Raw genomic sequence first — 72,089 nt, 5'->3', positions numbered from 1 at the left:
GGCAGCAGTAGAACATTTTCTGTATCCAGAAAGGCCCGTACAGGACCTGCAAGATGCGGTCGTGCATTATCCTGCTGAAATGTAGGGTTTCGCAGGGATAGAATGAAGGGTAGAGCCACGGGTCGTAACACATCTGAAATGTAACGTCCACTGTTCAAAGTGCCGTCAAAGCGAACAAGAGGGGACCAAGACGTGTAACCAATGGCACCCCATACCATCACGCCGGGTGATATGCCAATATGGCGATAACGAATACACGCTTCCAATGTGCGTTCACCGCGATGTCGCCAAACTGGGATGTGACCATCATGATGCTGTAAACAGAACCTGGATTCATTCGAAAAAATGACGTTTTGGCATTCGCCCACCCAGGTTCGTCGTTGAGTACACCATCGCAGGCGCTCCTGTCTGTGATGCAGCGTCAAGGGTAACTGCAGCCACGGTCTCCGAGCTGATAGTCCATGCTGCTGCCAACGTCGTTGAACTGTTCGTGCAAATGGTTGTTGTCTTGCAAACGTCCCCATCTGTTGACTCAGGTATCGAGACGTGGCTGCACCATCTGTTACAGCCATGCGGGTAAATTGCCTGTCATCTCGACTGCTTGTGATACGAGGCCTTTGGGATCCAGCACAGCGTTCGGTATTACCCTCCTGAACCCACCGATTCCATATTCTGCTAACTGTTATTGGATCTCGACCAACGCGAGCAGCAATGTGGATAAACCGCAATCGCGATAGCCTACAATCCAACCTTTATCAAAGAAGGAAACGTGATGGTAGGCATTTCTCCTCCTTACACGAGGCATCACAACAACGTTTCACCAGGCAACGCCGGTCGACTGCTGTTTGTGTATGAGAAACCGGTTGGAAACTTTCCTAATGTCAGCACGTAGTAGGTGTCGCCACCGGCGCCAACCTTGTGTGACTGCTATGAAAAGCTAATCATTTGCATATCACAGCATCTTCTTCCTGTCGGCTAAATTTCGCGTCTGTAGCACGTCATCTTCGTGGTGTAGCAGTTTTAATGGCCAGTAGTCTATTATATATCTTTTAATACAAATCACTGCAAGGCTTGTTATGTTCTCATTATAATCTTATTTATTTATTTATTTATTTCATTTGTGTTCTGTAGACCCATTAGCGATAAATCGCTAATAGATTTGAGACATTTGTTTATAATAATAGGTTGTACAATGAAGAATATATTACATAGAAAAAAATTTTTACAAGAATTGTTTTTTGTAAAAAGTAACAAATTACATTGAACAGACTTACAATAGATCAAAATCAGTTCAGTGGGTAAATAGTATTACTTAGAAGATATTGTTTAAGTTTATCTTTAAAAGTAGGTGGACCAGTAACTGACATTTTTATTGCCTGATGGAGAGTATTAAATATTTTTATGCAAGAGTAGTGTACTCTTTTTTTACCATACTTAGATTCTTTTATTCAAGATGTAGATCATTTTTTACCCTAGTATCATAGTTATGATAGCCTACATGCTGTTCATTTCAAAAAGGGAATGGTGTTTACACAAGAAAGACATGTTCTTTCGAGTACAGTTACTGTCTACATATATATATATATATATATATATATATATATATATATATATATATATATATATATAGATAAAGGTTACCCAGCCATTGACCTTCGTCTGTGCGAATGCGCACAGGTTGCCCAAACTCTTACGGGAATCGCCAAAGCGTGCGCGAGTAATGAGTAAATGGGCAAATGTCTATAAGGTACATTACATACGTAGAATTGTTGGCAGTTGGTTAATGTGAGTCTCACGGGAAGCATGCAAGGGATAAGTCCCTGCAGTCGCACTATTCATCTGTGGTCTCAGTGGCTCAGATGGATAGAGCGTCTGCCATGTAAGCAGTAGATCCCAGGTTCAAGTCCCGGTCGGGGCACACATTTTCAGCTGTCAACATCGAGGTATATCAACAACACCTGTCGGCAGCTGAGGGTTTCAGTTAGTCATCATTTCTTACCTTGTTATCTAGTGGAGTGCATATTCACAAATATCCCTACAGCAGAAACAGGCTTCCTAACCATTAAGACCATAACATTATTCATTATTTTATTATTTCATTATTGTTTCATTTTCTAATAAATAAACATCTGCTCTGCTTATCTAATGCAAATTGATTCTACTGAAAAACATTTCACAGTAACAGATTCATATACTAAGGCAAACTTAACTCTCATTACTAATCAGACAAAATTATCACTTAGAAAAACTGTTTTTAGCTTGACCTAGCTTCAAGGGTGATATACATACAAATCTTGCTTATTCTTTCCACACCTTACTTCAGGCAACTGTGTTTAAAGATGTAATTCCTTTATGCTAGAAAAGACTGTACCATGACACAGATAGATAGTTATCTCCATATAGTGATTGCACTGACTACAAAAACATCTATTACACCACCATTAATATTAAGATCTCATATTTAAGATGTTTTTTACTGCATATTGCTTCTGCTGTTGCACCCATGAGCTGATTACTTCAAATGTTAATTATCCTCTAAATATGCTGATACCTTTCATTTTAGGTTTAACCTACCTCTTTGTTTGACAGAAATTCTTTAATCACGGTCCCAATTTACTTTCTTCCATTCTCTTACTCCTTTACTTATCACTAACATAACATAATATACATACACACACAGATAACACTAGAGAAACTTTTTGTGAAACATTCCTATACTAAAGTATGCTGCTGCACAAAATCACATTACAGTCAAGGAAAGAATGGTTCTGATTTACTTATAAACTACAGGTGGGATAGTAGAAGAATTTAACTACCTCAGGAAACATGAAAATTGAGACAGACAGCTGGGGTAAGCATTATCGACACATACTGAATCCCACACAGATTGTTGAGACCCCTACTTGCTAATTTCTCAAGAAATTAGTCCCAAATATTACATCACTGTTGAGATTTTGCATCACCAATATATTGCACTCCAGCAGCTGTCCTGCCAATTCCACAGTTAATAATACAACTTGTTCCATGCTCTTTGATAGCCTACTAGTAGTACCAATAATTTTTATTCCAGAAACATGCATTACATCTATACCCTCTGTGTTCGTAATAGATTCGAAAATGCCTGTGAAAAGCCATTCAAATCACTACCACTGTCAGCGAACACATAACTTGTATACCTTGTACATTTGCTGTTATTACAGCGTGCCACACTTCCTTTGTATTTAACAAGTTGCCATCGTTATCACTACTGGATTTGTCATTGCTGCCATCATTACAACTACTGTCAGAGTCAGACCCACTGTCACTTTCTCTCTGCTTTATATTTTGTCCTTCTTCCACGTTTATCTGCCTTTCAGTCAATTTTGAATCTACATTTTCATTTAATTTTTCAAGTTTTTCCTCTACCACCACTGCACAACTGGTTTCTACCATAGTGTCTGAATCATTTTTAATCTGATCGACTTGGTTCTCAAGTTTAACCTTATTTTCAGCACATTATTTCTCGAAAACCTCCACCTTCCTACTATTGTCATCACAAAGTTTCTCTCTCTGTCTTCCACACATTTACGACTCAATGTAGGTTTCCTACTAGTACTGTCACAATCTGTAATTACCACATTAAACTTCTTATTTAATTCTGAAAGATTAGCACTAACTACCTTAATTTCCTTTTTAATTTCTTTCTTCAGTTCATCTTTTAAGCTAACCGTGTCAGTTGGAATGCTATCAGTTTTCTTTTCCACCCTGCTAATGTCATTTCTTACACTACTAATGTTTTCTTTCATAGCTATATTACTCAAAACACTCATAATTTGCCTTAACATCGCTTCCACTTTTCCATTACCACTATTGTCCTGTGATTCAGTCCCCCTTAAGTCTTTCCGCTTATTTAACAACTTAATCTCTACAGCTTTGTCCTCAGTCACACTGTCTTGTTCGTTAAGGGCACTCATTATGTATCAGTTAATACAAAACAGCTTTTGCTATGAAATTACCTTGTTTTTGAATCACTGGTCTGCTGCTGCTCTGCTGTGGTTATGTTGACTCTGCTGCAAGTTGTAATTCTCTCGTCTTGTTTATCCTGGTCAGGTGCGTCCGCCTGCGTGCTGCTTGGCTACTCCTGTACTCAATGGCTGCTTCCATAGAACCTGCATGCTGATTGGCTGCTGTCATACTGTGGTCATGAAACCCATGTGCTGATTGGCAGTATTTCTCTTCCATTTAAATCACTGTAAACCTCCCAATTTCACACTTCATTGTCAAATTTCATGAGGTCTAGTTTATTGTGCCCACATACAGTAGTCCTCACATAGGTGCAACACATGTGATGACGCTCGCTTGCTTAATTCCTTCGTTAGTTGTTGTCCTCGGTGTCGACGTACTGGCTGAAAGAATAGGGTTGGATGTGCAACTACAGCCTACTGTAAATGATGTAGCTGGCAGATGCACATATGCATTTCACACTCTTTTACTTTCAGTGTTCTCAACCCATCCAGTATTACACAGTTATATAGCCAGTGCACTATTGTTTTAACTTTCCTTGAGCCTCATTAAGAGGTTGCAGGCGAACATACATATACTGCTACAATAGTTTACTGTTGAATGTCTATGAGCAGTAAAAATACATGACCACATAGTCTGCAGTTCTTTCAGAATAATCGGGTACATATGGAGCACACATTGTCATTACTTTAACACACGGCCTATTGGTGTAACACTTCTTTCACTAGTAAGTTGATGCATTGTTGCCATTCTAACCACCACAGGCTCCTCATCTGAAACTTGGCCCTTATATATCCTCGCAGTAATAGGTACTTAAACTTCACCCTGTTTGATGTTTAATTTACAAAAATTACAATTAAAATTTACCTCATTAAATTAACTGAATACATTGAAAAATTCCACTTTTAATGGTTTCTTTTACTACAAGGTTTAAGCTGAATTATTTGTTTAAATCATGAAATTAACCAATATCATTACACAAACAATACTTTTGACAAAACTGTCAATTACTTTGGAATTAATTAATGGCTGGTTTTGCTAACAGGTTTCCGACTAGAGCCAAACAGATACTTCAAGAATACTAGCATTTCATCTTCCAGATGTTTACAATCATTACAGAATTTATAATCGTTTATACTTTAACAATAGAATTTAAGTTGCAAAACAATCACTGATTTCGCCCTGTAATGAAAGATACTAACCAGGAATAGTTCAAATAAATTAGAAAAACAATTACATACCTAAAACTAAGCACAAAGTTACATCTGGTGTTATGTTCTTCAAAACTGAGGGCAACCTTTCTCTTTTATGAAAATGCAGATTATACTCATGTATGTTAATGGTAATTACTCAGATGTGAAAAAATGAATTTTAAGGAGGCAGATGGCAAAACAAGAATTCAAGTAAAATTATCCCAGCTTGCTTTGTCACAAATGTTGTGATGTGTTATTGTTATTGATGATTGTTGTTGTAAATTATTGAATGCCATCATTTGGAATGTCCCCTAAACAAAAGCGAATTGAAATTGAGAACAAGAGGAAGAGAATTGAGGCTAGTGTTCATTGGTTGCCGTATAAGGACTACACTGTGAATGCAGTTCCAGAAAAATCTATTGGTGCTGATTGCAAGTAAGGTATCAGTACTGTCATTTTGCCTTGCAACAAGTACAGTGTAATATAAATTCCATAGCATGTGCTACATGCTTTGTTATTACTTAATAAGCTCCAGATACTGAATGGAATGTTTCCAATATATAAGTGAGGATGATCACATTGAGATACTTTCAAACATTTAAATTTAAAAAAAAAAATTCTGGGTATTTATCTACATGGGTTAATTGTGGTTGGTGACATTTCAAAAAGACGGTGAAGAAAAGTTGTCAGTGACATTGATAGCATCAAGAAACAACATTCCTTCATTTACCTTGGCGTTATGTGTGGTAGAAGAGTTCATGTCTGCAAACATGCTTTACTCAGTGTTGGTGCTGTATCACAGAAACATGTTTTTTGTATTTGGCAGTTACTAGTTAAAGATCAAAATCCAAAGGACATGCATGGAATAAATCCATGTGTAACCAAAATTTCGTAAAATATAATAAATTTAGTAGATACCCACATAACGTCTTTTCCACTCAAAGAAACTCACTATGCTGGGGAGGAAATGAAATACTTAGATGTAAGCTTGGATCTGAAAACTATGCACGAAATGTTCCTTAGAAAGTGTGTAGAAGAAATGCAAAACACAACTTCTATAGGAAACATTTTCATGAAAATTACAATTTTCCTTTTGTTCGTCCCCAAATTAATGTATGTGGCAAATGTGAGGACGTTTTATAAATTAATTAAAATAACTAAGCAAGAATGTATGAGCAGGGATGACACTGTTAGACTAGCTTTTGACTTCATACAAAACTTGCCTCTGCCAAAAATCCCAGCGCAGGAAACCTTCTATTTATGTCAGCAGTGGGTTAACTGTTTTTTCCATGTGTTCCACGATGTACTTGTATCATGCAGGTGAAGCAAAAAAGGGAGCAAATGAGGTCTGTTCATTCCTGTACCACTACATTGAAAACTATACATCTAAGAATGTTACAGAAGTACCCCTGCTCTCAGACACAGTACCTGGTCAAAATAAAAATAATACTGTAGTAAGGATGTGCCTTGCATTGACAGACACTGAAAAATTAAAAAAAGTCACTCACAGATTTCCCGAAAGGGGTCACTCATTTCTCCCTTGTGACCCTGTGTTTGGAACACTAAAGAGACAAATACGGAACTGTGACCGAGATTACACCCACAAAGCGTATGAGGAAGTCATACCAAACAGGATTTCTGAAGTTACAGTCAATATGGTGGAAAGTGAAGACATAACGGACACATGGTGGCCTCGTCGTTCAGAAAAAAAGTACGATGTAGGGAAATGGCGCCTCTCAGGATGCCTCGTCAAGAAAAAAAAAATTTTGTATCTCAATGTTCAAAGAACTTCGTTATGAAGCAATGAAACCAGGAGTCGTGACTGCCTACCCTTTCATAAACTGCTGTGTCAGTCACTCCTTTCATCTGTCAAAAACTAAATGTGCTTCATTTCAGATTTGATTGCAAAGGCTATATGCTGGATAAAGGTTAGAATCCTAAGAAAATTGAAGATAGTCAGAAACTGGTTAAGTACATCTATAGAGAAGACACTGGGACTTTTTTGAGAAGATGTTGAAATGGCTGACTACAAGTGATAACTCACTATGATCATGATGGTGATGATGATGATTATGAACTATCAAGAACTTCTAATTCTATGAAGTAGTTGTTTTCATGTTCAGTTGAATACAATTTTCCATTCATTAATCAATGAATTTGAGTTTTAGACCACAAATGTGTAATTTGGAATGTGTTATACTCATGGAAAATGTTAAATTCCCTTGTTGATTGGAGAGAGGAACTATGTTATAAATTTTCTTTTTATTTCAGAAGATACTTTACAGAATATATGACAATTATTTTCAATCACAGTATGTGTGACTAGTGTGTAATAAGTGTCAAAACTTTCTATGTAATTTGTAAAATAGTTGTCTCTCCTGACAAGTAAGAAAATGTAACATAGTTCCTTTCTCCACCAACCAATTCACTTACAAACTTTGTAACATACTTGTAACACTTACAGATCTGAAGATTGTGATGATTCATGTGTGCGTTACTTAAGTTTCTTCTGCCTGGTCCATTGATGAATGAATACGAAATTTTCATGATTCACAAAATTTATTCACGTTAATTGACATCCGAACTGCACTCTTGTCATGTAAGCAAAACACGGAAAGAATTCACTGATCTCTTTGACTTCCAAAAATAACTTCAAAACGGACTTGTCGCAGCATCACTACATCGCTTTATATAGAATTTTAACAATAGCTTCAAAAATAAAGCTTTATTAATTTTGTACAGTTTTGATGTTACAATTAAAATTTACAAAACGTAAAGAAACTAATGTTACAGCCGAATAAGGCATAAAATACAATATTCAGTGACAACCTTTTATAGTAATATCTTAAGTTTTCCATAAGAAAATCATTCTGAACTTAATGTCTCTCATATTATTTTAGTTACATAATAATAACAGTGTGGATTTGGTTACTGACATTCAATGGTAGTGCAGAGCTCGTGCTTTATACAACTACATACATAAAATGCACAAATAAGGCCTCCAATTCTGTAAATAGGGCAGAATGATACATATAAAGACATACACACAAGGCCTTAGGAAGCACTGAATTGTCCAATAACTATCCGGATGCATATAAAAATAAAAGGTGGTATTGGACATTTTGTATGAGTTCTGTGGGAGGCTGTACCGTTATAACCCCCCCCCCCCCAGCCACTCTTACAAGTATTACTTGTATTACTTGTATGAATTGCTGCTAAATACATATACCCAATGAAAATATAAAATAGTTTTCTTTTCTTAGCTGTCACTCCAGTCACTGGTACACATTGCACATTTAAAAAAAATTGGAAGGTCTCAATCATCAGTCCTTCTGCGCTGACCATCTTGTGTCTGCAACTCCTCTTTTTCTGGAAGTCTTTATGCTCTGATAGCACACTACACTATTAGTTTCACAGTTTTTTAATTTTCACTTCCGGGTCAGGTAAGGATCTTGGATACAGTTCTATAGGTAGGAACAGGGATTAAGTCATTACACAAGGTACTCATGTAGGTTACAATTAAGCTCACATCAGGTATGAATATATCAAAAGCATTCACATATTACCCTATACTATTAGCGTACTTACAAACAAAAGCACACAAAATTAAGTATCTCTAAACTGTAAGGATTTAGCTATATACAGATTAAAGTCAATGAACCTAAAGTGAATTATATATGTATCCTTTCTTTTTGATTAATATTTCAGTATATTTCACTATACAGTATATTTGACCCCCAGACCTCGTTTAACTCTTTATCATATCAAACAAATTCGCAGATTGTTCATCATCACACTATCTTGTAATAACAAACTTTTCACAAAATCTCTTTTGTCATGGGGCAACTTGTCCATTTAGAAACACATGTACATATTTGCTGTTGTCCATTTGTTCATATATTTGGAAAACTCATAAAATCATGACCATGCCTGTAATTCTCAAAGAAGCACCCACAAATCAAATACATGCTCTACAAAGTATAACTACAATAATTGGTCAACTGCTATTGTAGGAAAGTCACACAGTGTACATTTTCAAATTATTCCTCAAATAATGTCACTCAATAGTCATATTACACACAGAAAACTTATATTGCAGAGAATGGATAGTATTTTCAGTAAGAGATATCTGCATTACAGGTTTATAGATGAGTAAAAGATGTAGCATCCGAAACCAAAAAGAAGAAAATAGAATGCTACAGAGCTTGGAGACCTAGTGCTCGCCACATGCTTCACACTTGATGTGTCCTCCTGATGGCTTTTACATCATCTTAATTTTTCTTGGTGTTTGACACTTACTCCACATGGTGTGATAAAAAGAGGTTCGTGAGGTTTTAGATTAAGTCTACATTCATAGTTTTTCAGTATTTCAGGTTTCTCACTAAACACGTCTTTGTATTCCCACAACAATCTACCTAATTTAACTGTCTGTTCTTCATCTAGACTTCCAACTTCTTTTAGTTTGGTGGCCACTAATTCAGTATACTTGTCTTCACTGCATTATTCTTCCTCGTTAACGTCAATTTTTTCATTTACACCATTGTTGCCTGCACAATTTCTCTTATTTGTCTAAATTTTACTTAGAGCTACATCAGGTGATTGCTTGATGTCATGCCCCTCTTTTACACACTGTCTACTTTTCCCAGAAATAATCTCATTGTAAGCCTGCTGATTGGTTCTACCCTGCCAGTTGGAATTCCGTTCTTCACAAATAATGTTGATGAAACTTTTTATTCTGTTGCTGTCACTATAACCTTTGTAAGTATCCCATAAAGTTTCTAGCATCATATCTAAATCATAATGGCTGTGCAAGTGTTCCTTATCTGATGATACGTTCCCAGTTTCCATTCGTACAATCTGGCTCTCATATTCTTCACAAATACTACTACATCATCTTCTTCACCATTAATTAAATCTTCTTTAACCTTCATATACACCATGCCGTCTAATTCTTCCACCCATTCATCATTACTAGTGTCACTTTCACTATCAACATCGTCACACATGCTATCATCTCCGATGCTAGTCACTTCTACAACGTCTTTGCAATGATCATCAGAATTGTTGACAAGTACACCAGACAAGAATCATCGCTTAACAGTGATATATTCTTCTTCCATTAATTTACTTAATCCAAACTCATTAAGTTTTACCATGAGAACCAACACTTTCCTTGCAAACTTCTTCACCACCCTGATTATATAGACTTGATAGTTTTTTCCTCTAACGGATCTTCTTCAACATTCTTACAGATGCTAATACTTCTATCCTCTAGACTTTCATTCATACTTTTCCAGAATTTACTATCAAACCGTAATTTGCTAATCTGATGTGCACTTCTTACATTAGTTCTGTCATTTCCACTCCAATATCTTCGATTACTCTCTCTTATGTAATTATTTTCGATGTTTCTGGGCCAGTGGTATTTAGCCTGATTTCAGTATTCATTTCTCGATCCAAACTGACAATCTCCCAATGATGCGTCCATCAGTTTAAATTGCCTCATCTTGATTGGAGATAATCTAATTGCCTGTTGCCATTCTCCCAAGGTCTCTCCCCTTTGTCGTGTCCTCTGTTTCCATTTCCATTACTATGGTTGATCCATCTGTTATCACTTCTGTTGTAACCTCTATTATTATTCTGATTGTCATTGTCACTCCCGCCTTGATTCCTGCTGTGATTCAACACCCCAGATGGTTGATCGCCAAATCTGCCATTACTTAACCTCCCATTTCTCTCAAAGGCTCTATCCAACTTATCTACATACCTCAAGAACTGATCTACGGAGTCATCAGGTCCATAAATCAACTCCAACTGTACTCTTTTTGTAATCTCCTTTTTAAGGCATCTATTTGTATTAGTTCATTAAAAGATTTGTCTAAGTGTACTAATTTCTTCAATTGGTTTTCACAAAAAACTTCAAGCTACCATCACCTTCCATATACATTTGACCATTCAGAAACTCACTTTTAGCCCTAACTTTCTCAGATTCTAACCAAAACTTATTTAAGAACTTTCTTTCAAATTCATCATATGACATGGTAAAATTGACATTCTGATTGACCCATGAGATTGCTTCTCCATCCAAAAATCGCTTAACAAATTTAATCGTAACATTGTCTGTCATGTCATTACTAAAATTATCCTGGCAGTGCTGCAAAAAATCAACAGGCTGCAATTTCCCATCTCCTGGAAAGCATTTCAAAGATATGCCACGCTATACACAATGTTGCTACCAGAATTTCTTTGAGCTACACCCTCTTGTAATTCTACAAATTTCTTACTTAAATCTAAAACATTGTTTTTACACAATCCATTTTTTCTTCACACTTCAGTTCTACATTACTTATTTGATTGGTAATGTCTGTAAATTTTAACTCAGAGTTCCTTTTGTAAGTTTCTACTTTTTTGTATAAGATTCTCCTAGTCTGAACAACCTCTGCTTGAAGTTTAGAGTTTTTTACTTCTACATGCTTATCTAGTTTTTCGAATCTCTCCTCGTCTTTTGACAACTCTTATGTAAAATTAGTTTCTAATATTTCTAACCTTCCTTCTACTGCTCCTACACGAGTATTGAGTTCACCCTGACCTGTCTCAACAGTAATTTTTAGTGCTGCCAAACCATCCTGGATTTCCCTTGTCTTACTAGTTTCCTGCCTAATCTGCCCCATCTGTTCCTTCGCTTCTTTCATATGCTGCATTAATAACATTAACAAATCATCTCCACCTACTCATCTCTGTGCAATTGGAGTACTCGGGGCGACATTTTCACTGGAAACCTCTCCACCATAGCTTCAATCTACACTTTGATTACGACTGGGCCATAGTTCACTGATACTTATGCCAGGTCTGAAGTGTTTTCCATTGGTTTGCTGCTTACAAGTGTTTCCTCACTCATTTTTACCTTGTTGTTATTGGCCATGATAAATTACAAAATGTAAAAACTTCCCACACAAATGTTTGTCACTGCCACAAAACTATTTAATTAAAAAGATAAACTGTTGTTCATCTGAAGGTTGACAGTGCTGTCCTTTTTATCCACACCAACTCTTTCCATGGAGCAACATCCATTCGTTCTGTGCATCCATAACACAAAATTTTTCAAGACAATTTATGCCTGGCATTCGTCTTACATTCACCTGAAACAGTCACTTGTTAAACATATTTCCATATTTCAAACAACCCAGCTCAAGTCCACCAAATGTAACGATTCATGTGAATGTTACTTAAGTTTCTTCTGCCTGGTCCATTGATGAATGAATGCGAAATTTTCATGCTTTACAAATTTTATTCACAGTAATTGACATCTGAACTGCACACTTGTCATGTAAACAAAATACGGACAGACTTCACAGATCTCTTTGACTTCCAAAAGCAACTTCAGAACTGACTTGTCACAGCATCACTGCATCGCTTTATATAGAATTTTAACAGTAGCTTCAAAAATAATGCATTATTAATTTTGAACAATTTTGATGTTACAATTAAAATTTACAAAACCTAAGAAACTGATGTTACAGTCGAATAAGATATCAAATACAATATTCAATGAAAATTTTTTATAGTACTATGTTTAGTTTTCCATAAGAAAGTCATTTTGAACTGTAATTACAATAATGTCTCTCATATTATTTTAGTTACGTAATAATTACAGTTTGGATTTGGTTACTAACATTCAGCGGTAGTACAGAGCTAATGCTTTATCCAGTTACACATATAAATATACAAATAAGGCCTCTGATTCTGGAAATTGGAAAAATTTGAGCTGTAAACAATCGGAGAGTTAATTAGAAATGTAATTACAGCGAATACTAATTACAGAGGAAGACATAAAAATAAATAACAAATAAAAATACATGGCTTAGTAATAACTTTTAAGCAGTTTCCCAAGATAGTGAGGTCTTCTCTTGCTGGATTTTTAGATTACCATTTTGTTAATTTGAAGCATCTCTGCAATCTCTAATTATTTATTGCTAAGGACTTATTACTTCAATTTTATCAACAACAACAATCCACTGATAATTATGTCAACACACGACCTTCTTGAACATTCCACATGCCTTTGCAATGAATATCAAGTTTTTTTATGAAATAGGACAAAATGATACATATAAAGACACACATACAAGGCCTTAGGATGCACCGAATTGTCTGATAACTATCCAGATGCATATAGAAATAGGTGGTATCAGACATTTCATATGATTTCTGGGGGAGGCTGTACCGTTATAGGATGACAATATAATTTGGCTGAAACTGCTAATCCGGATATGTATCAGCTGTGATGTGTGCAATAAAACCTCTACTTTGCTAACTTTTTTAGAAAAAAAGTGTGTTTCAGTGTTTTTGGAAATTCAACACCTTAGGGGGTAATATATGGGATGAAAATTTTTATGAGAATATTTCCTTATCTTGTTTATAAATAAAGAAATACATGTTAAGAGATGAAAGATTTTATTGAAACATCACAATAACTCAAAAGGCAGGAGTAACTAAAACCTCTAACTCAAGCTAGCAGAATTGATTTTTGTTGAGAAATCCCTGCATCCTCTGGTGATGTAATAGATGTTCATACACAAGTCCCTTCAGATATCCCATACAGGCAAAAAGTGATTGGGGACACATTGGGTGATAACGGGGGCCATGAGACCAGCCCATTGTGACCAATCCAGTGGCCAGGAAGGGTTGCCTGCAGATGTGCCCTCACTTGTCTGCTGAAATGCATCGGGGCTCCATCATGCTGAAACTGAATGCAGCAATGAATAAGCATGGAAGGATCATTCAGCATGCCTGCAGTACCCCTTGCAGGAATATAAGATATGTGTGACCATTAAGGGAGTCTGGAAGAATGTGCAGACCAATTAAACAGTCTCCTGTGATATCATCCTGGATCTTAAGAGCAAATTTGGATTGTTAGGCATGCATACATGTAGCATGTGGGTTCACATCTGCTCATGTATGCAGTCTGTTAATGTTCATCACACCGTCGAGTGAGAATGCAGCCTTATTGGTGAAGAGAACACTCGCTGTGAAGCTTCAGTCTGCAGTGGATTCCTGCATAAATTGCCATGCAAACCCAATGTGCTTATTGTAGTATCTCAGTTCCCTTTCCTGGATGAGTTGGAAATAAAATGGATGCAGTCCTTCATGAATCAAAATATGCCGGATGGAATGTTGGTGTTTATCAGTGGTGTGGGATACAACTTGTGTTCATGTTTATGGCCTATGCTGCATGTTTTTGAGAATATTTTCTTCTTCCACAACTTTCCATATTGTTTGTTGGTAATCAGCATCTGGCTTATCCATATGCAACGAGCCAATTTCGCAAAAGAGATGATGTAGTCTGGTGAATAATGTGTGGCACAGCACCTTTGAGCATCTGCTGATTGTAGCATGTGCCTAAATAACTGCAACACGATTTAGCAGCCCCAGAATGCCTTTGTGATACCTGTTTCCTAGGTGATTACTGTACCTTGTTGTATGCCATGTCAGTTTGTAAACTAATTTTTTAATCACACTATATATACCCACCTAAGGATACATGTATATATTCTTAAGTACAAAATAAAAATACATTAATCCACTGGTGATGTACAAAGATTATCGTGTACTAATCAATAAATGCTTAACACTCTTCTCTTGTGCTGAGATGTTTGTTTTTAGTAACTTAATCAAAATGTAATCTTCTGTCAGTCTTTTAATAAAACACATGTACCTACATTTGGTTTTCTTATACAGGTTATATCTGTCCTGTCGCAGTCAATGGATAAAATTTTGGGACCGAGCACACTTTTCTGTGCTGTTGAAATGTTGTTAAAAATTCCACTTGCTTCATCAATTAAGACATCAACTTTTTGCAAAATATTATCATTAAAATATGAGTCATTCATGCATATTATTTCATCACATCAGCAGGAACACAAGGATCTGATGCATGTGATTGAGGAGTCACAGAAAATTAAGGTAACAGCATTTCAGTAATTATATATATAGTGTGTCTGCTAGTGGAGGTTGGAGGAAGTGGGGAGGGGGAAGAGGAAAGGGGGACACACGTGCATAAATGTGTGCAATGAAAAAAAAATGAAGTAAGAGGGCCAGAGTGAAGTAGCGAGAAGAAATAAACTGATGTGATAGGATGGGAGGGTGGAAGTAGGTTTATGACCTGGAGTAGAGGAATTCTGTAGGAGGAGGAAAACGTATCCTAACTGTGACTCATTGATGTTATAGTCATAGGATAATATGTTTTTTTTTTCATTCTGTGAACTGCATAAGTTTTCATTTCTAAAAATTTAAAACGAAGTACCGATCTTTGCACGACTTTGAAACATTATCAACATCTAACTTAATATTTATGCAGCTTCTTTCAGATAGTACTTCGTTTTAGATTACTGTGTCATCTGCAAAAAGTCTGAGGTTACTGTTAATACTGTCTGAGAACTCATTATTATACGACATGAACAGCAAGTGTTCCCAACACACTTGCCTGAGGCACATCCAAAGTTGCTTCTACATCTGATGATGACTCTCCATCCTAGATAACATGCTGCCCACTCCCTACCAAAAGTCACTAATTCAGTCACAGAAACCATTTGATACCCCATAAGATCAAACTATTGAGAATAAGAGTAGACTGCGTGGGGTAGCTGTGCGGTCTGAGGCGTCTTGTCATGGTCCTCACAGCTCCCCCTGCTGTAGGTTTGAGTCCTCCCTCGGGCATGGGTGTGTGTGTTGTCCTTAGAATAAGTTAGTTTAAGTTATATTAAGTAGTGTGTGTGTTTAGGGACCAATGACCTCAGCAGTTTGGTCCCATAAAAAAAAGAAGATAAGAGTCGGTGTGGTACTGAGTTTTTTTGGAAATCAAGAAATACTGCATCTATCGGACTACCTCGATCCAAAGCTTTCAGTATGTCGTATGAAAAAAGTGAGAATGTGGTTCCACATGATCAATGTTTTGAGACTCCCTGCTGGTTGGGATGGAGGAGGTCATTCTGTTCAAGATACCTCATTAAGTTTGAGCTAAGAATATGTTCTAAGAGTCTACAAAAAATTGAAGTCGGAAATATTGAAGGTAGTTTTGTGCATTACTTCTGCTATCCTTCTGGTAGATGGGTATGACCAACACTTTATCAACAACTGGACAATGTTGTCAGTTCTAGGGATCTGCATAGATTGTAGTTAGAAGAGGGGCTAACTCACCTGCAAATTCAGCATAGAATCTGTTAGAGATTCTGTCAGATCCTGTAACTTTGATCATTAATACTTATTTCACTCGTTTTTACAGTAGTATGACGATTAAATTTGGGCAATTCTCCTAGGTTTTCCTGTGTAGATGAACATTTGAAAACAGAGTTAAGTTTTTGTCCTTTGTACTTTGGAAATCATAGTTGCCAAAAAAGCATCATGGTCACTGTTCCCAGTTTCAGTATTGTCATCCTCAAAAGGACAGCTCTGTTTGATGTCATTAGATCACATATATTTTCATCATTAAAGAGATTTTCACTCTGCAGTGGAGTGTGCATTGATATGAAACTTCCTGGCAGATTAAAACTGTGTACCAGACCGAGACTCGAACTCGGGACCTTTGTCTTTCATGGGTAAAGCTCTTGCCCACGAAAGGCAAAGGTCCCGAGTTCGAGTTTCGATCCGGCACACAGTTTTAATCTGCGGGGAAGTTTCATATTTTCATCATGATTGGGGGTTCCTAACTACTCATTCAAGGTAGTTTTCAGAGAAGGCATTAAGTAATGTGTCACAGGATATCTTATTGTGCCCACCACTATCAAAACTGTAGTTTTTCCCCACTGATTGTTGGTTGATTAAGGTCTCCACCAATGATTACTTTGAGACTAAGGAACTTACACACATGTGAACCGTGGTTTTCTCTAAAGTTTTTAATTACATCAGGAGATGAGTCTGATTGACTATAGAAAGATCCAATTGTCATTTTATGCACACTCCTGATACTGAGTGTTGCCCAAACAGTCTAACATGCAGCTTCAATTTCCGTCTTGGTGGATTTGAGTTTCTTGATTTCCACATCAAATACACCACTTTCATTTCCCATTTGGCCATCCTTTTGATAGACACTTAAATTTTCCCAAAAAATCTCACTATTATTAATTTCAGATCCCAATCAGCTATCTGTACCCCTATTATGTTAGCTTCACTGCCTCTCATGAGTACTTCAAGCTCTGGCACTTTGTTATGAATGCTTTGGCAGTTTACTATTAGGATTTTAATACTTTCACCTGTGGGATGAATTTCTTTCAATCTTACATTGATAGTCGTGCATTTCATAGAGCTATCATTATCTGGATTAGAGAGTCACCTAATCTGAAAAAACCCTTCTGTCCACTATACACACAATCACCTACCTGAGTGGCAGCCTTGCATGAGTAGCGCACACCAGACTCATCAAGGGGGACCCCACAGTTCTGAAACCTATGGCACACATTACGTACTTTAATAACTAACCGAAACTTTAAATGCCTTAGAATGATTTTCAATGTGTTTCCTAGATTGATTTTGGAAGTTGATGGACTTACAGCTGTTTGGTTAATTTAAAATTTTACAACTGATGAAAACGTTTTTGGCTTCTTCACATATCACAATGAACCTTCCATGTGTCACTTTATTTACCACTTTTACAGCTGCCTTCAAATTACTGAGTGTGTTTATGCGCCAGTACTTCCAACCTCATGCTCAGATGCATAAACTAAATCATCATTTAAGTTTCTTTGTCGAGTCTACATCTTTGCTAAATTTTATTTCACATGATAGCTGCCTCACCTTTTACAGTTATTGTTGTTTTGGCAGAAGTAAACTATTTCACTTTAGTTGTCACTTTGTTAAATTGGAAGTGTAGTGACGCGCCGCTCGCTAATTCAAGCTCGCCGGTGTGTGTGTGTGTGTGTGTGTGTGTGTGTGTGTGTGTGTGTGTGTGGTGTGTGCTCGTGTGTCAGTGCACTGCTGTGCGGTCGTAATTACTGTACACGACATCTGTGTAGTTCCGCGCCCAACCTCTAGAGGCGCTGTGTTTTCTAGCTTTTATATACGTTCTGTTTATTATCATTATTCCATGTTTTTTGAGTTAATTGGTAGTTCCGTGCCTCCTGGCTTGTATGGACGAGTACTGTTTTCCCTCCAATAACTACGGAAGTTTTCCCAGGATTAAGGATCCTTCTGTAGAGGCCGGAAGCAAATTTTGTAACTCCAATCAGTCCATGCATGCCGGGCGTCATCAGATACGTGCTCGAAAAAAGTTATGATTGCTGAACTGAAGGTCTTTATTCTTCTGAATCATGTTGAGCAAAGGTCGGACAGCCACCAGTTTAGCTGAACCTGACAAGTGGTGACCCCGACGTGATCCAAGCAGAAACCGACGTGATTAAGAAGAAGCAGGTGTGAGCTACGTAATTAATGAGCACATAATGACCGAACAGCAGGCCGTCTCCAGGATTGCAGTCCGTTTGCCGCCGTTCTGGCCCGACAACCCAGTACTCTGGTTCACGCAGGCAGAGGCAAGTTTTGGCTGCGCTGGAATAACGGTCGAAGCAACTAAATTTGCGCTGATTGTGAGCCAGCTCGACCAACGTTGCGCAGCCGAGGTGCAGGACATAATCTCAGCACCGCCCGAGAATGGAGCTTATGCCAGGCTAAAATGAGAGTTTATTCGACGGGTGGCCGTGTCGCAAGAGGACCAGATACGTCAGCTTCTGACACAGGAAGCCTTCTCAATACCTGAGACATCTACGCAGCAAAGTTGACATCGTTATAGTGCCAGACAGCCTGCTCAGAACGCTGTGGAGCAGTAGATTGCCGCCGCAAATAAAAGCCGTAATCGCCTCACAAACGGACATGCCGCAGGATGACGTGGCGTAGCTAGCAGACCGGATTCAGGACGCGATAACACCGGCTCAGGTCAGTGCAGTCGCGGCGTTGGACAACAGTACAAACAGTACCGCGTCTGTAGCACGGGCCGACCATGATTTACTCGCGGCCAAGGTCGAGCTTTTGTGCGCCCAGGTCAGTGCGCTGCTGGCACGTGACGACGACAACAATAGAAGACGCCGGTACAGACGGCGGTGTTCGAGAAGCACATCTTCCGGCGGTGCTACCACTCCGCAAGGCGAGGTACCGTTGTGCTGGTACCACCGACGATTCGGCGATCAGGCAAGGAAGTGCACATTGCCATGCTCGCACCCAAACACCACCGGCGGTCGACAATAGGCAGGCGCAACCGACTGCCAGTTATCCTCCGAGCGCCTGTTCGATACCGATAGGAGTTCCGGCGTAAAGTTTTTAATTCACACTGGGCCAGACCTGAGTATCATACCACGAGCAGCCATGCATCGTTGCCGGCCGCCAACTGCCTCCCGTCTGATGGCTGCCAACAATTCTTCCATCGCAACATATGGCACACAGAGGATGGAGCTTAATCTCGGCCTACGTCGCCCGTACGAGTGGAATTTTTACAGTGGCTGACGTCACGGAGGCGATCGCCGGGGCTGACCTCCTGGCGCACTACCTCCTGCTGCCGGACGTCGCGAACGCACGCTTGGTAGACAGCGTCACTGGCTTAGCAGTCACGGGTTTCCGTCGCGACACCGCAACGCACAGTGCCAAGTTGGTCCATGCTACGGAGGGTGAGTACACTGAATTACTGCTTAACTATTCGAACTTGACCAGGCCCCCCGGCGCTCCCAGGTTCGTACCACATGACATGGTGCATCACATTCAAACGACTGATGGTCCCCTAGTAGCATGTCGACCTAGGCGTATCGCTCCAGACCGACTGTCGATAGCGAAGGCAGAATTTGACGCCATGATTCGCAAGGGCATAGTGCGGCCATCTAAGAGCCTGTGGTCCTCCGCATTACATCTTGTTCCGAAGAAGGGTGGAGCTTGGCGCCCATGCGGTGACTACCGTGCGCTTAACGGGCGAACAGTGCCGGACAGATATCCCGTTCTGTTACTGAGGGATTATAATCACGCTTTACATGGTGCCACGGTGTTCACAGTTCTGGACTGCGCTAAAGCGTATACACAGATTCCGGTGGCCACTGACAACATTCCAAAGACAGCAATAATAACGCCTTTCGGTTTATTTGAAAGCAAATTTATGACTTTCGGTTTACGCAACGCCACTCAGACCTGGCAAAGGTTTATAGACTCGGTTCTCCAGGGGCTGCCGTTTTGTTTCGCCTACCTGGACGATGTGTTAATGTTCTCTGCTGACCATAAACAACACCGACAACATCTGCGAGAGATTTTCGAGCGATCGGAGCGTTACGGTGTCTTGAACGTGGACAAGTGTGTGTTTTTGGGCAGTCAGAGGTGACATTTCTTGGCTATAAGATTTCTGCTGAAGGCTCTCTTCCTCTGCCCGAGAAGGTGGACGCTATCTTGCAGCTACTCCGACCAACTACGATCAAAGAATTACGTCGTTTTTTGGGGATGCTCAATTTTTATCGACGACACCTTCCCCACGCTGCGGAGCTGCAGGAACATTTGACGGCGGCATTATCAGGCCCTAAAGTAAATAGCAAGTCTCTGACACAGTGGACAGAGGACATATGTTCTGCGTTCGAGGCAACAAAGAAGAACATGGCCGACGCGGCGCTTCTCGCACACCCACGGCTCGACACGCCATTAGCAACTGTCGTAGACGTGAGCCAGACGGCGATCGGAGCCACGTTACAACAATGGCCGGACAACGCATGGTAGCCACTGGCGTATTATTCCCACAAGCTTTCGCCTGCACAGAGAAAATGGAGCACATATGACCGTGAGCTCCTGGCGGTATACCAAGCAGTGAAATATTTCCGTTCCCAAGTGGAAGCGCGAACTTTCACGATATATACAGACCACAAGCCACTCACGTTCACCTTCCGTCGGAATAGTGTCAACTGCTCCCCCCGTCAATTTCAACACCTTGAGTTCGTGGCCCAGTTTACTACCGACATTAGACATATTTCTGGGATCGACAACATTGTTGATGATTGCCTATCACGTGTCAGCAGTGTTTCCAGTACCATAGACTTCCCTGTACTGGCATAGGCACAGAGACACGACAAAGAGCTCCTTGCCTATGTTAAAGATATGGCTTCCGTATTGCAACTGAAACTCGTCGATGTTCCGGGGGAAGATACACAGCCATACTGCGACGTTTCTCGCAGCCGACCTCGTCCCTTTCTGAATCCGGCTTTTAGAAGACAAGCCTTTGATACAGTACATGCATTGTGCCATCCAGGGGTACGTCCGACATACCGCCTAGTATCGCAACGTTTCGTGTGGCCGGGCATACAAAAAGACTGCCACGAGTGGGTCTGATCTTGTCTTCAGTGCCAACGCTGCAAGATTAACCGCCATGTACACGCACCGATCGGCGATTTTCCTGATACCACCGCCCGCTTTGCCCACGTTCATTTGGATGTAGTCGGACCACTTCCACCTTCGAACGGACAAAGATATCTGTTTACAATGATCGACCGTTTTACACGTTGGCCAGAGGCAGTGCCAGTGGATAATATCACAGCAGACACATTAGCTTCCGCTTTTGCAATGACTTGGTTGGAAAGATTTGGGTGCCCACTCCATACTACCACTGACCGCAGATGGCAATTTGAATCAGACCTGTTCTCACAGCTGGCCAAGTTCTGTGGTTACACCCACCATAAGACCACAAGTTATCACCCAGCAAGCAACGGAATGATCGCACGCTGGCACCATTGTTTGAAGACCGCGCTGATGTGACACGAAGAAACCTGGACAACTCCACTACCAGTGGTCTTTTTTGGCTTACGGACGACTTTCAAACCAGATCTGTGGTCGTCAGCGGCAGAACTGGTTTATGGAGAAACACTGCGCCTTCCTGGTGACTTTGTAGACGCTGATGCCATAGACATAGTTGTTACTGGCCAGCCGGTTTTCTTGCGACGCTTGAGGGACCATATATCAAAGATTCTCCCTCCGAAAGCCACACGTCATGGCAATCCGCACACTTTCGGGCACCAGGACCTGGAACAATGTCGTCACGTCATGTTCTGCACTGCGGGCGTTAAACCGCCTCTACAAGCTCCTTATTCTGGTCCATATGAAGTGCTACGGCGCAGTGCCCACACGATGGATATCCTAGTGAACGGCAGGACCACAACTGTTGCGTTGAATCGGGTTAAACCTGCGTATGGTTTTCCTGACACCCCATTAGCGGCAGCTCGTCGTAGGCATCCACCTACCGCTGTTCCAGACACTGACGCCTCATCTCCGGAGCCGGCTCTTCAACATCCGCCGCCCAACGCAGCACAACATCCGCCTCCTGACGCTGTTCCTCTTCCTACGACGAGGACGACCCGTTCTGGACGTCGGGTGCACTTTCCGGCGCGGTATCTCGACGCCGACGCTCCGCTTCCGCCCGGGGGGCTGATGTAGCGACTCTGCCGCGCGCTAATTCAAGCTCGCCGTTGTGTGTCTGTGTGCATGTGTGTGTGTGTGTGTGTGTGTGTGTGTGTGTGTGTGTGTGTGTGTGTGTGTGGTGTGTGCGCGTGTGTCAGTGCAGTGGTGTGTGGTCGTAATTACTGTACACGACGTCTGTGTAGTTCCGCACCCAACCTCTAGAAACGCTGTGTTTTCTAGCTTTCATATACATTCTGTTTATCATTATGATTCCTTGTTTTTTGAGATAATTGGTAGTTCCGTGCCTCCTGGCTTGTGTGGAGGAGTACTGTTTTCTCTCCAATAACTACAGAAGTTTTCCCAGGATTAAGGATCCTTCTGTAGAGGCCAGAAGCAAATTTTGTAGCTACGATCAGTTCATGCATGCCGGGCGTCGTCAGATACGCGCTCGCAATAAAGTTATTGTTGCTGAACTGAGGGTCTTTATTCTTATGAATCACGTTAAGCAAAGGTCGGACAGCCTCCAGTTTAGCTGAACCTGAGAGAAGAACGAAAAAAATATGCAAAGCTTTCAGAAGTTTTGTTGTGATACTGCCTGACAGTCTCTACTTAATATTCTCAAATTACTGTGTGTGTTTATACACCAGTTCTTCTAACCTCATGCTCAGATGCACAAACTAAAGTCCATGTATAACAAAATACTGTCCACTGCTCCAACAGCCAAAGTCAGTGTCATAAGTCTGTATACAGAATCTCACTTTGCAGCACTCCCAATGGTGAAAACACAAATGTCTGATAGTTGTAATTGAACATTCAGTTTAACATCAGAAAAACCAGCTCAGCCCTCAATGTCCTCTGCTACAGCACAACCGTTTCTTGTATTTTCCAACAGTTCCCATTGCCCTGTCCACCACTGTCACTAAACTGTAGCCAGTGGGATCTTGAATAGCTCCATGCCACATGACATACTTCTTCTAAAACTTTGACACATTATGTGCAGTTGAAATGTGATGAAAATTAACTTGAAATGTAATTGCTAATAGAATTGGACCACCAATCCTACACTAATAGATCTATGATTAATTTGCACACGTTACATGAAACATTATTTGATACCATATCTGCTTATACTCATTATATTCCTTTAAATATAGGTGTATGATTTACATAGACAAGGATGTCCATTTATTACATTTTGAATCAAATATTGTTGACAAGATTAATATGTTAAATTAATTTGTTGTACTAACAACTATGTAATACTTCAAAAATAAGTGTATGTGTTAAGTCCTTTCTGATATGAGACACACTTGATGCAGATGATTATCATAGCATATTTAATAATAATGTAATTTGTATTGTTAATCATGATAATGGCTACTGTGCAGTGTCTACCCTGTGAGATAGCCTTGTTTGTTATTATACTGTATAAATATGTATGCTGTAGTCTAGCTATGGTTTATTTAGTTGGTGCTTGTGTACATAGCATTGCCTTTATTGGACTCACATCTGCGTCAATATCCCTTGTTTCACTCTTAGTTATTAGACTGTTTAATCTGTTTAGAGTCTTGATGTTTTCAAACAACACTTAGCTTCACACATCTGCAGCTGTTAGTGGCCCTCTCAGCTTTTTCCTGTAAATACCCGCCACTTAAGGCCAGGTGCTTACTCCTGCTAATTCGTCCTTTATCCTTAGGACCTCATCACGCCTACCTTGGTGGAACCCATTACCATTTGCCCAGCCTCTGTTAGTAAACACAACACAATTACAAGTTTCTTATATTAATTCTATGTTTTAGGTTTTGGTGTTCGCCTGCCTTATTTCTTCATTTGTTGTCCCCAGTGTTGACGTAGTGCATTGCTATACTGGCTGAAAAATTGTGGGGTTGATGTCAAACACAGATTACCTTAAATGATGTAGCCAACAGGTGCACATTTGCGTTTCACAGTTGCTTACTTTCACTGTTCACAACCCCCCCCCCCCCGCCCCATATGCACTTTTAATATGGGCAGTGCACTATTGTTTAACTATGAATAAGCCTCATTAATATTTTGAAGTCGAACATCCACATACAGCTCCAGTAGCTTACTATTGAACATCTACAATCAGTAAAAACCTAATCACACAGTTCTTGAACAATGGAAAGGTATGTATGGAAGAGACACTGTCAATTGTTTTAACACATGGCCTAATTGTGTTACACTTATTTCATGGATGCATTGTTGTCGATCTAACCAATACTGATTCCTCATCTGAAACTCGGTCATGGACTGACTGTCTTGGGACCAAAAATTGGGCCCTTATATATCCTCACAATAATAGGTACTGAAACTACACATTGTTTGCTGTTTAATTTACAGAAATTACAATTAAAACTTAACTCATTCAATTAACTGTATATGTGTAAAAATTGGTTCCTTTAACAATTTCTTCTACTAGAAGAGTTAGGCCAAATTATTTGTTTAAATGACGAAATTAACAGATAGCATTATGCAAACTATACTTTTGTAAAAACTTTTAATTACTTTGGAATTAATTAAGGGTTGGCTTTGCTAACACGATTTCAAATAGAGCCAAATAGACCCTTTAAGAATACTGTTAGTTGTTCCTCCAAATGTTTATAATTAGTACAGAATTTATATTTGTTTATAAGTCAACAACAGAATTTAAGTTACGAAACAATTACTGATTTCACCATATAACAGAAGATACTAACTAGAAATAGTCAAAATAAATTATAAAGTCAATTAAATACATAAAACGAAGCAGAAAATTAGATCTGGTTAGATCTGGCATTATATTTGTTCTTTAAAACTGAAGGCCAACCTTTCTCTTTTATGAAAATGCAGATTATACTCACATATGTTAATGGTAGTTAGTTAAAATTGAAAAAAAAAAACAAATTTAAGAAGGCAGATGGCAAAAGAAGAGGGGAAGTAAAAATATCCTAGCTTACTTCATCACAAGGAATTCCCCAAAAGGGAACAGCTTACACAAAGACTTATGCTCCTCTGCCACTTTGACATTTCCACAAACTTATTACAGACTTTTTCATTGATTCTTCAAGGTACTCCAGTAGTAGTGGAATGTTGCCTCATTTCCATAGATTTATCTTATAACTACACAGGTCCAAATAAGTGTCAGTGGCATCCTGAGGCTTCCTTTCCTGCCTTGTCATGTTATAAAACTTCCAGTTAATGTGACATTTAATTTAGTACATGGCACATTCAATAATGCAGAGCATATGACTGATGTTAGTGTAACTTCTATTCGTGTCTCACAATTAGCGTAAATAGCTTAAAGTGGTGAATGAAGCATTGCTACTAACTATAGAATTATAGTGGTCCTGTATGTATAAATACACTATCCAAAAGAGGTAGTAATTTTAGATGTTATTGTGGAAGTTCTTCTATGAAGTTGCATTCATTTATGCAAATTATTGCTGAATTTCAACTTTCACCTGTTTGAATGATTTATACTCACACACAGTGTTGCTCAACACTTAATTCAGCACTTCACTTTCATAATATGTAAATGGTCACAGCTTATAGTGTTGGTCCCTGTTCTTTCCAGGTGCACTTTTAATGGTGATTAGTCTGTTACCTGATGTTAAGTACTGCATCCACCTCTTTAAATAAGTTGTATAATCTATCAAAATTGGATCACAAAATCACTACCGGAATACTATATCTGAACAATTCTCCAAAGTTCACTAAGAGACGATGCAACCTATATAATGCTTTGGCAGAACTGCATGTTCATTTACTGTGAAAGAAAAAAACCTGCATGATTAATATTATTTTAAAATTTAAACCCAACAAAATGACAATTACAGTTAACAAAAGGGTGATGATACATAAATTAATAAACTGAAGACTGTATTTCATACTTTGTTTCATACAGATATTTAATGATGTCAAAATATTATCCTTGCCACAAAATAACTCGTTAATCCACCTTTGGCAGTGTCCCAGGTTTACAGTTCATTCAGTTTACATATAAGAAAAGAAAGAAAAATAATATGATTCACTGCAATTCACACCACTGTGTATTGATGTCATACAGATGAGCACAGTGGGTGAACTTATTTCTCTTTTTGAGGTTAATGCTCCTGGCTTGTATGAGCATAACCTTTATTTTTGGCCATTGCCTTTTTGCTGAAAATACCTTCCTCTTAGTTTTTTAGGGTGGTAAATCCAAATATGATACTTAAAAACCAGTATCAACCACCATGTATTCACATTTTACAGCTAAATTTATTAAATTAATGTTTTTTTATAGAATTTAACAGCTTTTATGTAGTTAAAATAATTTAAAAAGAAGGTGTAATAAAAGTAGATGACGTTGGTAGCACTGCTGAAAAACATTTGCTGGCAAAAAAAGGTCGATTCAATTTTTATGTTAACAGATTGTGTTTTGTATACTGTCTACCTAATCTCACTTTCCTGTTTCCTGTAAATGTGCTCAGTACAATGTCTAATCGTGGTTGTGAAAACTCTGCTGACGGTTTTTGTTGTATTTGTGGTCAATTGATGATTTAAAATCACCAAAGAAACCTTACAGACTTTGTGGAAAGGGTTTATTTATCATTCTTGGGATCTAAACTTGATAATCATGATATATCTTGGGTGCTGCATAGGGTGTGCTATGTGTGTGTTGAAGGTCACAGAAAATGGTCCAAAAAGGAGAAAAAAGACTTTAGAATTGCTGTTCCTATTATATGGAGGGAGCCAAGAAATCATTGCAGTGTTGATATATACTGGTCATAGGTCGAAAACAAGAAGGTAATAAGCTACCCCAACCTTCTGTCGTCACCAATCCGACCAGTAGAGCATGGTTTAGACTTGTCAGTTCCAGATGATTTAAATTCTATTTCATCAAAAGTATTTTCTGATGTACAATCTGATTTGCATGAACCAGAAGATGATGAATTCGATTGTAATACAGAAAGTCTAGAGCCCAAATTATTTACTCTGACCAAGCTTAATGATTTCGTTAGGAATCTGGGGTTAACAAAAGAAAAAGATGAACTGCTTGGTTGTAGATTAAAAGAAAAGAACTTATTGGCAGTTGGAACCAGCATATGCATGTATAGAAATAGAGAGCAGCAATTTTCCAAGTTTTTTCAACAAGAAGGTGATTCAGTGTACTGCTCAGACACTCCCAGTCTGATGAATGAGTTTGGTACTGAATACAAAAAGGAAGACTGGAGGCCGTTTATTGATTCATCCAAAACTAGTTTAAAGTCTGTTTTATTACACAATGGTAACATGCATGCATCTATACCTGAATGAGATTTTCGCTCTGCAGCGGAGTGTGCACTGATATGAAACTTCCTGGCAGGTTAAAATACATGCCATACCAGGACTCGAACTCGGGACCTTTGCCTTTCGTGGGCAAGTGTTCTACCAACTGAGCTCTTGTGACGACTGCGATTCTACCCCGTCACTAAGTATCCCCAAAATACCCGAAAAGTACTATGTTAACTAATGCGGTCAAAATCAAGTCGTATCTAAATAGACGTTTCTCCAGATTTTACTTCACATCACAATATCTGACCGTGCATTTATCCCAGTTTAGCATAGAATAACCATATTAAATAAGATCTAATGACATTGACAAAAAAGGAATTTGCTTCTAGTATCAATAAACAAAAGAATACCAAAGTTGAGTGATGAACCCACAATTTTACACGACACTCATTCAAAGTAATCACAACCCGTGTGGTCTGACAGCTACCCACCTTTGAATTACCCACTATAGAACGTTAGCACCAATAACAAGCGAGCTTCACTGTCATTGGTCGATGATTAAGAAATTAATGGCGAGCGCCCTTGTCCAAGTAGCAAAACATTACAATACTTCTGGTAAATGTTACAGCACACGAATTTAAACACATACCCTCCGGCAGCGGATTTAAAATGTAAAAAAAAAGGAAGTAATTAAAAGGGAAATGGCTACTGCTAATGAAAGTCAACAATGTCTACATAGAACAAACCACTTCGTGGAGAACACTTTTATTCTAAAGAAGACAGACGTTATGTAAATTTCAGCCAAAAGGAAAAGAAATTACAAATTAAAATTGTTTGCAATAATTTTGTGTCTTTGAGAGGAGAGCGTTGTTTTTAAATCTTAGCTTGTGTGTTCTGACGATGGTCGCGATATCGACAGCAGCTGGCTGGTCCTGGTGAAACGCTCAGATCTGCTCCCACGGTCGTGTGATTTTTCCTCGTAATCGGGTGGGCGGTGGTATTCATTAAGCTGCAAATCTGATTACAGTGGCGTTTTTCAGGCCACAGGCTGGTCGATGTAATTGTTGTTCCCTATGTCCATATGTGCACAGTTTTAATGTTGCTGGCACACACAATTTAAGTTTACATATGCCACACACAGTTTATAAAACTTGCCGACCGCGAATTCTGTAGAAAGTCAAATCACGAAAAACTGTCCTGGGCGGGAATGTACTCACACACAATAGACAGTTTGCATAAGGTCAGAACGACTGTTACTGATTATAGGCGTCCGGTAGTTCATCGAAACGCGAATAAATACGTAAGTTCACAGTACTTGAGTGTACGAAAACACAGTCAAAATACAAGTTCAGTTGAATTCACAGACACAGAGCCACAATACCGTCCATTCTCGGTTGCATTGTCACAGTTGCTTCGTCTCACAGCACAGTCTCAGTATTTACTTCGCCCAGTTTCTACACTCACTATTATCGTATCACGTCCTTGTATAAAACCGTCATTAAAACGTACATCGCTTGCCACTAAACTCAATCTTCACCAGCTCGTAAAAGTCACGACTCCCACAGTAAAACATGTGTCCGTCTCTCTAGCTACCCAACAACACACCCCCACTTTGTTGGATCGACTATCGATATTACTCTCTCTCAATACTCTCGCCCACAGTTTATACAACATCAAAGTAAATTACATATATCTTTACACAACTATTTTCTACCAAACTTATTACAGTAAACGATAGACAAAAAAAATTAAAGCCTTCCACAATCAATAACTCTAAACATATTTATCCACTTACAAAAAAGAAATAATTTCTAGTTATGTATTACATCTAGAAAACAACTTTTATCTCTATATCACAGAACAAACGAAAAATGCGCTACAACATCAAAGATATATGAACAGATGGGAAAAAGGAAAAAAAACAAGATAAATATATATCTATCCCCATTTTATCATGACATGTTCCCAAAAACCTCTCAAGATAAAATGTCCATAAACCATATGAGACAACCGACCTCATAAAACTATATAATATTCTGATATATGTTGACCTGAATTATCCAAAGCTCCTATTTACAAATATTACTTCAGTTATTTCTTGTATTATTTAACAACATGTAATCTACCTGACAATCATGAAAACAGCATTCAACTAAATTCCCACAGAATAATGATTTCAACTAGGCAAAGCAATTAAGTGCATGTTTATTTATATTCTGAATCCAGCAGTAAGAAATGTATGAGCAGTAACAATTTAAAAAAAATTCCCATATAAACAAATAATTACAACAAACTTATACAATATAACTGAAGAATAATCTCATTAGTTCATTCTTCGCTGTATACATCACTTTTTATCACACACTTTTGAGTCTTTGTAACAAGTCACGTTTCCACACAAAATTTATGGCTCTAAATTATCGAGTCTGTCATAATATTGTGTATTTTAATGTACTCAAATAATTGATTCAACAACTCAAATTCGATTGCCTATAGCGACTAATATAATCCTATACTCCTTAAACATGTCCCTCAGTTCATTAAATTGTGATTCAGATTTTAAAAAAAGAAAAAGGGGAAGGGGTTCATCACCCAAACCTCATGTCCTACACTCATTAAGTATCTTAGTTTCAAAATTATTGTTCTCTGTGTCCAAAAGCAAATCACTCACTATTCCTCAAAGCATTCCCTCTAGTCATGGTTAGTGGGCGAATATATTTAGCTATGGACAAATTCCATAAAATTGTGTTTCGTTTTGGTTCACTGGTGTTAACCTATTGAAGCTTACCTTTGCTGTGCATATCCTCTGAGTTCCTAGCCTTCCATCATTTTATCATGATACAAAACACTAAACCAACCATCACTTTCCACCTTGTTTGCTGATGCCACAAAACATATTTTCACTTTACTCCATATCACTAAACTCTACTCAGTCCTCTTGACTACATTATGGCAAGGTCCATAACAACTTCAACTTATAACCCTCCTCACTTATCCTCTCATCTTACTTCTTCTCCATTACTCTTAAATTTTACACCTACTACTTCTCATCATATTCCACTAATTCCTGATTGTCTGTTTATTACTCTCAATATAACCCTCATTTTACCATTTACCTAATAATTTTCCTTACCACTGTTCATCAAAATTCCTAATTCTTTCAGCACTCACATATTTCAACCACCCACATCAGCAAAACCATCATGCTTCTTTATTATTCTTCATGCCATAGTTATTATGCATCACAGACTTCTTCTATTAATTATTGATTTAATTACACAGCAACAAATACCTCACATTCCTTGTTACTCCTGAATAAATAATACAGTTTCAAACCAAAATTATTCCTACAGCACCCTACTACCATTTCACACAAAGATGTTCACAAACAATTTACCTCTACTCCTTGATTTCCAAACCACTCCTCTTTCTCTAATTCATCAATATCCTGAAAATTGTCACTTTTGGGTAAAACAGTCATATCTGGTTATTCTATACTGACTCCTTTTCTAGATAGATTGATAGTTGAAGAGTTGTTTTGATAGATACAAAGAATAGTAAAAGAGTAGGCAGCAGTGTAGAAAACTAAAAGGGAAATAGAACTACTACAGCTTGGGGCCCTGTGCACACTACGACACATATTCACTTAATGTAGTGAATCCCCTGAGGACTTACACCCTGCGTTTATATGGTTTCAGATCTACTATATTGTTCAGACAAAACTCCTTTCTTGACATTGGATACACCAGATAATAAGCATTTGGGTGCGCTATACCCACTACCTCAAATGGACCTTTATACACATCATAAAACTTTGACATCTCATTGTTAATCTCCTTAGATTTTCATAAGTCTTCACCAATACCAAATCTCCCACCTTAATTTCAACCTATTTTAATATTTCGTCATACCGTCCCCTCCTCTCCTCTAACATTTTTTCCACTAATTCTCGCAGTCTTTTCTTCTTCTCATCACAACTTAACTCATCCCTCAGTGGAAACGACTTCTCCTCTACAAAACTCAAGGATCTTTCTCCCTTCATAATTTCATATGGGGTAAACCCAGTTACATCATGAGGCACTGTGTTCATTACATCCTCAATATTTTTCACAACATCTCCCCAGGAACTGGGCTTATTGCTACAATATGTGTGGCATAACCTTCCTATTTCCCTCATATAGCACTCTGACAGATTCCTGGGTGGGTGGTAAGTTGACGTGTATATTACCGCTATTCCATGGTCAGTAAGACCTTCCTTCCAATGCTTACTAGTAAACGGGGCTCTGTTGTCAGAAAGTATTGCTTTTGGCTTACAAAATTTTACAAAATAGTCCTTTTCAAGTTTAGTCAGAATCGCCCTACCAGTGGCTTTACACAAAGGGTGCAACCTTACAAATCTAGAAAATACTTCCAATACCACAAAAATGTAGGCAAAAACTCGTTTTGTCTTTGGCAAAGGGCTGTAGAAATCGACAGCTAATAACTTCATCAAATCATTAGGTTTTACATTCTGCATAGGAAGCTGGCATGTCTGATTTGTAACCTTGGCTCTCTGACACTTATCACATGTCCTAATCCTGTTATTTACTCTTTTTACCATGTTGTCAAAGGCCACACATTCTCTTAATTTCTGTATACATTTCCTTGCACCTATATTCCCAAAACTCAAATGAATGTAGTCAATTATTTCATCAATGCAGTCACTAGGCCAACACACCTTCCAATCCTCTGAACTTTCATTAGTTCGCCTAAACAAGATCCCACCATGCACTTTACGGTATTTCAGCAGTTTATAATTGCCATTTGGCATATCTAACTCTCTCTTAATCATTTTTCAGATCTCATCATGGATTCGATACCTCCTCATGTATTTACATATATTTTCTATTTTCTTTTCCCCTTGAACTTCCTAATATAGAATAATTTCACATGCTCTTCATCTATATCTCGTCCTATTTCCCCATTCTCCCCTAAAGGTAATCTGGATAATGCATCTGCAACTTTATTTTGAGTACCCTTAACATACTTGATTTCAAATTCTAACTGTTGCATGAATACTACCCATCTTGTCAACCTAGCATGCATCAAGCTAAATTTCTTGAAAAATATCAAAGCCCTATGATCAGTATATATGATGGTTTTATTTCCCCACAGATAATCCCTAAATTTTCTAAATTCCCAGATTATTGCCAAAGCTTCTTTTTCTGTCACACTATAATTCTTTTCATACTTAGTTAATGACCTGCTCTCAAATGCAATTGTGCTATGATCTTCCTTCCCACCTTCTCCAAAATCCTGAAATAATTATACTCCAATACCATATCCACTAGAATCAGTCACCCAAAAAAAAGTTTAATAAGGTCAGGATGATACAAAATTCTATCCTCTTTTAAAGCTCCCTTGAGCTGCGTAAAAGCTTCCTGGCACTCACTGGTCCAAACAAATGGCACTTTAGGACTGAATAACTTATTTAAACTTGGATTGTTAAATACTTCACCTGATACAAAATTTCTATAAAAGTTACATAAACCGAGAAAGGACTTCAATTGTTTTCGATTCTTCGGAGATGGACATTCTTTAACAGCTTTGATCTTCTCAGGGTCAACTTTGATACCCATAGTGGACAAGATTCTACCTAAAAACTTTATTTCCTTTCTCACAAACTCACATTTCTTAATTCTAAGGGTCATGTCCACTTTTCTCAAAGCCTGAAGCACATCATCCAATAAGCTACAATGTTCCTCCCATGACTCGGTGGCAATCAACAAATCATCTACGTACACAGTTATTCGAGAACTCAACTCTGGTCCCAAGACTTGGTCTAATGCTCAGATGAATATGGACACACTAATATTCAAACCAAAGGGTACTACAGTATATTGGTAGCATTCCTCATTTACCAACAAGGCCGTATACTCCCTATACTCCTCCACAGGTGGAACTTGCCAGTACCCGGATGTGAGATCAAGGCTAGTCATGTAGTTCATATTATAATACTTCTGTAATATCACATCCATATTTTCGGGGCGATCGGTCCCTCTACTCACTATGTCATTCAAAGCTCTAGGATCAATAACCACTCTTACACTACCATCTTTCTTGCCCACCACTATTAAGGGACTATTGTATTCACTCTTGTTTCTTTCTATAACTCCACAGTCTACCATTCTCTCAATCTCTTTATGTAAAGCTTCCCTCAACGCAAATAGTATAGAAAATGGCTTTCTTGCGAAGGGTTCATGCTGTTTCACATCTAATTTACACTCAAAGTTCTTAAGTTTAACAGGCCTGTCTAAAAATACCTCCCTATTTGTCCATAATACTTCCCTTAACTCTTCTGTCTGTTGTTTACTTAACCCTTCTACCTTGTCCATCTGGTTCTTCAATTCTTCTATTATCCCTCTCTCCTCTCTGCTACCCCTATAATCCAAGTTCAACTCTAAATCTCCCATATTGACTCCTACTGTCATCACCCTCATTTTCAACTGACCAACTAAATCATTGGTACGCACTATCATTACATCAAACATCACACTTGTTTCTAATCCTCCATTATAAAAAAGTGACGAAACTGTCCCCACAATTTACTGTTGCTTTACACTCTATCAACCAGTCTATGCCCAGGATAATTTCCACACTGAGCCCAGAAACAACAAAAAAATTATGTACTAAGCTTATGCTCCAGGTTCAAATTCTGAGATATCGGTCACTTTGCTCAACTTGCCCGTAGCACCTATTATTTTTAACCCCAACACAGGTATGTCCATTACCCCATTATCTTCCTTTATACAGTTATAGAACTCCTCTGATACAGCACTTATTTCACTCCCTGTATCCAAAAGAGCATTTTGTTCCCTACCATAGGTTTTCATTTCCACAAAAGGTTGTCCAGCTTTAATATCCCCCACATCTTCATTTTCATGTAACAAATCTCTTTCAATATGCTCATATTCCCATTTTCTACAACCTATCTCTGAGCTTTCCTCTTCTCTTGACTCCCTTCTAATTGCATATAAACTCTCTTCCTCCTCACTACAAAAAGTTGCCACATCCTTATCCTTGCCAATAATAAACACATTAATTTTTTCCTCCTCATCAGCATCTACACCATGGTTCAAGAAATCGGTAGAAATCTCTCCCTCAATAACTTCAGAAACTGGCCTGTTCTCTTCCCTGTTACTCCTATGCAAATTACTCTGCAAAAGAAACATATCCTCTGGTACCTCTTCATCTCCCCCTTCACTGTCACTACTACCATTACTTGTCTCTTCCTCCTCACTTTCAATACTTTTCATTTGTATCACTTCATTCTCCTTCTCCCTGTCTATTTGCTCCTTTTCATATTCTGTAACACCATCATACATACAAGAAAATACCTCCATACATGAACCTCCCGATTCTTTATTATTCCCACATTAATTTTGGGTCCTATCTCTTCAATTACCAACTTCTGACTTCCACACCCCCTATAACCATGATTAGTATTACTATTGCTGCACATCACAAAACATCTGACATCGTTGTGGCAACTGGCAACATTGGTAGGCTCTGATACTTGATCCGCCCCAGCATGGACCCTTACTGTTGTGGGGTACCGTTTCCCATATTAAAACTTCCTCTCCTATCATAACCTCTACCACTACCCCTAAAATTCCCTCGACCTCTTTCTCCCCTACCTCTCACATTTACCTGATTCATTCTATTGCTCTGTTCCCTGTTCTATTGGTACCTGCAAGAATCTCTATTTTCATTAAAAGAACAACTTGTCTGCCATCTATCCACACTCTCACCCTATTCAGAAAATCTTTCAGATTATTAATATGCCCTATTAATCTGCATCTCCTATTAGGAGGTAAGTTCCCCATCAGTACTTCTATTGTATCTCGATCACTCCCAGTACTGTCCAAACGCTTCAACCTATTGATCCATCTTTCACAATATTCTCTCATGCTCTCCATATTTCGGTTATCATACCATGGTGCCTTCTTAAAAGCCTCAATTACATCACTCTGTTTTTCTTTAGACCAGTAGTCTGCTAGAAAACTGACACAAAATTCTCAAAAGTTTCATAACTATCTGGTGCATCTGCTCTCCAATCCAAACTCTCACCCTTTAAACATGCACTTGCCCTCCTCAATTTATCTTTCTCAATCCACTCTAGAGTAAACTGACTTCGTAAACTATTGACAAAAGCCACTGGATGGACGTAGCCTTTATCATCAAATACTGTATTATTAAAATTACTAGCATCTCATATGTACTACCACAGATGGAGCTGTACAATTCCTATCTTCTACTTTTCTTTCCAAAGTTCCTACTCTTTTTCCAATCACAAAAGTGGACTCCCTGATTCTTCCACTTCTACTTGAGCTTTCTTACTATGTTCCTATTAAATTCTATCACAATATTCCTTCACTTCCGTCTGCTTTTTATTACACACTTCAGCCTGTGCTACAATATTCTCATCCAAGCAATCTAACCTTCCATTTACCTCCTCCCTAAGGCTCTCTTGCTTTTCCATCAGCTCGAATTCAGTTTCTTTAAATGTCTCTGTAACATCATTTTTAAATTTGTCAAAATCTTTGCCTATATCCAAATTTATATTTGAAATCCTCTTTTCTATCCCATCACCTAGTTCCCTTTTAAAATCCTCAAACCTTTGTCCAAATTTTCTATCTAAATTCTTTAGTTCTTCTCCCATATCCTTTCGTGATTTCCTAACAGCATCCACCTTTTTGTCAACAGCTTCCAGGTTCTCATGTCCATCTTCAATTTTCTTATTTATACCCTCTATATCTTCTTTTAAACCTTTATGGCCCTCTTTCATTCCTCTCATTTCTGCTATCAGTACAGCAAAAATACTTTTTACCCCTCCTGTTCCATCTACATCTTTATCAACCTCTGGCTCTGTCTGCAAATCTGATTACAGTGGCGTTTTTCAGGCCACAGGCTGGTCGATGTAATTGTTGTTACCGATGTCCATATGTGCACAGTTTTAATGTTGCTGGCACACACAATTTAGGTTTACATATGCCACACACAGTTTATAAAACTTGCCGACCGCGAATTCTGTAGAAAGTCAAATCACGAAAAACCGTCCTGGGTGGGAATGTACTCACACACAATAGACAGTTTTCATAAGTTCAGAACGACTGTTACTGATTATAGGCGTCCGGTAGTTCATCGAAACGCGAATAAATACGTAAGTTCACAGTACTTGAGTGTACGAAAACACAGTCAAAATACAAGCGCAGTTGAATTCACAGACACAGAGCCACAATACCGTCCATTCTCGGTTGCACTGTCACAGTTGCTTCGTCTCACAGCACAGTCTCAGTATTTACTTCGCCCAGTTTCTACACTCACTATTATCGTATCACGTCCTTGTATAAAACCGTCATTAAAACGTACATCGCTTGCCACTAAACTCAATCTTCACCAGCTCGTAAAAGTCACGACTCCCACAGTAAAACATGTGTCCGCCTCTCTAGCTACCCAACAACACACCCTCGCTTTGTTGGATCGACTATCGATATTACTCTCTCTCAATACTCTCGCCCACAGTTTATACAACATCAAAGTAATTACATATGTCTTTACACAACTATTTTCTACCAAACTTATTACAGTAAACGATAAACAAAAAAAAAATTAAAGCCTTCCACAATCAATAAACTGCAAACATATTCATCTACTTAAAAAAAAAGAAATAATTTCCAGTTACATATTGCATCTAGAAAACAACTTTTATCTCTATATTACAGGACAAACGAAAAATGTGCTACAACATCAAAGATATATGAACAGACGGAAAAAAGGGAAAAAAACAAGATAAATATATATCTATCGCAAAATAACAATGTCTTCACACTACCCAAGCATGACTCCTCCATCCCCACAGCGTTACTTCTGCCAGTACCTCGTCTCTTACCTTCCAAACTTTACACAAGATCTCCTACCATACTTGCAGAACTAGTACTCCTGAAAGAAAGGATATTGTGGAGAAATGGTTTAGCCACAGCCTGGGGAATGTTTCCAGAATGAGATTTTGACTCTACAGCGGAGTGTGCACTGATATGAAACTTCCTGGCACATTAAAACTGTGTGCCAGACCGAGACTCGAACTCAGGACCTTTACCTTTCCAAGCAATTGCTCTACCAACTGAGCTACCCAAGCACGCCTCACGTCCCATCCCCACAGATTTAATTCTGCCACTACCTCGTCTCCTACCTTCCAAACTTTACAGAAGCTCTCCAGCAAACCTTGCAGAACTAGCACTCCTGGAAGAAAGGACATTGGGGAAATGTCTTAGCCACAGTTTGGGGAATGTTTCCAGAATGAGATTTTCACTCTGCAGTGGAGTGTGCATTGATGTGAAACTTCTTGGCAGAGTAAAACTGTGTGCCAGACCGAGACTGGAACTCAGGACCCGAATCACTAGTTTGAGTCTTGATCTGCCACACAGTTGGAATCTTACAGGAAGTTTCATCTATACCTGTTGAATATTCAGTACATATGAAAGAAAGCTATGAAAACCTAGAAACTATGCTAAATAAAATAGGGTATTCTGCTCATGGTTGGATGATATGTGGCGATCTAAAAGTAACATGCATGCTCCTTGGTCAGCAAGGTGGCTTTACCAAATTTCCATGTTTCTTGTGTGAATTGGACAGTAGGGCTAAGGATGAACACTGGTGCAGAAAGAACTATCCTGTGAGGGACTCTTTAAAACCTGGTGAGAAGAACATTCTATGCAAAACCGTTGTAGATCCAAAAAAACGTACTCCTACCAACTCTTGTATGAAGTTAGGTCTAATAAACAGTTTGTAAAGGCTTTGCCTACAGGTGGACCGTGTTTTAAGTATCTCTGCTGAAAGTTTCCATACCTTTCATAAGCTAAACTAAAAGAAGGTGCCTTTGTGGCATCTGACATTAGAAAATTGATTTTTGATGTTAACTTTGAATCCATAATGACCTCAAATGAGAAAGAAGCATGGGTATCATTCAACCAAGTCGTTCCAAAGTTCTTAAGACATGAAAAAGACCCAGAATATGTTTCTATTATAGCTACAATGTTAAAGAAGCTTAGATTAGATTAGATTAGATTTACTTTCATTCCAATTGATCCATAGTGAGGAGGTCCTCCAGGATGTAGAACACATCAGAAAAACAATAATACATGACAAATATATACAACTGAAACAAAGAAGCTAATGTACCTTCTACAGGTCCCAAGTGGAATGATCGTCATTTTTTTAATGAATACTATATGAAAGAATCATTTTACAAACACTCATTTACTAAGATTGCATTAATGCATTGAATTTAAAATTTAAAAAATTATTTATTTATAAGGTAATAAACATATAATAGAACTACTACAATACTTATTTACAATGAACACATTACTGCACTGAAATGGCTCAAAAGTTAGATTTTACTTACACACACACACAAACACACACACACACACACACACACACACACACACACACACACACAAACAAATCAGTTGGTTCTACTGAGAAATTCATCAATGAAGTAGAAGGAGTTGGCCACCAATAAATCTTTTAGGCTTCTCTTAAACTGAATTTCATTGGTTTTTAAGCATTTTATAGCTGCTGGCAAGTTATTGAAAATGTATATACCTGAATAGTGCACACTTCTTTTTACAAGAGTAAGTGACTTTAAATCCTTGTGAAGATTATTCTTATTTCTAGTACTGATTCCATGAACTGAGCTGTTGGTTTGAAAAAGTGATAAATTTGTAATGACAAATTTCATTAAGGAATAAATATATTGGGAAGCAGTAGTTAGTATCCCTAGTTACCTAAACAGGCTTCTGGAGGATGTTCTTGTGTTCAGACCACATATAACTCTTATTGCACATTTTTGTGCCCAGAAAACTTTAGCTTGGCTTGATGAATTACCCCAAAAAATAATTCCATATGACATTATGGAACGAAAGTAAGCATAGTATGCCAGCACTTTCATTTTTATATCCCCTATGTCTGACAGAATTGACATTGCAAACAAAGATTTTTTAAGATGCTTCAGCAGTTCTGTGGTGTGCTCCTCCCAGTCGAATTTATAGTCAAGCTGTAATCCCAAGAATTTAACACTGTCCACTTCTTCTATCTGCTTGTCATGGTATGTTAGGTACATACTCATGGGACACCCCTTTCAAGTTCTGAGCTACATGTAGTGTGTTTTTTCAAAGTTTTGTGGCAAAGAATTGTCTAGGAACCAGCAATTAATACCCACAAATATTTTATTAGCCGATTTTTCTAAGACTACACTAGATTTGCTATTTATTGCAATGTTTGTATCATTGGTAAACAAGACAAACTTGGCATCTGGTAATGTTACTGATGTAAGGTCACTGATATACACAAGAAAACGTAAGGGCCCTAAGATGGAACACTGTGGGGCCCCACATGTAACTGGTTCCCATTGGATGATGCCCGATATCTTAATACATGTCTCTTTCCTATTAACACTGTTTGTTTCCTGCCAGAGACTGCCTCAACATTGTGATATTTTGGTATCAAAATGTTTGAGAAGTGCTGTAAAGTGTGGAAGAGAGTTTGATGTAACGCACAGTGTTGCATTCACAGGTGAGCTTGTGATAAGTTTGGAAGGTAGGAGACGAGGTATAGAAGGAATGGAAGCTGTGGGGGTGGGTCGTGATTTGTGCTTGGGTAGCTCAGTTGGTAGAGCACTTCCCCATGGAAGCCAAAGGTCCCAAGATCGAGTCTCAGCCCAGCATACAGTTTTAATCTGCCTGGAAGTTTCAGGAAGTAACTGTTGAACATGGACTGTGCATGGGTGTTTGTTTTGATGTGTAAAGGCATTAAACGGGAAGTATGGAATACAGGAAAATGGCAAGGTGTGATGGTAAGTAAACGGCTTCACCTACTGTGGATGTCACAGTTTGGTGGTGATTTGACCATCAAGGAGCAATCACATTCTCCAAGAATGAAAATAGAAGACAACTTGTTTTTGCAACAAATAAATTATACTGTAATCTTGGATGTCATGTTGAGCCTTCAAGGGATATGTTGTATGAAAAGTTGTGTTCTACTCTAATTCGCAAGTCTCTCTAAAGATCTGTGCACCCATTCATGGAAATATATGTTTGTAAAAAGAAAAGTAGTGGATACGTTTTTTTCATGATATGAATAGTAGTTATCTTATTCTGCTCCAATAACAATTGCAGAATGCGAAGGAGTGAAGCCTTTCCTTGGCTACACATTTATTTCAGAGGCTCAGATTAGTGTGACCTCTACTTCAAGAGAATTAACTATGGTGACCTGATTAAAAGAAAAAGGTAAGTATGCCAGAGATTACGTCGGGTGGCAGATCTCATGAAATGTTCTGACTCAGCTTCAACTACAAGGAGAAAGCCAGTACCTACATAAAACCCTAAACCAACAAGAAAAGCATTTCATTTGGCTCCCTATGTACAAGATGTAGAGCACTGGAGCAAGAGGAAGAAAAAAAGAACTATAAATTTACAAAATCTTGAAATTCAATGAGTGATGAATTATGACATTGCTAAGTGCAACAAGGATTAAACAAAAGGAGAACCTGTAAGTGAACAGACATAACTATATTGTTGAAACTCAGTAATGATCCATCAAGAAGAAAGTGAAAGGAAGTATCAGAGAAATTCAAGACATCTGAAGGCTAACCATACTTATACACTACTGGCCATTAAAACTGCTACATCTCAAAGATGACGTGCTACAGACGCGAAATTTAACCGACAGGAATAAGATGCTGTGATATGCAAATGATTAGCTTTTCAGAGCATTCACACAAGGTTGGCGCCAGTGGCAACACCTACAACGTGCTGACATGAGAAAAGTTTCCAGCCGATTTCTCAAACACAAACAGCAGTTGACCGGCGTTACCTGGTGAAACGTTGTTGTGGTGCCTCGTGTAAGGAGGAGAAATGCGTACCATCACGTTTCCAACTTGGTAAAGGTCACATTGTAGCCTATCGCGATTGCGGTTTATAGTACTGCGACATTGCTGCTCGCGTTGGTAGAGATCCAGTGACTGTTAGCAGGATATGGAATCGGTGGGTTCAAGAGGGTAATACGGAACGCTGTGCTGGATCCCAACGGCCTCGTATCACTAGCAGCCGAGATGACAGGCATCTTATCCGCATGGCTGTAATGGATCGTCCAGCCATGTCTCGATCCCTGAGTCAACAGATGGGGACGTTTACAAGACAACAAACATCTGCCAGAACAGTTCGATGACGTTTCCAGCAGCATGGACTATGAGCTCAGAGACCATGGCTGAAGTTACCCTTGACGCTGCAGCACTAACAGCAGCGCCTGCGATGGTGTACTCAATGACGAACCTGGGTGCACGAATGGGAAAACGTCATTCTTTTGGATGAATCCAGGTTCTGTTTACAGCATCATGATGTCACATCCTGGTTTGGCGACATCGCGGTGAACACACATTGGAAGTGTGAATTCATCATCGCCATACTGGCGTATCATCTGGAGTGATGGAATGGAGTGCCATTGGTTACACGTCTATCTCACCTCTTGTTCGCATTGACGGCACTTTGAACAGTGGACGTTACATTTCAGATGTGTTACGACCCGTGGCTCTACCCTTCATTCTATCCCAGCGAAACCCTACATTTCAGCAGGATAATGCACGACCGCATCTTGCAGGTCCTGTACGGGCCTTTCTGGATACAGAAAATGTTCGACTGCTGCACTGGTCAGCACATTCTCCAGATCTCTCCCCAATTTAAAACGTCTGGTCAATGGTGGCCGAGCAACTGGCGCGTCACAATACGCCAGTCACTACTCTTGATGCACTGTGGTATCGTGTTGAAGCTGCATGGGCAGCTGTACCTGTATATGCCATCCAGGCTCTGTTTGACTCAATGCCCAGGCATATCAATGCTGTTATTACAGCCAGAGGTGGTTGTTCTGGGTACTGATTTCTCAGGATCTATGCACCCAATTTGCGTGAAAATGTAATCACATGTCAGTTCTAGTATAATATATTTGTCCAATGAATACCTGTTTATCATCTGCATTTCTTCTTGGTGTAGCAATTTTAATGGCCAGTAGTGTAAAATAGTGGTACAAGTATGACAGCAACTTCAATTAAATTTACACGTCAAGTAAAGGAAAGAGGAATAAAAAATGTTTAATTAGAATGGAGTAATTTCTCAGCGGGTTTGGAGGAGAATAATTTTTTGGTGGGTTTAGAGAAGATGATTTCAAACCCTGACATCGGCAGGAATGTGATAGTAGCTGAGCAATTCTGCAGAGTTGCTGCTTTATGACACAGTGCAATCCACCTCTCTCTGTGTTCAAGATATTGGCTGTGATAGCCAGTGCAAATCTTTGCAGTACATCAGCATGTACATGTGGTTGCATCAGCTATACAATGAGGGAGTGCTGTTCTCTTCTTTTATTATGTATAAGCTATACGTAAACTCGATGAGTTAAAAACCAGGGACACAACTGAAGGTGGATTAATGAGTTATTTTGTGGCAAGGATAATGTTTTGATGGATCACTGAAAATCTGTATGAAACCAAGTAAGGGATACACTCTTCAATTTATTAATTCACGTATCTTCACTCTTTTGTTTTGGGAAGTGGTAGCATATGGATGTATGCTTCGATCTGTCATACCAGCATTGTTAAAAATGTGTATTTTAACCATTAATTAAAAGTATTATAAAAAGTTATTAGAAAAGGAATATATGTATTTGCGCAATTATAAGTTCAAATTCTATCTGTTCATCATTTCACTTGCCACTGAGATCCTGCATCAAGAGCTTCAGTGCAGAAAAGAATAATTCACACCATACCTCAAGGAGCATTCCTGCATCGACATTGTCACATTCAAGACTAAACACAAAAGAATTAAAGTAAGGTAATGACTCAGACTTGATAGGCACCCACTGAACTTGGTTTACTTATACTAAAACATATTGTCCTTCTTCTGACAGATTGACAATTTTAATTGTTGCATTGATTATTTGGTATGATACACTACTGGAAGCAGCAGTACATAATGCAAATTATGTTGATTGACCTCGAATGTAATGATATTAAAGGTCTGTTGATACTGGTATCACTTGAAGTTCACCCAAGATTGTGCAAAGATTCATAAATTACCTTCAAATTTGTTTAACTATTCCTTCCTATCAATTTTTCCAATTACTCAAGCAATTGTTAAGCCATTTCCATGTACACATTCCTATTCAGTGGTGACCATTTAAATGACAACACTGAGCAAAATATGAACAGACCATTCAATTGTTGAGATAAAATTTTTTGAGATACATGATTCATATTATTGTTACAAGGAACTAATGAAACATTCATCGTATTTGTTACATGTCCACAAAATTGGGAATGATAAAACAAGTGAAGGACATAGTTAAAATTAAATTCTACCTACAAATGAGACGAGCTGGGAATGCTGATTTCAGTGATAAAGCTGCTATGCTGTATGCTTATATGGAGCCATCTCTCTGGCAGTCGATAATCTCTTTCCTTCCAATTAATATCCCTTACGGACAGTGCATTTCTACAGAAAAGACGAAAATTTGTACGAAAACGTCAGTAAAGTGTTAGGTAAGTCATATAAATTCTATAAGACTATGTCAGATATTAATCAGTTTCATTAGTGAATATGCAACTAAACCTACATTAACTGAAAAGTACCGATACAGATAGAATTTCATTTCTGAAAAATTTCATTCATAATTTTGTTAAAAACTATTCACAATGTAGTCAAAGGAAGTGGCCATTGTTAAAAATTCATCACAAAATGCAATACACCAAGATGTCGGAAATCCGAGCTTGTAAACAGTTGAAGGTTATGCACCAACTCATGAACTGGCTGATGGCAACCTAAACAATGAGGCTGGCATCCCTCTACCAGTAGATGATGACATTGGTAATATAACTAATCATGATGTCAATTTTATGATGCTTTATGAGACAATTTCTGAGTTCCCACTGGGTTACATGTTTTCAAATAGTGAAACTGAAGGGTGCAACAGCAAAAATTCCTTTGATTACTTGCTCATGACATTGCGAATGCAGGAACAGGAAACAGTCTGTAAAAACAATGTAAATACCAGTGAGACACACAATTTGACACAACTCATGCAGCTAATAACACAACAGTTTATAAAACAACAGGAATTTCAGGAAAGTGTAACACAACAACCTAAGGGCATGACACATCAGTTCACAAAACATAAGGAATATGCAGGACAGCAGTATATACAGCAAAATCAGGCATTTAAAGATTTCAAGCATAGTATTAGTCAACAGTTCAGTGAGGTGAGCAAAACTATATGCCCTCAATTATCTGACAAACTATCAGGGAAGTTGACAGAGTTAGGTAGCAGCTAAAGTAAGAAGTAATTACTGACGTATTTCACAATATAAATACATTAATGGAAACGGGGTCATTCATACATGATAAACAGGAACAACTTGCAGGTGAGTTACAAAACCTTAATGAAGAATATTCTCAAATTCAGGAGAAGCAATCCCAAGTGGATGCATTAATAAAAAATGTAACCGTTGTAATCAGTGAGCTGCAAGATGTGTACAGAAACATACCTACAGAAGTACAAAAGTCAAGTCTAAGAGTGAACCAGTTAAGTTTAGAGTCAAATTTTGCCAAAAAACAGAGAGATAAGATATGTGCAGATGTAAAGGAAATAACAGAAAAAGCTAAAACTGGAATACTGGATAAGAGCAGCACCCTTGCTGAAAAGGTAATGTCAGAGTGCAAGATTTATGTAGATACAGTAGAAGGAGCTCTAAAAGAGAAAGAAAGTCAATTTCTAGCTGAAATACATTCAGGTTTAAAGGAAGCAGAGAAAAAGTTACAAGGCAGTATTGCTGAAACTAGTGACATTACAAAACAACATTTTACAGAAAACAAACCCATGCTTTTAGAGGAGTTAGATACTCTCACTGGTTACCCACAATATGTGGCTAGCTTATCAAAGGAAAATAGTGAAGGTTGCAGAATGCAACAACAGTTGCCAGCAGCTGTACCTGTTGAGCAAGTGCAGTTGCCATGCACTATGCCACAAGCTGTGACATTCATCTGCTTTCTTTGTTCGTTGATAGTCCTCACTGTATATGTTCTGAATTGTTATACCGGCTGAAAAATTGGGGGGGGGGGGGGGGGGTGAAATTTCCACAGTGACTACCGTAAGTAATGTAACTGACAACTACATTTCACAGTTCTTTTCTTTAACTGTTCACAATCCCCCAATACTACACAATTAATTGGCCAATTCACTACTGGTAAAGTATGGTAAGCCTCATTAATAGATCACAGGCAACATATGCATACTGCTACAATAGTTTGCTGTTGAACATGTATGAGCAGCAAAAACCGAACCACACAGTTTGCAGTTCTTGCAGAATAATATGATACATGTGACACTATTTTATGACAGACATTGTGATTAATTGTTCTAACACACAGCTCATTTGTGTTAGGCTTATTCCTCTGTTAAGTTGATGCATTGTTGTTAATCTAACCAATATATGTTTCATGTCTGAAAATCTACCTTGGACTGACTGCCTTGGAACCAAAAATCAGTTCTTCATATATCCTCACTATAACAGGAACTGAACTATACGCTGTTCAGTGTGTAAGATACAGTATTTACAATTAAAACATAACTCATTCAATTAACTGAATAGATGGAAAAATTCTTTCTTTTTAACAGTTCCTTGTACCACAAAGGTAGGCTGAATTATTTGTTTAAATAATGAAATTAAAAGATATAGTTATGCAAACAATGCTTTTGACAAACCTGGTAATTATTTTGGAACTAATTAAGGGTTGGCATTGCTAATATGTTTTCGAATAGAGCCATATAAATACTTTAAGAATCCTAATAGTTCTTCCAAGTGTTTATAATTAGTACACAATTTATATTGGTTTATAAGTCAACAATAGAACCTAAGTCCGAAACAATTACTGATTTCCTCATATAACAAAAGATATTAATCAGGAATAGTGAAAATAAATTAGGAAATTGATTACATACACAAACTAAGCACAAAATTAGACCTGGTGCTATATTCCAAGACTGAGGGCCAACCTTTCTCTTTTATGAAAATGCAAATTATCCTCATTAATGGTGATTAGACAAACATTAAAAATGAATTTAAGCTGGCAGATGGCAAAAAAAAGAGGAAGTAAAGAGATCCCAGCTTCCTTTGTCACACTACCCCCTCATTGGATTGGCCACATAGATAATGCAAACAGCTAACTGGACAATTCAATGACCACAAGTGACCCCAGAAAGTGGGTGTAACATTCTACACACAAAATCGTATTACATAGGAAATCTCCTTATCAAAAACTACAGTACACATGTTTTTCAAATGTCTACTTATATGAACTGACCATATGAAAATCCCCGTACAAAGTAATTACGTATAGTGTATAGTACAATGGCGCAAAATATCCACAAATTATATTTTAATAAAAACAGACATCTTAATCATAAGTGATTTCCTTCTTGGATAAACAAAGATTACATTCCAACATACATATCACTTTATACTGGTCCTGTCTCGCTTCAAAGAATAAATGACCATGGGTTGCTAAAAGTTAAATTATGTACACTGCACATTGCAGTTCATTTTCAGACAGATAATTTCACTTTTTTGATATTTAGTATTTCGCACAAGCGCTTTCACTCTTTTAAGGAACTTTAACACATATCCTCACCAAGTCATTCACACCTTCAACATGTCCAAGTGGCAGTTAGTAAGGAAATGCACTGCTATCAGTTCCCTTTGAGGCGATTCTCCTCTGCCACAGACATGAAAAAAGTAGACAAAATACCCTACTTTAGCACACTCACTTTTAATTCTAACTAAGGCGAAGGTGTTTCACACTAATGGCAAATAATGGTTATAACTTTGTAAATAAATATGTTACATAGTTCTCACAACATCACAATAATTACCTCTAAAATTGACTATAGTACAAGAGGTGGGGTCTAGTAAAAATTTTAAATTCAAATACACATTAAAAAACGAAACATTATGTCATATTGCTGTCTGGTTAAGTTTGAAGGATTTGGGTTTCTTTCCCATTTGCAAAATCAGTAAAATGCCACGTCCTGGTTTGAAATTCACACCATTTATGGTCTCACATCACCTTAATATCCAAAGTATGTACCTTTCCTCTAGCAAATCTCAAGACATGCAGTAGCATTATTGCCTTATGAAAAAAGAATAGAGTCATCATCACATAACTTAATTACTACTCAAATCAAAATTTAAGGGGCTCGAAAATGTACCAAATCATTGCCTCACTTTTCTATGCAACCCTTAGCACTACTCTCATTCAAACATAAAATTAACTCCTCACAAAATCCAAAATATTACCAAATTGTTGATCTGTCAGAATATTCACTTCACTCTAGAACTACAGTTATCAATTAATCAGCAAAATTACTTTTCTTTGTTTGAGTGTTACCACTTTAAGCTTGTAATTCCTCAGAACACAAATAGAAGTTTTCAGATAACCTATAGATCTGACACTGCAGCATTATATGACATGTTGTTGTTGTGGTCTTCAGTCCTGAGACTAGTTTGATGCAGCTCTCCATGCTACTCTATCCTGTGTAAGCTTCTTCATCTCCCAGTACCTACTGCAACCTACATCCTTCTGAATCTGCTTAGTGTATTCATCTCTTGGTCTCCCTCTACGATTTTTACCCTCCACGCTGCCCTCCAATGCTAAATTTGTGATCCCTTGATGCCTCAAAACATGTCCTACAAACCGATCCCTTCTTCTAGTCAAGTTGTGCCACAAACTTCTCTTCTCCCCAATCCTATTCAATATCTCCTCATTAGTTACGTGATCTACCCACCTTATCTTCAGCATTCTTCTGTAGCACCACATTTCGAAAGCTTCTATTCTCTTCTTGTCCAAACTAGTTATCGTCCATGTTTCACTTCCATACATGGCTACACTCCATACAAATACTTTCAGAAACGACTTCCTGACACTTAAATTTATACTCGATGTTAACACATTTCTCTTCTTCAGAAACGCTTTCCTTGCCATTGCCAGTGTACGTTTTATATCCTCTCTACTTCGACCATCATCGGTTATTTTACTCCCTAAATAGCAAAACTCCTTTACTACTTTAAGTGTCTCATTTCCTAATCTAATTCCCTCAGCATCACCCGACTTAATTTGACTACATTCCATTATCCTCGTTTTGCTTTTGTTGATGTTCATCTTATATCCTCCTTTCAAGACACTGTCCATTCCGTTCAACTGCTCTTCCAAGTCCTTTGCTGTCTCTGACAGAATTACAATGTCATCGGCGAACCTCAAAGTTTTTACTTCTTCTCCATGAATTTTAATACCTACTCCGAATGTTTCTTTTGTTTCCTTTACTGCTTGCTCAATACACAGATTGAATAACATCGGGGAGAGGCTACAACCCTGTCTCACTCCTTTCGCAACCACTGCTTCCCCTTCATGCCCCTCGACTCTTATAACTGCCATCTGGTTTCTGTACAAATTGTAAATAGCCTTTCGCTCCCTGTATTTTACCCCTGCCACCTTCAGAATTTGAAAGAGAGTATTCCAGTCAACACTGTCAAAAGCTTTCTCTAAGTCTACAAATGCTAGAAACGTAGGTTTGCCTTTTCTTAATCTTTCTTCTAAGATAAGTCGTAAGGTCAGTATTGCCTCACGTGTTCCAACATTTCTACGGAATCCAAACTGATCTTTCCCATGGTAGGCTTCTGCCAGTTTTTCCATTCGTCTGTAATGAATTCGCGTTAGTATTTTGCAGCTGTGACTTATTAAACTGTTAGTTCGGTAATTTTCACATCTGTCAACACCTGCTTTCCTTGGGATTGGAATTATTATATTCTTCTTGAAGTCTGGGGGTATTTCGCCTGTCTCATACATCGTGCTCACCAGATGGTAGAGTTTTGTCATGACTGGCTCTCCCGAGGCCATCAGTAGTTCTAATGGAATGTTGTCTACTCCGGGGGCCTTGTTTCGACTCAGGTCTTTCAGTGCTCTGTCAAACTCTTCACACAGTATCTTATCTCCCATTTCGTCTTCATCCACATCCTCTGCCATTTCCATAATATTGTCCTCAAGTACATCGACCTTGTATAAACCCTCTATGTACTCCTTCCACCTTTCTGCCTTCCCTTCTTTGCTTAGAACTGGGTTGCCATCTGATCTCTTGATATTCATACAAGTGGTTCTCTTCTCTCCAAAGGTCTCTTTAATTTTCCTGTAGGCAGTATCTATCTTACCCCTAGTGAGATAAGCCTCTAAATCCTTACATTTGTCCTCTAGCCATCCCTGCTTAGCCATTTTGCACTTCCTGTCGATATCATTTTTGAGACGTTTGTATTCCTTTTTGCCTGCTTCATTTACTGCATTTTTATATTTTCTCCTTTCTTCAATTAAATTCAATATTTCTTCTGTTACCCAAGGATTTCTATTAACCCTTGTCTTTTTACCTACTTGATCGTCTGCTGCCTTCACTACTTCATCCCTCAGAGCTACCCATTCTTTTTCTACTGTATTTCCTTCCCCCATTCCTGTCAATTGTTCCCTTATGCTCTCCCTGAAACTCTCTACAACATCTGGTTCTTTCAGTTTATCCATGTCCCATCTCCTTAAATTCCCACCTTTTTGCAGTTTCTTCAGTTTCAATCTGCAGTTCATAACCAATAGATTGTGGTCAGAATCCACATCTGCCCCAGGAAATGTCTTACAATTTAAAACCTGTTCCTAAATCTCTGTCTTACCATTATATAATCTATATGATACCTTTTAGTATCTCCAGGATTCTTCCAGGTATACAACCTTCTTTTATGATTCTTGAACCAAGTGTTAGCCATGATTAAGTTATGCTCTGTGCAAAATTCTACAAGGCAGCTTCCTTTTTCATTCCTTCCCCCCAATCCATATTCACCTACTATGTTTCCTTCTCTCCCTTTTCCTACTGACGAATTCCAGTCACCCATGACTATTACATTTTCGTCTCCCTTCACTACCTGAATAATTTCTTTTACCTCGTCATACATTTCATCTATTTCTTCACCATCTGCAGAGCTAGTTGGCATGTAAACTTGTACTACTGTAGTAGGCATGGGCTTTGTATCTATCTTGGCCGCAATAATGCGTTCACTATGCTGTTTGTAGTAGCTAACCCGCACTCCTATTATTTATTCATTATTAAACCTACTCCTGCATTACCCTATTTGATTTTGTATTTATAACCCTGTAAACACCTGACCAAAAGTCTTGTTCCTCCCGCCACCGAACTTCACTAATTCCCACTACATCTAACTTTAACCTATCCATTTCCCTTTTTAAATTTTCTAACCTACCTGCCCAATTAAGAGATCTGACATTCCACGCACCGATCCGTAGAACGCCAGTTTTCTTTCTCCTGATAACGACGTCCTACTGAGTAGTCCCCGCCTGGAGATCCGAATGGGGGACTATTTTACATCCGGAATATTTTACCCAAGAGGACGCCATCATCATTTAATCATACAGTAGAGCTGCATGTCCTTGGGAAAAATTACGGCTGTAGTTTCCTCTTGCTTTCAGCCGTTCACAGTACCAGCACAGCGAGGCCGTTTTGGTTAATGTTACAAGGCCAGATCAGTCAATCATCCAGACTGTTGCCCCTGCAACTACTGAAAAGGCTGCTGCCCCTCTTCAGGAACCACATGTTTGTCTGGCCTCTCAACAGATACCCCTCCGTTGTGGTTGCACCTACGGTACGGCCATCTGTATTGCTGAGGCACGCAAGCCTCCCCACCAACGGCAAGGTCCATAGTTCATGGTTCATGACTTATACCTCACTAAAGTATTGCTCTTTCTTTTATGGTCTCATTCCCAGATGCGGTTTCATGAATTGCACCCAATGTTACCTAGTTCAAAAGTAGGTAATATAGTTACAACACATTTATTTGTACACAGTTATCTTTTTCATTATGGTACTCAGTAATGTCTGTCAGCTCCAATATTTTACTTACATTGGAGTGGATTCTCAAAAAAATATCCATACTGTAGAGACAGACTCCCTAATCATTAAGACCCTAACATCATTCATTATGTTATTATTAAAATACTGAAACTGAAAAACGCATATACACAAGAAAGAAGACAGGCCCATAGTGAAAGGATGAGGAAGTTTTGGGAAAGCTAACAAGACCAGTGCTAATTAATGGTTCCACGTGCTCTTTAGAGGGAGAAACGAATAAATAATTATATTAAAGTATTGCCTCATTAACTAATAAATAAACACCTACTCTGCTTATCAAATGCAAATTTGATTCTACTGAAAAACACTCCAGAGTAACAAATCCTTATGCTAAGGCAAACTTAAATCTGATCAGTGATCAGACAAAATTATCACTTAGAAAAACTATTATTTCACTGTATTCCATCAGATTGATCGAGACTTCAGCCTGAAGGATGATATACATACAAATCTTACTTATTCTTTCCACACATTACCCCAGGCAACTGTGTTTAAAGTTTTATTTCCTTAATGTTAGAAGAGGCTGTACCATGACACACTGCTATAGCTAGATAGTTATCCTGATATACTGATTGCACTAAACACAAACAGATCTACTACACCACAATTGATATTAAAACCTAGTACTCAAGATGGTATTTACTACATGTTGCCTCTGCTGCTGCACCACTGAGCAGATTACTTCCGATGTTAATTATAGTTTTCTCATAATCTGCACCTTCTACTCTACACATGCTGATACCTTTCATTTTCTGTTTACCTTACCTCTCTGACAGAAATTCTTCAAATGTGAAACCAATTTACTTTCATCATTTCATTCTTCCATCCTCTTATGATTCCATTACTTATCACTAACACAACATAATATAACACTGGAGAAACGTTTTCTAAAATATTTCTATACTAAAGTATCCTGCTGTACAAAATCACATGAAAGTTGAGGATAGAATGTCTCTTCCTTCTCGCAACGTTTCGAAGGGTTTCGTACCCATCATCTTCGCTTGAAGATGATGGGTACGAAACCCTTCGAAACGTTGCGAGAAGACGACGCCTTTACTCGGCTGATCACCCGAGAAGATTTCACGAATGGAATACGCCGAGAAAGTCTCAAATCACATTTTAGAATGTCTCTGATTCACTTATGAACTACATATAGGCTAGGAGAAGCGTGTGCCTCAGGAAACATGAAAAATGAGACAGACAGCTGGGGTAAGCATTATCGCCACATAATGAATCCAACACAGAATGTTGAACCTCACTACTTGCTATTTGCACAATAAGTTATTCCCAAATATTACAGCAATGCTGAGGTTTTGAATCACCAACAAATTGCACTCCAACAACTCTACTTCCAATTCCAAAGTTAATAGTACCTCTTGTTTCACACCCTTTGATACTTTATCAGTAGCACCAATAATTTTTATTCCAGAAACATGCATCACTACTATATCTTCTGTGTTCTCAATAGATTCAAAAACGCCTGTGAAATTCCAATCAGATCACTACCACTGTTCAGTAAACACTTAATATCTCTACCTTGAACACTTGCTGTTATTACTAGGTGCCACACGTCCTTCTTATTTTTCTTGTGACCTTCTTTATACAACAAATCCTCATTAGTCCTATCCCTGGAAAAACTATCATCCTGCTTACCAAAATAACTATCAGACACAGTCAAATGACAGATAGTGTGGTCCTCTTCCTCATTACTATTTTCAAACTCCAATTCTAACTCTTCATTAGGCCTAATATTATCCTCCTCTATTCTTTCTTTACTTAACACATTGCCATCATTTTCAATTGTAAATTCAAATACCTTGTCCACATACTACTGGATTCATAACTGCTATCATCAGTACAACTACTCTCACAATCAGACCCACTGTCACTTCCATTGCCCTCAGATACTTGGCAACTTAGTTGATCCTTGTTTCCAGTATTAGACCACAAAGCAAAACACCTGAATTCCCTATGTCGTCGTAAAAATTTACCATCCATTTTGACACTTTAGATGTCCTGAGCAATAGCAACACCACACTGTTTTATCACTTAATTTTATTATAGTAACTTCCTCCTCTCTTTTTACAGGATAAACACTGCTACACGCACCATCATTCAGCATCTCACTAGAATTAGGATTTACACTTGCCTTACTACTATCATTTACATTCCCTTACCTGTGGTTACAGCACATTTATATACACTTGGCTCTTCATCACTACCTGCTCTGGTGTGAGCCAAAAGTGGACCATTATCTAGTTTAAATGGTTTGATCCAGAATTAAAATCATCTACTCCATTTCTGTTAACTGAATTTCTCCTACCATTTCTGTGACGGTGCTGGCTATCCTCCTCCCAACCATTCCCTTAATTTATACTATAATTAGTCCTGTTCATCCTATTTACCTGAAATTCTCTCCCTGACTGATTATTGTCATCAAAATTCCTCCTACAATCTGCCACTGAGGAATTCAAACTCTCCACTTTATCAACGTAGTTTTAAAAAATCACTAATACTACCCCTAGGGGCAGGTACAAGCAATTCTCTAATTTTCTGAAGCAACTTAGTTTCTAAACCCATAATTATTCATTCACTACCTAACTCCTTGTCCATGTATTTCGGTTTGTTTATGCAAAGCCGACAGAAACCTTTCTCAGTACCCTTCCTAGAGTCAAATCTCTCTCCTCCCCAAAATTCACTCAAAATCCTCTGCTATTTCTCTTTGAACCAATATGCATTTAAAAATGCTTTCTTAAAGTTTTTCCACGAAGTGCAACTATCAGCTACCTGAGCTGCCCATTCATACACATAATATTTCAGAAAACCTCTCACAAATGACATTTTCTCTTTGTCAGTACGAGGTGCGGCTAGAAAAAAACCGGACTGATGCTGGAAAAAACATTTATTTACAATTATTTACAATTTCATGTTATCTCCTTCAATGTACTCTCTTCCTCGGTCTCCACACCGCTCCATACGAATTTTCCACTGTTCGTAGCAATGCTGCAGATCATTTTCGGTAAGTCCATACATTACTTCCGTCGCTTTTTCTTTTACTGCTTCAACAGTCTCAAATCTAGTTCCTTTCAAAGCTGACTTGACTTAGGGGGAAAAGAAAAAAGTCACAGGGGGCCAAATCAGGTGAGTAGGGTAGATGATCTAAGATGGGAATGTTGTGTTTTGTCAAAAACGTCTTCACTGACAACGCACTGTGAGCTGGGGCATTGCCTTGGTGAAGGATCCATGACTTTTTTCTCCACAAATCGTTCCGTTTTCTCCGTACTCGCTCACGTAGGGTAGCCAGGACGCTAATGTAGTAATGCTGATTCACTGTTTGTCCCTCTGGTACCGAATCAATGTGCACAATCCCTTTGATGTCAAAAAAAAAAAACAATCATCAATGCCTTGAATTTCGATTTTGACATTCGTGCTTTTTTTTGTCGTGGAGAACCAGGAGTTTTCCAATGCATCGATTGGCATTTAGTTTCGGGATCGTAAGTAAAAAACCACGATTCATCGCAAATAATAAAATTTGGTAAGAAGGTGGGATCACTTTCAATGTTTTCCAGGATGTCAGAACAAATCATTTTTCGGCGTTCCTTCTGTTCAATTGTGAGACACTTTGGAACCATTTTTGAACACACTTTGTTCATGTTGAAACTTTCATGAAGAGTCTGCCTAACACTTTCCTTGTCAACTCCTGTTAACTCAGACACTGCTCTGATTGTTAAACGGCGATCTTGTCGAACAAGTTTACCGATTTTTTCAATGTTTGCATCAGTTTTTGCTGACAATGGTCTGCCAGTGCGAGTGTCATCACTGGTGTCTTCGCGGCCATCTTTAAATCGTTTAAACCACTCAAACACTTGTGTTCGCGATAAACATCGCCGTACACTTGTTGTAACATTACAAACGTTTCACTTGCAGATTTTCCTAGTTTGAAACCAAATTTCATATTAACACGCTGTTCTTTCTGTACACTCAACATTTTCCGACGCACAGACAAAACGTCAACTACTTAAAACAGACGCCACGGGCAGACTGAGTGCAGGACGCAGATGAAACTCGAGCAGTAGGCGGAGCGAGAGTCACGTGACAGGCCACGCGACTTTCAGCCTTATTGCATTCGTTTTATTGTTTCACCAGTACTAGTCCGGTTTTTTTCTAGCCACACCTCGTATATGTTTCAGGCAAATCATTAAATTCCCCAATGAAATCCAGTGGGTACACTTCCCCATATGGTTCAAAATTATTAAATTTCTTATAACTAACAAATGAAGGACTGTTTGGGACACCACATACTCTATGCTTTTGATTTTGTACTTCTTCCATCTTTTTCTCCATTGCACCCAGTTTTGAATCTACATTTTTTATTTACTTGTACTAGTTTTTCCTCTACCACTATTGCACATTTGTTTTCTACATCCGTTTCTAAATCATTTTTAATTTCATCAATTTGGTTCTCAAGTTTAAGTCTATTTTCAGCACAAAATGTCCTGGCTGCTTTGACTTCATCTTTACACTGTTTCTCAGAAGCCTCTTCCCTCCTACTATAGTCATCACAAAGCTTCTTTCTCTGTTCTACACATTTACTACTCATCAATGTTAATTTCTCATTAGTATATGTACTACTTTCTTTATCTTTTCATCACAATCTTTAGCTATGGCCTCAACCTTGTTATTTAATTCTGAAAGATTGGAGCTGACTGCCTGAATCTCCGTTTTAATTTCTTTCTTCATTTCATCCTTTAAGCTAACCATGTCTGTTCTAAAGCTATCAGTTTTCTTTTCCACCCTATTAACGTCTTCTTTCATACTATACACATCAAAAACAGTTTTTCATTGCCTCAACTCCGAGTGTTCTGGAACCTGTACAGAAAATTGGAATTGAGATCAACATAAACACCATTCTGCCCTTTTTATTACTGATGAAAACCACACATTGCATGTTGTACCACCATACAGTGAGACCTTCAGAGAAGGGGGTCCAGATTGCTGTACACACTGGTACCTTTAATACAGAGTAGCATGTCCTCTTGCATTGATGCATACCTGTGTTTGTCATGGCATACTATCCACAAGTTTGTCAAGACACTGTTGGTCCAGATTGTCCCACTCCTCAGCTGCAATTTGGTGTAGATCCCTCAGAGTGATTGGTCGGACACATTGTCCGTAAACAGCCCTTTTCACTCTATCCCAGGTGTGTTCGATAGGGTAATGTCTGGAGAACATGGTGGCCACTCTAGTTGAGCATGTCATTGTCTTGAAGGAAGTCATCACAAGATGTGCATGATGTGGGTGTGAATTGTCATCCATGAAGAAGAATTCTTCGCCAATATGCTGCTGATATGGTTGCACTATCGGTTGGAGGGTGGCATTCGCGTATTGTACAGCCATTACGGCGCCTTCCATGACTGCTAACAGTGTACTTGGCCCCACATAATGCCACCCCAAAACAGCAGGGAACCTCCACCTTGCTGCACTTGCTGGACAGTGTGTCTAAGGCATTCAGGATGGTCGGGTTGCCTCCAATCACATCTCTGATTATTGTCTGGTTGAAGGCATATGTGACATTCATTGGTGAAGAGAACATGATGCCAATCCTGAGTGGTCCATTTTGCATGTTGTGGGGCCCACGTGTACCATGCTCCATCGTCTACCAAATCAGCCCCCATTAAGCCTTTCCATTCATTTGAAAACTTAACCTCTACAGCTTCATTATCAGTTTTCACATCGATCTTCTCTTGTCCATTCTTCAGCATCACTCTGTCTTATTTGTTAAGATCACTCATTATGTATCACTTAATATAAAATGGCTTTTGCTATGAATTACCTTATTTTTATTCAGTCGTTTCCTGCTGCTGCTGTGGTTGTCATCTTGATTCGCCATCTGCACGGCTGCTGCAAGTTGTAATTTTCTCCATAAGGTTCACTGTTTATCCCAGTCGGCTGAGTCCACCTGCATGCTGATTGGCTGCTCCTAATGGCTGTTTCCTTAGAACCCACTCGCTGATTGGCTGTTGCACCTCCCTCTTTAATTGCGGCTACATCCATTTTGGTATTTCGAAAATAATGGAATTTCACACTCCTATAATATTGTCTCTTCACTGTCCTTGACAAAACTCTGATGCTACATGTACCACACACTCACTTCATTAAAATCACTGCATTGTAAACCGTTCTTGAGTTTTCTGTTCAAAGTTCATGAGCCCTAGTTTATTATGTCCAAATACTATAGTCCTCACCTGGAAGGGCACCATAAGTGATGTTCTTCATTGATAGTCCTCCATGTCAATTTACTGCATTTTTATACTGGCAGAAAAATGGGCGATGGAAGTTCAGCACTGACTACTATAAATGATGTAGCCGGCAGTTGCATAGTTGTGTTTCACAGTTCTTTACTTTCACTGTTCGCAATCCCCCCCTTCACCCCCCCCCCCAATATTACACAGTTATATTGGCCCATTCACTATTGGTAAATTTTGATAAGCCTCATTAATAGGTTGCAGGCAAACATCAGCATACTGCAACAATAGTTTGCTGTTGAACAGCTATGAGCAGTAAAAACCTAACCACATAGTTCTTGCAGAATAATATGGTATGTGTGACAGTGTTTCTCAAATGAATGGAACAGACACTGTCATTGTTTTAACATGTGGCCTATTTGTGTTACACAAATTCCACTGTTCAGTTGGTGCATTACTGTAAGTGATACAGACTTTCTGTCTGAAAATCGGTGGTGTACTCATTGCCTTGGGACCAAAAACCCATCCTTAATATATCCTCACAATAGTAGGCAGTGAAACTATATGTTGCTTGATGTTTAAATTAATCTCAATCAATTAACTGAATACAAAGAAAAATTCCTTATTTTTAACAGTTCCTTCTGCCACAAAGGTTAGCCCAAATTATTTGTTTAAATAATGAAATTAGCAGGTATAGTTATGCAAACAATGCTTTTGACAAACTTGCTAATTATTTTGGAATTAATTAAGGGCTGGCTTCGAATATGTTTTCGAATAGCGCCATATAAATACTTTACGAATCCTAGTAGTTCTTCCTAATGTTTATATTTAGTACACAATTTATATTTGTTTATAGGTCAACAGCAGAATGTAAGTCATGAAACAATTACTGATTTCACCCTATAACAAATGATATTAACTAGGAATAGTGAAAATGAATTAGGAAATTATACTTCTTGGCAGATTAAAACTGTGTGCCTGACCGAGACTCGAACTCGGGACCTTTGCCTTTCGTGGGCAAGTGCTCTACCATCTGAGCTACCGAAGCACGACTCACGCCCGGTACTCACAGCTTTATTTCTGCCAGTATTGATTACACACACAAACTAAGCACAAAATTAGACCTGGTGCTATATTCCAAGTCTGAGGGCCAAACTTTCTCTTTTATGAAAATGCAGATTATACTCATATATGTTAATGGTAATTAGGCAAAACTGAATTTAAGGTGTCACTTGGCAAAACAAGAGAGGAAGTAAAGATATGCCAGCTTGCTTTGTCACAATGGGACCTATTGCTTCAATGTATGGTACAAAAACTTTACATAAAACATAATTTCGTACTGACACCTTTATTGACTCTTATAACTAAGCACAATTAGAAAATTAAACAAACAGAAGTGGAAATAAAAATGATGGTATTTTGACAGCAGCTCAAACACTAGTGACCTCTACCAGATTACATAGAAACTACATATACTCAGGTATCTGATTCCACCTGTCTGTGCATGTCTGATACTGCGTGCCCATTCACCACTGTTACATCTGATCTTTATAGGCACGATGAAAGACGTTATGCCTGACCCTACAGCCAATGCTGAAAAAATGTTAGCAACTTTTACGCATCTTTAATCTCAGAGTTATTAGCTTATTCAGATCTACATGTACATCTGCATCTGCATCTATACTCTGCAAACCCCCATGAAATGCATGGCAGATGGTATGTCACATTGTACCAGTTATTAGTATCTCTTCTGTTTCATTCATGTATTGATAGCAGGAAGAAGGATTGCTCGAATGCATCTACGCATGCAGTAATTATCCTAATCTTATTCTCATGATTCCTATGTGTGTGATACATGGGGGATTAGAGTATATTTCCAGAGTCGCCATTTCAAGCCAGTTCTCAAAACTTTGTTTATAGACCTTTCAGAGACTTCCAGTTCAGGTTTTTCAGTATCTCTGTGACACTCTCCCATAGATCAAGCAAATCTGTGACCATTCATGCTACTCTTCTCTATATACGTTCAATATCCCCTGTTAGTCCTTTTTGGTAAGGGTCTCGCACACTTGAGCAATAGCGTAGGATGGGTTGCATGAGTAATTTGTAAGCAATCACCTGGATTGTGTGCACTTCCCCACTATTCTATCAATAAACCAAAGTTGTACATCTGCTTTATCCACAGCTATGCTTATGTGATCATTCCATTTCATATTATTACAGAGTGTTACAGCACGGTATTTAACAATATCATGGAAAGAATAGTTGCTACTCACCACATAATACAGATGCTGAGTTGTGACTCCACTCTGTGGTGAGTAGCAACTATCCTTTACCTCCTGCTGCTACATTCTATCCCGAATTTTCCATTGTTTGATTATATCCAGGTATTTGTATGAGTTAGCCAGTTCCAACAGTGACTCATTGATATTATAGTCATAGGAGACTGTGCTTTTTCATGTTTTGGAGTGCACAGTTTCGCATTTCTGAACACTTAAAGCATGTCGCTAATCTTTGCACCATTTTGAAATCTTATCAAGATCTGACTGAATATTTATGCAGCTTCTCTTAGATAGTACTTCATTATAGATAACATGTCTCCGAAAAGCCTGATGCTTCTATTAATATAGTCTATAAGGTCATTAATATAAAACATGAACAGCAAGGGTCCCGATACTGTTCCTTGGGGTGTACCCTCAGTTACTTCTACATCTGACAATGACTCTCCATCCAAGATAACATGCTGTATCCACTCTAAAAAAAGTCCTCAATCCAGCCACAAATTTCACTTGTTAACCCATTCAATCTAGCTTTTAATAATGAGCGAAGATGTGGTACTAAGTTGAATGCTTTTTGGAAATCAAGAAATACTGCATTTACCTGATTGCCTTGATCCAAAGCTATAAGTATGACATGTGAGAAAAGTGCAAGTTTGGTTTCACATGATAAATGTTTTTGGAATCCATGCTGGTTGGCATTGAGGAAGTCATTCTGTTCAAGATGCCTCATTACATTTGAGCTCAGAATATGTCCCAAGATTCTACAACAAATTGATGTCAACAATATCGGATGATAATTTTGTGGATCACTTCTCCTACCCATCTTGTAGATGGGTGTGACCTGTGTTTTTTACCAAGAACTGAATATGGTTTTTTGTTAAAGGGATCTAAGTTTGTAGTTAGAAGAGGAGCTAACTCAGACGCAAATTCAATATACAGTAGAATCTCACCGGGATTACATCGGGCCCTAGAGCTTTGTTCAGCTTTAATGATTTCAACTGTTTCTCAACATCACTGACACTAACACTTTTTTCATTAACCTTTTCAGTGGTATGAGGATTAAATTGGGGCAACTGCTCTGGGTTTTCCTTTGTAAAGTACCATTTGAAAATGATGTGAAGCATTTTGGCTTGTGCTTTGCTATGCTCATTCTCACTTCTTGTCTCATTCACTGGGGACAGGACACTAACATTGGTGCTACTAACTACCTTTACAAATGACCACAATTTCTTTCTGTTCTGTGAAAGATCATTTGACAAAATTCTGATTCAGTAGTCACTGAATGCCTCGTGCATTGCTCTCTTTACAGCCAAATGTGTTTCATTCTTCATCTCTCTATCCATAGACTTGTGCTTCATTTTACACAGGTTATGCGCTACTCTCTGTTTCTTTAGAAATTTCCTTACAGTGACTGTATACCATGGAGTTCCCCTCCTATTATGGACTGTTCTGCTGGGTACATATCTATCCAAAGTGTGGTCAACTATTCTTTTAAACTTTGGCAATCATTTTTGCCACAGCAATGTCACCTTCACTGGTACCAGTTTCATTGTGGGCATCGTCAAAGAGGTCAGGTCTATTTGTTGTCATTAGATCCTATATGTTTACATCATGAGTGGGGTTCCTAACTAACTGTTCTAGATATATAGTTTTCAGAGAAGGCATTTAGTACAGTTTCACAGAATGTCTTATCACACCCACCACAACGAAACTACAATTTTCCCAATTGATAGCTGTATTATTAAAGGCTCCACCAAGGATTACGGTACCATGTGATTAGGGAACTTACTACAAGTGAACTGAGGTTTTCTCTAAAGTTTTCAGTTGCATCAGGAGATGAGTCTGGTAGGCAATAGAAGCATACAATTATCATGTTATGCTCAGCCCTGATAATGAGTCTTTCCTACACAATCTTACATGCAGTTGCAATTTTTATTTCAAAGGATCTGATTTTCTTGTCTATTGTGAAAAACACACCAACTCTATTTTCCATTTGCATGTCCTTTCGATATTCACTTAACCCTTTGTTTCCTGACATAAGATAAAATTTACTTTTTAACATTTTCTTTGCAGAATTTATGCTGTTGTGGCCTCAAATGATGGTAGGATTTTTTGTAAAACTTTGTGTTATTTTTCACAACTTTTTTCTCTCCTGGTACTCAGAAGTACCGCCAGACTCCATGGACAGAATGACAACATGCGCAGAAAAATATCCAATTTTTATAACTTGTACTTTATGCCACATAAATATTAAATATGTTTACATTAGAAAATTAATTAACAGAAATATGATATTTCTAATTTTTTTTTTAATTTCGCATAAATTTATTCTAGAGCAACTTCACAATACATAGTAACTTAGCTATACATTTTTGACAGTATATACATATCACATATTTAGTGATACCTCATGAAATTGTAGAAAACAGTTGTTTTTCTCATTGCAGCACAAATACGCTTTACATGTACTACATTGAGAATGTGGTCTCGACTGAATTTTATTTTTCGCACACATTTCGCATCGTCCTCTTTTACAACTGAACACTACAAAATGGTTCCCTCAGTTGCCAAGACGTACATCCTTCGGAACAGAAAAGCTATCCTTCCTTCTCTTTGGGAGAGTTATTTCATCTTTACCAGAGTTCCTCTTTTTGAGATTTGGCACTTGCTGTTCATTCATTAGCCCTAGTGCCACAGCACGCCTGAATTCCAGCAGTGGTAGTGCATCATGTAGATCACTGAAAATGACGTAAGCATTGACAAAAGCAATTTCTATTGCTCCCCAGAAGAGACGGTGCCGCCATTTCTTTGATCGCTTGTCAAGACCATAAGTTGAACGTAATCTGTCTGCATGATCCACACCACCCATGTTTTTACTGTAATCACATACAATAACTGGACATGGTATAGTCATACTAGTTCCATCTTTCTGTTTTCTTGTCACTACGCTCTGTTCAGTGCCATGGAAGTTTGACGCAAAATACACTACTTTATCTTCCTTCCATTGAAATACTGTTAGATCTAAAGATGACTCTCTGTGATTTGATTTAGACATTTTTCTTTAGGTAAATTCCCTGGCAAACCTTTCCTGTTTGTTCTAATTGTTCCACAGGCAAATGTATTTACGGATTTCTGTGTGAGAAAAAGTGGACAGAACAACTAGTGAGAGGCAATGCATTGTTGCTACAATAAAGTGTTCGCACAACCTGACGGTACTAATAAGTGCGCCTTATATTTTCCACTTTATCTCATTCACTTGTAACGTAATGCTTCAAACTATTATAAAAAAACAAAGAAGGTAAGTACGTACAATGGAAAACTTAACGGAAGTTTCAATAAATTGCGCACAAATTCAGGCAACACCATGGAAACAAGCACATGCAATCTTCTGTTTTCACAGCAGCGCGCGAAAAACAATTTAAAGCTCTGACCGCCAGAGAGGTCTATGTATTGCACAACAACATCTATGAAACAGTAGAGCAGAGTTACTGTTACGTACCGACAGGCTCTCAGATCACGAAACTGCACCACGAGAAAATAATGAGAGTCAAAACTTACTGGTACTTTTAAGTACCGTCAGGCAACAAAGGGTTAAATATTACCCACAAATCTCACTTTTAACAATTTCAGGTTTCCACCTGATTTCTGTACTTAGTATTATGTGAGCTTCACTGCTCTCATGAGGACTTCAAACTCTGCTTCTGCAGTTTACCGTTAGTATTTTGACGCTCTTACCTGTGGGAGGCATTTCTTTCAATGTTACTTCTAGTTTTCCTACAGTTATTGTTAATATTCTCAGTGAAATTAAAATGTCATATTAAGGTAAACTAGCCAGCATAATTCAGTAGAGATTACTGTTGTACCAAAAAGTCCTCATTCAGAAGAATCCTCCTGTACTATTCATTTCCTCAGAATCATAAATCTTTTATTGTAATATCAAAAAACTTCATAACAGTAGGTAAATTCAGTCCAAATTATTTTAAATATGTATAAAAAGGATGATGGAAGGTTTTGGAAGGTTACACTGTGAGCAAGATCTGTACTGATAATTATTAGACAATGTACTGTAGACATATTATGATTTCAAAATCAGAAAGTGTACTACAATTTATTTATATTTGATTTCTGGCAGTTTATTGAATGATTCAGTGATTAACTGGGCAGTGAATGTGTAATTAGTATCACAGACTGTTCCAAACTTCAGTGATGCTTATTGTGACAACTTGAACAGAATATGAAGAGTGTTATCTCCAATAGTTACTTGATGTACACTGTGTATTTGTATTGTTATGACTTATATTTCAAGGACAGTGGTTTAAGTACTTCATTCATTGATTGTGTTAATGATATATGTTTATTTATTTATTTGATTTATTTATTTAGCATCCATGTCACCATACAAACGATATTGGACTTGTCATACATTGAAATTAACAATATAGAATATACAAAATGAAATTGTCTACAGTTGGATTTGTCATACACAGAAATTAAAATATAGAATGTATGAAATGAAATTGTCTATAATAAATGACAGCAAACTTACAGTTTCCTTCCACATAAATGGTTTATAGTAATTTGTTTCTCAGTAAAAATATATAACTAGTGCTATAGATGGTAAAGTATAATAAAAGCTGAAACAAACAAAGATAGAAAATTTTGGAGGTTAGTTTGTAAAGTAACTTTCTTGGTCTTCAAGATATTCATTTACTGAGTAGCAACATTTATCAATTAAAAATTTTCTAAGTACCAGTTTAAAATTTGTGTTGTCCTTTAAATCTTTAATGTACTGAGGCAGTGCATTGTAGAGCTTAATGCCCATGTGGCTTACATGCTTCTGAGTTCGTGTTCTCCTTACTTGTTCTATGTGGAGATCATTCTTGTTCCTTGTGTTATAGTTGTGACAGTCTGCATTTGTGTGGAGATTGCTTAGATTAGCTTTGGTTAAGAGTACACATTTAAGTCTATAGTATTGATGATCTATAATGTCATTGTTCAGTAACCTAGCATTGACATAATTATTTATAACAATGACATTATAGATCATCAATCAAGTGTGGTATGTGGTTAGCTGTTTATCTGTACAAAATTTAAATAGATGAGAGTCAATCTGGCCATAAAGTGGAAGTTATTTGGCATTGAAGAGCAAGTAAAGTGGTTCAACTGGAAATCTGTTGTAGCATAAATTATTGGCAATAGCCTACTTTTGACAACTACTTTGCAGCGAGATTTGATGGGGTGCAGCTACTGAGGTATGTTGGTAGAGGAAATGGTTACACACAAATGGAGTATCAGTCATTATGAGAACAAAGGAAGTGCAGCAAAGATAACATCCTCTGTTTAGTTCAGTAAAGCTGATGTTGGGCAGAAGAATTCAAAGGACATAGGGATACAAGCTCTGGTTGAAGTGGCACAGTCTGTCCGCATGTGGATCCACACAAAACGTTCTGTCACTAAATATACAGAAGGCTGTACCCCAGGGTGTGTGAAATTGTGGATGAGATTGAAAATTTGTTTATGAAAAGATTTCATGATAACTGGTCAGATCCAGTCATGGGACATGCCACACATAACTGGTTTGGTGAAGCAAAGGAAGGATGTTACTACAATCTGAGGCCTGTGTTCTGGTCAATAAGGAGAGCCTATAGGTCTTGACCCAAGTCTTCCACCTAACTGATCCGGTCATAATCAAGACAGATAGAGGCATAGGTGATGTGCGTCATATAGTCTGCAACAATGTTGTCAGTGCCTTCAGTGTAACACATGTTGGTCATGAACTGACAAATGAAATCAAGATATCAAAAACGCTTGGGGGAGAGTTCCTCAGATGGACTGCATGGCACATCAGCCAGATGACAGTGACCCATGTAAACCATGAGAGGTCTGCTCCTTATCACTTCTCAAAAGTAGTGGATGGCCTTTTAGGTGGTGAGAAGCTAACAGTCAAAGGCTGACCACTTACGCTGTGTGTGTGAAGTTTATGAGAGAAAAACTGCAGAAATGGGGAATACTGGCTATATCCTGTTGTAACACGGCACTGATAGTGAGGTCACTTGCATGCTCTGTTATAGTAACATGAGCGTTGGGAGATGGATGAACCAGGGTAGTTGCAAGCAGTAAGTCATCCTTGATTTTATCAAAGGTGGACTGCATAGGACGTGTCCACTTGGGGTGGCGTTTTCCTGCAGTAATCTTCCCACTCAGGACTTAAGTCAGAGCAATGAGAGTCTCACTGCATGTGGGGTGTGTCTCCTGTAGAAATTTATGGAGCCTAAAAATCTGTGTAACTCTTGGTAGGTGGAGGGAGGTGGCAAGGGTCACATCTGGTTGGTCTTCTCTAGTGTCGGGTGGATGCCTGATGTGTCTACATGGTGGCAGATGACGTGTAGGTACATGGTGAAAGACCCCACATATTAATTTAAAAGAATTGAAATAAAGACTGAACATTAGCATTGGCAAAGACATTAATTATGAATGCACAATAATATGCAGGCAAATGAACAAAAACATCATTCACTTTTCTTTGTAAATGATTTTGTTTCACTCTCTCATATATAGAAGGATGGTTAAGACATATTGGTCAATGTACGACGTGGTACGAGTGTTTTGTATTATATGTGATCCTGAATAGTAAACGACTTAATAATAGTATTAAGTATTTTTACTGAAGTGAAGTGTAGCCAAGCTGGGAGGATTTCCTTCATCTTGAGAAGCACTGGGGTCCTTGGAGTCGGCTGTCTGCATCTACAATTGAAATATAGGGGAGGAAGTCTGTGGTCCTATTTCGTAAGATTAACAGAAGTATAAGTGCTTTCAGAAGATGAAGAATATAATTAAAATGTATATAGTGATGGACACACACACAAACAAACAAAAACAAGTGACGCAAGGTAAAGTGAATGAAGAATTGCACAATTTCATACACTCAGAACATGTACCAATAATGCAATTGTACTATCCTGTAATTTTTCCATTTTAATTATATATCTTTTTTTATTATTATTATAACAGAATACACAGCTTTTTTGATAACTTTAGTAAACGCTGATGGGACAGATATAGGTCTAAAATTGTTTACATTATCCCTTTCTCCATTTTTATTAAGCGGCTTTACTACTGGGTACTCTAATCGTTCAGAAACTGACCATTCCTAAATAAAAAATTACAAATATGGCAAAATACAAGGCTAACAGGTGCAGCACAGTACTTTAATATGCTGCTAGGCACCCCACCATATACATGAGAGTCCTTAGTCTTCAGTGATTTAATTATTGACTCAATCTCCCACTTGTCTGTATCACAGAGGAGTTTTCCAGGCATCAATCTTGGAAAGGCATCTTTAAATGTGTGTATTGTGTAGATAGTAGTAATTATTGTACAGACTCTCTCTTAATTTCTATGTCTCTATTTATTCGATAAGCTTTACAAATGCTAGTGCAGGCTATAGCTCATCAGGTTTGTTTATTTTGGGTGTTTCAACGCCTCCAGCTGTGCCTGTCTGGCATGCACATGCTTTCGGTTTGTTGACCAGCTTGCTTCCCAATGTGCATGCACTGCGTTGCTCTGATACCACTTGTTTTGTGTCGAGTTGTGTACTGCATTGCACCTTACTGTGATTTTCACTAGTTCATGTATTTCCTTACAACTGGGCTACATGCAAGGTGAAGCATAGAGTATCATTGTCTCTAGACACATAAATGTAAAATTCTTCCTTGTTACAACCACTCATCATACCATTTACACATTTGGCATATAAGAAGAAACACAAACAAAAATTTTCCTTAGCAACTAACAAAATAAATTCTGGAATGTGACTTTCCAGCAGCCTAAATCTAATATTACTATATGTATATACAGCTTAGAGAGTATACAGCCATTCATTCAATACATAAATGTTTTCAAGTCTTTCTGTGGGTAAAGGCCATTGTCTTTACCCATGTTCATGTGTACCAATCTGTATGCTTCCAGATAGGGGATTCTATTAATTATGTGTGGTCCGGTGCATAGTAGTTGCCACTTGATGGATCAGTTTTCCAATTTTTGTGGATTTGGGATGAGTTTTAAGTAACACCTTCTTTCCTATATAAAACTGTGCTCTACATTTCAGCTTTCTGTCATAAATTTGCTTGCCTGTAGATAGCTCAGGTTTCAAGGTTGATAACTGCTTTTCAGATTTTATCATGCAGTGAAAATTCCTGTGTCGGTATGATGGGTAAAGGTTTCTCCCACTCGTCTATCTGTTTGCAAATTGAACATAAGCTCATTTGGTGTAAATCCACTTGATGTATGGGGAAGTTTGTTAACAAATTGTAGGAAGGGAGTGACATATTCAATTCATTTGGTATGTTCGCCTCCTTAAACCCCCTTTGTATGGGGGATGTTTCAGGATGAAATTTGGATACTAACATGTGTTTCACTTTGTTGGAACCTAGAAACTCTTTCCATTTACATCCGACAAAATATGAGACATTATCTGTCAACAGGACTTATGGTTTTCCTACTCTTGCTAAAGAATCCTGTTTGATTCATCTTATAATTGAACTGGCTGTAGTATTGGTAAAAATATCATACAGACCTACTTTATGCTGTCTTTACCTCTGGGGCAGGTTACAGCCACAGCCAAAGATACCTTTTCTTAAGGGTTTTTTCTTAGGCACAATGGGATGTAGTTCAATCTGTTTGGAGATGTTGAATGTTTTGTTTCCTGGCAAACAATACACTTTCTTACCACCTGTAGTACTCTTCATCTAAGGTTGAGGAAATAACAATATTTACCTTTGTCAGTGCGCTTTGCAGTACCATAATGGCCCAAGCATTGTGTGTGATCAAGATAAAATTATCCACATATTCCTCTGACAAACACATGCGCCATTGTTCTTGTATGGGATGGTTCCTATGGAACTGAACACCTTTGTGAACAGTGAAAAACCTTTCTAACTTTTCATCACTGTTTTGCATAAGTTTCACTCTTACCTTAACCAGCATTTGTCTTCCTGCTGTAATTGCTCCATGTAGCTACACATGTGGACATAATATGGTCAGAGTGTTTTGCCCTCCATCAACATAGCTCTTACTTTCACCTTCCTGCTCTAAAAGATCATTGAATTCCTCTGAGCCTTGTGGTAATCAAGAAAGTGCATCAGCTATTACATTGTGGTTTCCTTTTATGTACAAAATTTCTGTTATTGAAGATACATACACCATCTGGCTATCCGGTGGTGGAGCAATTTACAGGTTAACAATAACGATAGGGACTGATGGTCACAGTATACTTTTGTGTGTGTACCTCAAGGTGAATGTTCAAACTTTTTGAAGGACCAAATTACAGCTAAACCCTCCAACTCAATAAATGATTATGAATGTTCAGTATTGGATAAGGTGCAGCTGGCAAAGTTAATTACTTTAGGAATGAGTTTTACCTCTTCTTCTACCATTTGCAAAAGGCACGCTCTCAAACCTGGAGAAGAAATGTCAGTGCATAAGCACAAATCCTTCTTAATGTCTGGTTGAGATAGAATATTGGCATTTAATAAGGCTTGCCTGATGTTCTTGAAATTGTTTTGACATTGCTTGCTTGTCCCATAACAGAGGTCTGTTTTTCTGGAGAGGATTCAGTAAAGCATCACTGTTCATAAGTTGATTAGGGATGAATTTCCTGAAAAATGAGACTACACCTAATTATGCCTTTAATTGCCTCTTGTTTCGAGGAACAGGACAGTTCTTAATGGTATCAAGTTTTTTAGAATCTGCAGTATGCTTTCTGAAGAGATTATGTGCCTCAAAAATCTTACCTTGTCATAAATTAGATTTCTCGAGACTTGCTGTTACTCCATGTTTGGAAAAGCGGTTTAATGCTGGTTCAATTAATCTTAAGTATTCTATCTAAGTGGGTGTGGCGACTAATAGATCATCCATATATATCCATCACCTTACTCAAAAGTTTGGGTCCTAGCACTTTGTCCAGAGCAGAGAAAAATACACCTGCACTTACGTTCAACCCATACGATAATACTTATATTGAAGCTCCTGTTGTCGTATGCAAAGGCGGTATATTTCTGACTTTCTTCATGTAGTTCTATTTGTCAATAGGAGGACTAGAGATCGATTATAGTAAGAAATTTAGGATCATGGAATTTCATAAGCTGTTCCTCTAAATTGTCTAGATGTGTTCTTACTGGTACAATAATCTTATTAATCTTGTGTGTGTCAAGAACCAAGCGCACCTTTCCACCTGGCTTACTCATGGCCAAAACAGGACTACAATAAGGGGAAAATGATGGTTATATTATGCCCCATTCAAGCATCCTGTTAATGCCTTTTCTTAATGCTTTCCTCTTTGTTCATGGCATAGGGAATGAAGTAGAACAAAAAGTTTCTTCAGGATATACTTCCATTTTGTAAGCAAGATCCTTAATTATACCTGGTCTCTTTCCAAATACATGTTTATAGGCAAGAATCAGTTCCCTAAGTTCTGCTTGCTCTTCTTGAGACAAGAATTTCGATTCACTTACCTTTGTGTTTATTGTACCAACATTTACCTCTTTTGCTGCCGACTGTTTGTTGTTGTATGTGTTGACGAACATTGTAGTGCCTCAAAGATATCGGTGTAAATTCTAGAAACACTCAGCTTCCACAATCTCGAACACACGATATTTGAGGTAGGAGTGCGGGAGAGTGAGAACGTTTCTACCGATCTATCTGCTTCTATGTGCAGGTCGGAAGTTTGTTATTAGAAGACTGTAAGAGGGACGAGTCACAGACGATGACAAGTTTTTGCCACCAGCGCCACAGAAGACGAGAGGAAAACTCAAGGAATAATTATTTAGTATTCTTTGATGTGTTAGTGGAAGTGATTGTTGTAGAAACAGAGAAGGAAACAATTGACTGTATACTTTTATCTTACTTCACGTCTTAGCTCTGCATGAGACAGGACGCGTGTGATGTCCATAAATTATTGTACTGTTACAACATATGATTTTGTACTTGTGATTTATCGAGTCTGATATTTAAAGACACAAGTTGACTTGCAAGAGTTTACTTACTTGTGTGAAAAAGAGTAAATATTGCTTCGTATTGAGAGTTGAAAATATACCATGAATGAACTGAAAGTGTTCCACGAGTATACAAGTTATTTCAAGAATAGAAAAGTAGAGTAATAAATTCCTGTACCTGGTATAGTCTTCAGAGAAGAAGCTTTTGGGTGGTGGATGTAGCTGATTACCCAGAGAAGAGGATTGGCTGCACGCAATACGTAAGTCAACTGTGAGAGACGTATGAGTCTCGCACCCCAGTACCACACTAGCTCTTGTCGTCTGAAAAAGGTTAGAACGTGGTGACCTAAGTGACAGGACCCGAAGAAAATGGGAATTTCAAGACAGAAACGGAGAGAAGATATTAGGTGTTGCCATAGCAACCAGGCATAACAAGATACGAGAATTGTTTCCAGTAACAAACCAATGGAAGAATGTTGTGAGTGTCACGCAGTAAAAGATGTGAGAAAGTAATAGTGGAGAAAACAGGAGAGAAGGACTCAACTTTTCGACTGAGAAGGTTGGGTGTGGAGAGCAAGCAGTCTTCACATACGTACATCGCGCCTACGCCAACACAGTAACCAGCCACTGATGCCGACT

This window comes from Schistocerca serialis, chromosome 5, assembly GCF_023864345.2.
Source record: "Schistocerca serialis cubense isolate TAMUIC-IGC-003099 chromosome 5, iqSchSeri2.2, whole genome shotgun sequence".
In the NCBI taxonomy this organism is placed as follows: Eukaryota; Metazoa; Arthropoda; class Insecta; order Orthoptera; family Acrididae; genus Schistocerca; species Schistocerca serialis.
This window is presented reverse-complemented; position numbering follows the sequence as displayed.